General features: G+C 39.5%; 3 long non-coding RNA genes across 11 annotated transcripts; 1 reads left to right on the top strand and 2 right to left on the bottom strand.

Moving 5' to 3' along the window:
* Nucleotides 1-12938: 12938 nt before the first annotated feature.
* LOC117198720 (uncharacterized) lies at nucleotides 12939-42029 on the bottom strand. 7 transcript variants are annotated; one of them, XR_007474055.1, is made up of 3 exons: nucleotides 42014-42029; nucleotides 20169-20537; nucleotides 12939-13166 (listed from the first exon to the last, which is right to left on the bottom strand). It is a non-coding gene; the product is annotated as an uncharacterized LOC117198720 (long non-coding RNA). The 7 variants fall into 7 exon arrangements; XR_007474050.1 differs by lacking the exon at nucleotides 42014-42029 and adding an exon at nucleotides 35129-35251; XR_007474058.1 differs by lacking the exon at nucleotides 42014-42029 and adding an exon at nucleotides 34502-34516.
* On the top strand, nucleotides 20256-48182 carry LOC125962612 (uncharacterized). 3 transcript variants are annotated; one of them, XR_007474047.1, is made up of 2 exons: nucleotides 20256-20373; nucleotides 48018-48182. It is a non-coding gene; the product is annotated as an uncharacterized LOC125962612 (long non-coding RNA). The 3 variants fall into 3 exon arrangements; XR_007474046.1 differs by lacking the exon at nucleotides 20256-20373 and adding an exon at nucleotides 26867-27292; XR_007474044.1 differs by lacking the exon at nucleotides 20256-20373 and adding an exon at nucleotides 40671-41096.
* Nucleotides 40674-42007, bottom strand: LOC125962626 (uncharacterized). Its single transcript, XR_007474060.1, has 2 exons — nucleotides 41387-42007; nucleotides 40674-41260 (listed from the first exon to the last, which is right to left on the bottom strand). It is a non-coding gene; the product is annotated as an uncharacterized LOC125962626 (long non-coding RNA).
* Nucleotides 48183-53506: the final 5324 nt, after the last annotated feature.

The following is a 53506-nucleotide window of genomic DNA, read 5'->3' as shown; positions in this document are numbered from 1 at the left end:
CTTGATCATAACTTTGGACCCATCAAATTTGCGGTCTCCAGCATAAACTCAACATTCGGGGGCCCGAGAACAAAGTTGAACTGAAGCATCAGACTCACCAGGTTCTCCAAAGTCAATCGGAACTCGAGTAGCAGGAGGATAGCTGTCGTGCAGTAGAGGCCCTTTTTATTGGGGTTTGCTGCCCCACCCAGGGGGAAGCGGAGCTACCAAAACCGGCCTGGTTCAGTCATTTCCGAACCCAATGCAAATCCATCCATAACTGGCTTGGCAGGGACTCTGAAAACAGGAAATGTCCTGCGCCAGGATCTCCTCACTAGATTATGTTCTCATGACTCACAGAGTCCATGCCTTAGCTCTCCGTTTCAGCAGTTTATGGCAGTGGGAGGATTTTGAAGCTTCTCTAACTTGCAGACAAACGTTCCGTTTCTTGATTGGGGAAGATGACCCTTTTCTATCTTTCACCTTCCTTGACTTCTAAAACTGCCTGCCTAGTTGCACTTGAACTGGTGGCCATTTTAGTGCACATACTGGTTTGAGAAAGGCCTGGCTACCTGGTGACACCGTTCTCTTTATCTCAAGCCCCTCTTATAATGCATTTCCTCTTGATCCATGGCTTGCTAAGTGAAGTCTCTTCTCCTCTTCTAAAATGGACTGAGGGAAGGTTGCGGATCATCTCCGATGACTTCCCACCGTGATACTTAAATACGTTTAGTAAAGTGGTCACCTCTAGGGACCCCTTTTCACTGCTTTGCTCCTTCAAATTAAGAACATCCAGCAGTGACATTCTTATGAACTTTGTAAATCTGTTTCACTTCCGGCCACAAGGAATTCACTAGGAGCGTAGTTTCGTCTACCATAATTCCAAGCAGCTGGCAGATCAGAACCTAGACTTACAATACAAACCAAGCCTTTTACTCATACCTCCCAAACGTGACATACCACCTGCTCTTACCTAACTTCTCCCAAAGGACCTCTTTGGATTTCTTCAACTTTTGAAGAAAGCTCAGAGGAGTGTTTAAATATGCTGGCTTCCTGTCCCTTTGAAATTTTTGGAAAACCCTATCTAATATACAATGCCATTCATGTCACTAATTTTATATGTATTTAATAGTTACAAATTATTTAAATACATGTTTTGTTTCACAACAAATCTAGGGGTAAATTCCAGAGAAAGTTGATATCCCTTTGTTAAAAATGCAGTCACTGAAGTTCATTGCCATTCATATACAACTTCTTAATGATTAATAATAAGTTTGTTAAAATTTTAACCTACGTTTTACACTTTCCATTTTGCTCACTAGGAAAGTAGAGCCTATTTCCTGCTCTACTTTCTTCATAGAATTTGTCAGTGTGCTGGAAGGAAGGTTTGGTGGTTGATTTATGGGTCAGCTTCCCTGGCATATGGACCCCGGTTATCTGGTCAAATATTATTCTGCGTGTTTCTGTAAGGATGCTTTTGCATGAGACTATTATTTACATCAGTGACCCGAGTAAAGGCGGTTGCCTTCTATAAGGTGGGAATTCCTCTTCCAATCCATGGACTGCCTCAATATAGCAAGGCTGACCGTCACCGAGGTAAAAGACGATTACCCTGTTGGATGGGCTTCCAGCAGGCTTTCAGCTCTGCAGATTTTGAGTTTGCCAAACTTTGTAATCTCTCAATCTCTCTCAATCTCTCTCTCTCTCTCTCTTTCCCTCTCTCTCTCACTCTCTCTCACTTTCTGTAACATATTTCTGTATGTATATATATATATATATATATATATATTTATATATTGAAATATTTAATTTGAATATTCCATCTGACTTATCATGTACATGATTACCTGTGGGCAATTAAAATAAAACATTTCAAAGTTATTATAAAGTGAAGTTAAAGTAAAAAATACTAATGTGACATGACACATCTGATGTGGAATTATGACAAATATAATGAACTTTTTAGAAAATAACTGAAGTTCAGGAAACAGTGCCCTAGCATGTTCTCCAAATATCTTATTTCTACCTTTTCAGAGATTCAGCTGTCAACAGTTCTTCTACAGTTCCTCTCTTCTCTCCAAGACCTGAACACTACACTTTTCTCTGCTGTCCCCTTGGGCACTAAAGCTTCTCGTGATGGGCCATGGCTGGTGAAGGGCCGTGTCTGGTTTAGAAATAAAGTTGCAACTCTCACTTTATATTACTGTGGAATGTGGGAACACATGTTTCATGGAATCAGGATGTCCCTCTCACCTAACATGAACACTTCCCTAGAGTGCCGTCGTGTGCTTAAAATTCCTTTATCAGGAAATAAATCCCTTGTACTCCATAAGTAAATATCAGGTTTCAATTGTGTGAAACCAAAAATAGATATAAGATACCACTTAAGACTCACAGCATCACATATAAGTGATTGAGAGCTGGGTTGGGAGTGGAGAGAAGATCAGAGCACTAAGATCTGAAATCTATATGAAATATGGACTTAGGGCTCATCTGATATACTTGCTTTCTTCTGCTCTTTCCAAACATGTTTTATGGCTTTGAAGACAGTAATACGAAAAGATTTTCACTGTTTATTCTCGGTCTTCCTTTTCAACCCTCCAGAACCCTCAACCTGCCATATTACCTTCACTGCCCCATATATACAACATAACTGTCCAAGTTGGTGCTTTGACATGTTGCCCGTACATTTAGTAATAATCCTTTCCTATCTTTCATAATTCTACCTGCAGTCTGAAGGAAGAACTGGCCTAGTAACGTGTCTTGGGCAATTAATCAGGAAGCTTCTTAGGAATGTCATTTTATAATAGAAAAGGAGGAAGAAGAGGAGAACGAAGAGGAGAGGAAGAGAAAGAGGAGACACTTGAGACTTGAGAAGAGTCACCAGATAAGCATGTGCCAGAAGAACAGGACCTAACGTTTCCCTCAAGCTCAGCCACATCTTCACTACTATAAATTATTTAAATATTATAATAAATTGGTATAAAAATGAAATTACAGTATATAATATATAATTGAGAAAACATAAAGTTGTTTAAAAATGAACACATCTAATAAACTGCTAAGAAAAATCACTGCTTCTATTTTGCCCTATTTAGTGTTAGGAGTCTTCTATTTTCATAAACCCACAGACATGCATACATGTCTTTCAGGGTACTGATCTGAGATCTTTTATCTTTTGCAACATAGATGCTTCCAGCCATAAGTTGCTCTCTATGCGCTGCATTACATTTTTCCCTAAAGGTCTTCTATGCTTTATTTGCCTTTTCATTCATCCCATCGTATTTTCTATTTCTTTGTTATTTCTTCTTCGAGCCATTGTTTATTTAGGAATCTGTTTCCAAACTCATAGATGTCACAGAAACAGAGACTAGAATGGTGGTCAGCAGGGGCTGAGGGATTCGGCAAAAGAGGAGATGTTGAGCAATGGGTACAAGACTGCATCATACGATGAAGAAGCTCTAGGAGGCTATGGAACATCACGGTGAGTCTAGTTAATAACACTCGGTCGTGTAGTTGAAACTTGCTCAGAAAATAGACCTTAAGCATTCTCATCACACAAACACACACACACACACACACAAACACACACACACACAAACACAAACACACAGATATACACATATTTAAATGGTTAATGTTGAAGTGATTAATGTGTTAATTGACCGATGGTGATAATCACTGCACAAAGTACACATATGTCAAATCATCCCATTATGCACTGTAAATATGTCCAATTTAATTTGTTCATTATACCTCAGAAATACCAGATGGAAAAGATGAAAGAAGAACCATCCTATGAAACAGTAACAAAGTTTGAGAATCTTTGTGTTCCTCCTCCTCCTTGCCTCTCTTAGGCTCTGATACTACTCTCTGAGAGAGCTTCCCTTAACAATTCTTCTCTGCGGGCCTTGTATCCACCTCACAGTGGATAATCCCTTCTTGTCACCTATACTGACCACATCTGAAGTAGGTAGTGTGAAAGGGGGGAAAGGAGGGCTGGAAAGTCATTACAATTCTTGAAAAATCAGTCTTTTTTGTTTTGGCACATAGTTTATTTAGTTGTCAATTCCCTCAAAAACTTATTAGACACCCGACATAATTCATTCTTCCAATCATTTCTCTGTCCCAGGGACCTCACTCAGGTCCTTTTCTGGAAGTAATTTTCTGGCCTGATTAAATTTCTGCCTTGATCCCTGAACATAATTCAACTACCATGAGGCTCCCTGACACACAGGTGGATAGACTACAACTTCTGTCTCTTTTCTCTCTTGTTACAGTCAACTGAAATTGGACTTCGAGTTCAAAACCACCTCTAATCTCATATCTTACTCTTTAGGGATTACAAGTGTTGAGTTTCCTAATTCAACAAGGTTTTGAATATCTGGTCTGTATTTCTCTCTTTCCATTATTTTTTTTATTTCTGACCTGCCCGCCAGAAATTTTTTTCTCAACGTACATTTATTGAAATTCCCTGGTCAAATCAACAAGTGACCAATATTTGGTCTTCATCTCAGAATACCATGGACAACCATTACTGCAAACATTTTGCCATTGAATAAAATGTATCACCACATTTATGGCTTCCAATATCAGACTCCTTGCCAACCACCTCCAGACTCTAAGCCAATGCCATAATTTTAAGATTTGTTACAGAAGCATCCCACCTCAAAGACTAATTTCTGTGTCAGGTCAAATAACACTAGCTAGAGGAGAGACAACTCCCAAATATCAGTGTTGATTTCTCACTCAGGTACTAGTGTGATAAGGGTTGGGCAGTAATCTGGACATCTTTTTTTTCTTGCAGTTCTGACATCTTGGACTACTTTATTTCTAGGACCACAAGAAGAGATATGCTTAAAGAACACATCCCTTTTCACGGCTTACTGGACCTGTAAGCTACGCACTTAGAAAACAAGCTGCATAGCAACAGTCATTTTGTAAATCTAGATAAACATTGGAAACCCCAGTGTACCTCACAAGTGGGGTCAAATCAGTCAAAAAAGTAATTTCAGATGTGAAAAAATATAATAAGACACTGAGGTTGTTGAGTTTTGCAGTAAGAAGAACGTGTTGTGCACATGGAGAGCAGGCAGCACTTTGCCTGGTAAGGACCGTTTAAACTTCCCTTTATTTGTACTACCCATGAATTCAGAACTACTATAATTTTATGCAGAATATTCCAATAATTTCCCAAAGCTTTTAATGTGTCACATGACATTATAAATATGGTTAAGTTGGAAAAGAAAAGGAACACAGACTATGAAAGTGTAATATACTTTAAGAATCTCCGTATGTGCTGTACTAGGTATGTCTGAGCCTCTTTCCTGCTAGAGCAAACATGGTGGTGGTGGTGATGGTGGTGACAGTGATGATGACAGAGACAATGATAATTGGCCACCTTACAAAGTGCCGATTATGTGTCTGGCATCGTGGCAACTGAATTACACACATTCATGTAAATTTTATGCCTAATCAAGTTGGCACTGTAAAGGTGATTTTCCCCACATTTTAGTAAAGGGATTGAACTTCTGAGGAGTTAAATAATTTGTTCCTCAAATCAATGAAGCGATAATTAAGAAAATAACCTGGATTTGAATTTACATACAAGTAATCATCGATATAACTCAAAATTCACATACCACTGGTTGTGAGAGCCTGAAATTTGGATCGAAGAAGGGTAGAAATCAACCAAAATTATGATATGATATGATATTGCTAAAAGCAGGGTTTCAAAGAAAGAAAATACTTTTACTATCACACAAAAGAAGTGTATTTTATTCAAGAAATGGAGGATAAGTAACAATTGCTCATCTGGCAGAAACCACTGCCCAGGTGACAGACACACACAGAAGACCCTGAGAGAATCCTCAGAGGGCGCTCAGGAGGAGAGATACTGCCCTTCCCTCTGAGGCTCTGGGATGCTTTTTCGGATACCTCCCAGAGGGAGGCAGCATAGCAGACTCAGATAGGAAACCTCTGACCATCAGGAATCCCCACATGCACACTGCAGGCTGAAGGGTGGAAAGCTTCTTCTGTATCCATGATAGGCTTTGAAGAGAAGATGAAGATGGAGCTGTGGAACTAGATGAGCTGATTGTCCTTATCCTTTCCAGGGGCAGATAAAACCTGAAGCTGTTACTTGTCCTTGGGTGGGCACTTCTGCTGGCATTGCTGGGGAGGTGGCACAGGAGTGCATTTCTCAGTGCACTTTATAGGTGGGCAAGGGTCTGTATCCTTGGTAGGTGAGCAAGGATCAGGGCTCTTAGTTGGGCATACTGGAGGTAGCTTACACTGCTCCTTGCACTGCTGCTTGCACTGCTGCTCTTGAGAAGACATCTTTCTGGAGTCTTAATATCTGAAAGAAAGTATATGACCATGTTTACCAGAAGGAATTCCTTCAGAGAGAAGACCCAAAGCTTTGACAACTCAAATAGACAGGATCTCTCCAATCTCAAAATATGGGTGTTAATCTCTTTAATACCTTTTAATGAATTTCTGACTTCTCTCTCGTTCTTTAGCAAATCTATTCATCAGCCCAGAGACAACCTTCTCTTCTCATACAACATTTCCAAAGAAAATATCTTTTTTAAAAGAAACCAGCAGTGTTTTCTCTTTTGGTTTCTTTCCTTTTTTGTTTTATTGAAAACGTCATCTTCAAAAAAGGCCGTCACAAGTTCTAAAATCCTCGCCAAGCTCACAAGCAAGTTCTATCACCATTTTTTCTCATGAGGTCCCGACAGCATTACTTATGTGCAAAGCAAAGGGCAATCAGGATGAATGTAAGGGCATCACACCTTCTAAGATTAATGCCTCTGAAATCACAGCAGAGGTCCAAGAGAAAGGCACAGAAAAAGGTAAATACTTTACTCTTTATCCCTTCACGTCAAAATTTCCTTTTAATTTCTTGTTCAATAGAGGAATTCAAACTAGGTGTCAGAAATCTAGTAAATACAATATAACATTGTGCCCAGATTCCAAGTTCCCATCCACTAAGTAACATTATGCCCTTGATCATAACTTTGGACCCATCAAATTTGCGGTCTCCAGCATAAACTCAACTTTCGGGGGCCCGAGAACAAAGTTGAACTGAAGCATCAGACTCACCAGGTTCTCCAAAGTCAATCGGAACTCGAGTAGCAGGAGGATAGCTGTCGTGCAGTAGAGGCCCTTTTTATTGGGGTTTGCTGCCCCACCCAGGGGGAAGCGGAGCTACCAAAACCGGCCTGGTTCAGTCATTTCCGAACCCAATGCAAATCCATTCATAACTGGCTTGGCAGGGACTCTGAAAACAGGAAATGTCCTGCGCCAGGATCTCCTCACTAGATTATGTTCTCATGACTCACAGAGTCCATGCCTTAGCTCTCCGTTTCAGCAGTTTATGGCAGTGGGAGGATCTTGAAGCTTCTCTAACTTGCAGACAAACGTTCCATTTCTTGATTGGGGAAGATGACCCTTTTCTATCTTTCACCTTCCTTGACTTCTAAAACTGCCTGCCTAGTTGCACTTGAACTGGTGGCCATTTTATTGTGCATACTGGTTTGAGAAAGGCCTGGCTACCTGGTGACACCATTCTCTTTATCTCAAGCCCCTCTTATAATGCATTTCCTCTTGATCCATGGCTTGCTAAGTGAAGTCTCTTCTCCTCTTCTAAAATGGACTGAGGGAAGGTTGCGGATCATCTCCGATGACTTCCCACCGTGATACTTAAATACGTTTAGTAAAGTGGTCACCTCTAGGGACCCCCTTTCACTGCTTTGCTCCTTCAGATTAAGAACATCCAGCAGTGACATTCTTATGAACTTTGTAAATCTGTTTCACTTCCGGCCACAAGGAATTCACTAGGAGCGTAGTTTCGTCTACCATAATTCCAATCAGCTGGCAGATCAGAACCTAGACTTACAATACAAACCAAGCCTTTTACTCATACCTCCCAAACGTGACATACCACCTGCTCTTACCTAACTTCTCCCAAAGGACCTCTTTGGATTTCTTCAACTTTTGACGAAAGCTCAGAGGAGTGTTTAAATATTCTGGCTTCCTGTCCCTTTGAAATTTTTGGAAAACCCTATCTAATATGCAATGCCATTCAAGTCACTAATTTTGTATGTATTTAAGAGTTACGAATTATTTAAATACACGTTTTGTTTCACATCAAATCTCGGGGTAAATTCCAGAGAAAGTTGATATCCCATTATTAAAAATGCAGTCACTGAAGTTCATTGCCATTCATATACAACTTCTTAATGATTAATAATAAGTTTGTTAAAATTTTAACCTACGTTTTAAAATTTCCATTCTGCTCACTGTGGAACATATGTCAAATAAGCCTATTTCCTGCTCTACTTTCTTTTTTTTTTTTTTTTCTTTTTTTTTTTTTTTTTTTTTTTTGCGGTTCGCGGGCCTCTCACTGTTGTGGCCTCTCCCGTTGCGGAGCACAGGCTCCGGACGCGCAGGCCCAGCGGCCATGGCTCACGGGCCCAGCCGCTCCGCGGCATGCGGAATCTTCCCAGACCGGGACACGAACCCGTGTCCCCTGCATCGGCAGGTGGACTCTCAACCACTGCGCCACCAGGGAAGCCCCCCTGCTCTACTTTCTTCATAGAATTTGTCAGTGTGCTGGAAGGAAGGTTTGGTGGTTAATTTATGGGTCAGCTTCCCTGGCATATGGTCCCCGGTTATCTGGTCAAACATTATTCTGGGTGTTTCTGAAATGATGCTTTTGCACGAGAGTGTTATTTACATCAGTGGCCTGAGTAAAGGCGGTTGTCTTCTATAAGGTGGGAATTCCTCTTCCAATCCACTGACTGCCTCAATAGAACAAGGCTGACCGTCACCGAGGTAAAAGACGATTACCCTGTTGGATGGGCTTCCAGCAGGCTTTCAGCTCTGCAGATTATGAGTTTGCCAAACATTGTAATCTCTCTATCTCTCTCAATCTCTCTCTCTCTCTCTCTTTCCCTCTCTCTCTCACTCTCTCTCACATTCTGTACCACATTTCTGTATGTATATACATATATATATATATTTATTTATGCATTGCAATATTTAATTTGAATATTTCATCTGGCTTATCATGTACACGATTACCTGTGGTCAATTAAATTAAAACATTTCAAAGTTATTATAAAGTGAAGTTACAGTAAAAAATACTAATCTTACATGACACATCTGATGTGGAATTATGACAAATATAATGAACTTTTAGAAAATAACTGAAGTTCAGGAACCAGTGCCCTAGCTTGTTCTCCAAATATCTTATTTCTACCTTTTCAGAGATTCAGCTGTCAAGAGTTCTTCTACAGTTCCTCTCTTCTCTCCAAGACCTGAACACTACACTTTTCTCTGCTGTCCCCTTGGGCACTGAAGCTTCTCGTGATGGGCCGTGGCTGGTGAAGGGCCCTGTCTGGTTTAGAAATAAAGTTGCAACTCTCACTTTATATTTCTGTGGAATGTGGGAACACACGTTTCATGGAATCAGGATGTCCCTCTCACCTGACATGAACACTTCCCTAGAGTGCCGTCGTGTGCTTAAAATTCCTTTATCAGGAAATAAATCCCTTGTATTCCATAAGTAAATATCAGGTTTCAATTGTGTGAAACCAAAAATAGATATAAGATACCTCTTAAGACACACAGCATCACATATAAGTGATTGAGAGTGGGGTTGGGAGTGGAGAGAAGATCAGAGCACTAAGGTCTGAAATCTATATGAAATATGGACTTAGGGCTCATCTGATATACTTGCTTTCTTCTGCTCTTCCCAAACATGTTTTATGGCTTTGAAAACAGTAATATGAAAAGTTTTTCACTGTTTATTCTCGGTCTTCCTTTTCAACCCTCCAGAACCCTCAACCTGCCATATTACCTTCACTGCCCCATATATACAACATAACTGTCCAAGTTGGTGCTTTGACATGTTGCCCATGCATTTAGTAATAATCCTTTCATATCTTTCATAATTCTACCTGCAGTCTGAAGGAAGAACAGGCCTAGTAACGGGTCTTGGGCAATTAATCAGGAAGCTTCTTAGGAATGTCATTTTATAATGGAAAAGGAGGATGAAGAGGAGAATGAAGAGGAGAGGAGGAGAAAGAGGAGTCACTTGAGACTTGAGAAGAGTCACCAGATAAGCATGTGCCAGAAGAACAGGACCTAACGTTTCTCTCAAGCTCAGCCACATCTTCACATCTATAAACTATTTAAATATTATAATAAATTGCTATAAAAATGAAATTACAGTATATAATATATAATTGAGAAAACATAAAGTTGTTCAAAAATGAAAACATCTAATAAACTGCCAAGAAAAATCACTGCTTATATTTTGGTCTATTTAGTGTTAGGTGTTTTCTATTTTCATAAACCCACAGACATGCATACATGTCTTTCAGGGTACTGATCTGAGATCTTTTATCTTTTGCAACATAGATGCTTCCAGCCATAAATTGCTCACAATGCGTTGCATTACATTTTTCCCTAAAGGTCTTCTATGCTTTATTTGCCTTTTCATTCATCCCATAGTATTTTCTATTTCTTTGTTATTTCTTCTTCGAGCCATTGTTTAATTAGGAATCTGTTTCCAAACTCATAGATGTCACAGAAACAGAGACTAGAATGGTGGTCAGCAGGAGCTGAGGGGTTCGGCAAAATAGGAGATGTTGGGCAATGGGTACAAGCCTGCATCATACAATGAAGAAGCTCTGGGAGTCTATGGAACATCATGGTGAGTCTAGTTAATAACACTCGGTTGTGTAGTTGAAACTTGCTCAGAAAATAGACCTTAAGCATTCTCATCACACACACACACACACACACAAATACACAGACATACACATATTTAAATGGTTAATGTTGAAGTGATTAATGTGTTAATTGACCGATGGTGATAATCACTGCACAAAGTACACATATGTCAAATCATCCCATTATGCACCGTAAATATGTCCAATTTAATTTGTTCATTATACCTCAGAAAGACCAGATGGAAAAGATGAAAGAAGAACCATCCTACGAAACAGTAACAAAGTTTGAAAATCTTTGTGTTCCTTCTCCTCCTTGCCTCTCTTAGGCTCTGATATTATTCTCTGAGAGAGCTTCCCTTAACAATTCTTCTCTGCGGGCCTTGTATCCACCTCACAGTGGATAATCCCTTCTCGTCACCTATACTGACCACATCTGAAGTAGGTAGTGTGGAAAGTGGGGAAAGGAGGGCTGGAAAGTCGTTACAATTCTTGAAAAATCAGTCTTTTTTGTTTTGGCACATACTTTATTTAGTTGTCAATTCCCTCAAAAACTTATTAGACACCCGACATAATTCATTCTTCCAACCATTTCTCTGTCCCAGGGACCTCACTCAGGTCCTTTTCTGGAAGTAATTTTCTGGCCTGATTAAATTTCTGCCTTGATCCCTGAACATAATTCAACTACCATGAGGCTCCCTGACATACAGGTGGATAGACTACAACTTCTGTCTCTTTTCTCTCTTGTTACAGTCAACTGAAATTGGACTTCGAGTTCAAAACCACCTCTAATCTCATATCTTACTCTTTAGGGATTACAAGTGTTGAGTTTCCTAATTCAACAAGGTTTTGAATATCTGGTCTGTATTTCTCTATTTCCATTATTTTTTTTATTTCTGACCTGCCCGCCAGAAATTTTTTTCTCAACGTACATTTATTGAAATTCCCTGGTCAAATCAACAAGTGACCAATATTTGGTCTGCATCTCAGAATACCATGGACAACCATTACTGCAAACATTTTGCCATTGAATAAAATGTATCACCACATTTATGGCTTCCAATATCAGACTCCTTGCCAACCACATCCAGACTCTAAGCCAATGCCATAATTTTAAGATTTGTTACAGAAGCATCCCACCTCAAAGACTAATTTCTGTGTCAGGTCAAATAACACTAGCTAGAGGAGAGACAACTCCCAAATATCAGTGTTGATTTCTCACTCAGGTACTAGTGTGATAAGGGTTGGGCAGTAATCTGGACATCTTTTTTTTCTTGCAGTTCTGACATCTTGGACTACTTTACTTCTAGGACCACAAGAAGAGATATGCTTAAAGAACACAACCCTTTTCACGGCTTACTGGACCTGTAAGCTACGCACTTAGAAAACAAGCTGCATAGCAACAGTCATTTTGTAAATCTAGATAAACATTGGAAACCCCAGTGTACCTCACATGTGGGGTCAAATCAGTCAAAAAAGTAATTTCAGACGTGAAAAAATATAATAAGACACTGAGGTTGTTGAGTTTTGCAGTAAGAAGAACGTGTTGTGCACATGGAGAACAGGCAGCACTTTGCCTGGTAAGGACCGTTTAAACTTCCCTTTATTTGTACTACCCATGAATACAGAACTACTATAATTTTATGCAGAATGTTCCAATAATTTCCCAAAGTTTTTAATGTGTCACATGATGTTATAAATATGGTTAAGTTGGAAAAGAAAAGGAACACAGACTATGAAAGTGTAATATACTTTAAGAATCTCCGTATGTGCTGTACTAGGTATGTCTGAGCCTCTTTCCTGCTAGAGCAAACATGGTGGTGGTGGTGATGGTGGTGACAGTGATGATGACAGAGACAATGATAATTGGCCACCTTACAAAGTGCCGATTATGTGTCTGGCATCGTGGCAACTGAATTACACACATTCATGTAAATTTTATGCCTAATCAAGTTGGCACTGTAAAGGTGATTTTCCCCACATTTTAGTAAAGGGATTGAACTTCTGAGGAGTTAAATAATTTGTTCCTCAAATCAATGAAGCGATAATTAAGAAGATAACCTGGATTTGAATTTACATACAAGTAATCATCGGTATAACTCAAAATTCACATAACACTGGTTGTGAGAGCCTGAAATTTGGATCGAAGAAGGGTAGAAATCAACCAAAATTATGATATGATATTGCTAAAAGCAGGGTTTCAAAGAAAGAAAATACTTTTACTATCACACAAAAGAAGTGTATTTTATTCAAGAAATGGAGGATAAGTAACAATTGCTCATCTGGCAGAAACCACTGCCCAGGTGACAGACACACACAGAAGACCCTGAGAGAATCCTCAGAGGGCGCTCAGGAGGAGAGATACTGCCCTTCCCTCTGAGGCTCTGGGATGCTTTTTCGGATACCTCCCAGAGGGAAGCAGCATAGCAGACTCAGATAGGAAACCTCTGACCATCAGGAATCCCCACACGCACACTGCAGGCTGAAGAGTGGAAAGCTTCTTCTGTATCCATGATAGGCTTTGAAGAGAAGATGAAGATGGAGCTGTGGAACTAGATGAGCTGATTGTCCTTATCCTTTCCAGAGGCAGATAAAATCTGAAGCTGTTACTTGTCCTTAGGTGGGCACTTCTGCTTGCAATGCTGGGGAGGTGGCACAGGAGTGCATTTCTCAGTGCACTTTATAGGTGGGCAAGGGTCTGTATCCTTGGTAGGTGAGCAAGGATCAGGGCACTTAGTTGAGCATACTGGAGGTAGCTTGCACTGCTCCTTGCACTGCTGCTTGCACTGCTGCTCTTGAGAAGACATCTTTCTGGAGTCTTAATATCTGAAAGAAAGTATATGACCATGTTCACCAGAAGGAATTCCTTCAGAGAGAAGACCCAAAGCTTTGACAACTCAAATAGACAGGATCTCTCCAATCTCAAAATATGGGTGTTAATCTCTTTAATACCTTTTAATGAATTTCTGACTTCTCTCTCGTTCTTTAGCAAATCTATTCATCAGCCCAGAGACAACCTTCTCTTCTCATACAACATTTCCAAAGAAAATATCTTTTTTAAAAGAAACCAGCAGTGTTTTCTCTTTTGGTTTCTTTCCTTTTTTGTTTTATTGAAAACGTCATCTTCAAAAAAGACCGTCACAAGTTCTAAAATCCTCGCCAAGCTCACAAGCAAGTTCTATCACCATTTTTTCTCATGAGGTCCCGACAGCATTACTTATGTGCAAAGCAAAGGGCAATCAGGATGAATGTAAGGGCATCACACCTTCTAAGATTAATGCCTCTGAAATCACAGCAGAGGTCCAAGAGAAAGGCACAGAAAAAGGTAAATACTTTACTCTTTATCCCTTCACTTCAAAATTTCCTTTTAATTTCTTGTTCAATAGAGGAATTCAAACTAGGTGTCAGAAATCTAGTAAATACAATATAACATTGTGCCCAGATTCCAAGTTCCCATCCACTAAGTAACATTATACCCTTGATCATAACTTTGGACCCATCAAATTTGTGGTCTCCAGCATAAACTCAACATTCGGGGGCCCGAGAACAAAGTTGAACTGAAGCATCAGACTCACCAGGTTCTCCAAAGTCAATCGGAACTCGAGTAGCAGGAGGATAGCTGTCGTGCAGTAGAGGCCCTTTTTATTGGGGTTTGCTGCCCCACCCAGGGGGAAGCGGAGCTACCAAAACCGGCCTGGTTCAGTCATTTCCGAACCCAATGCAAATCCATCCATAACTGGCTTGGCAGGGACTCTGAAAACAGGAAATGTCCTGCGCCAGGATCTCCTCACTAGATTATGTTCTCATGACTCACAGAGTCCCTGCCTTAGCTCTCCGTTTCAGTGGTTTATGGCAGTGGGAGGATTTTGAAGCTTCTCTAACTTGCAGACAAACGTTCCGTTTCTTGATTGGGGAAGATGACCCTTTTCTATCTTTCACCTTCCTTGACTTCTAAAACTGCCTGCCTAGTTGCACTTGAACTGGTGGCCATTTTATTGTACATACTGGTTTGAGAAAGGCCTGGCTACCTGGTGACACCATTCTCTTTATCTCAAGCCCCTCTTATAATGCATTTCCTCTTGATCCATGGCTTGCTAAGTGAAGTCTCTTCTCTTCTAAAACGGGAGGGAAGGTTGCGGATCATCTCCGATGACTTCCCGCCGTGATACATAAATACGTTTAGTAAAGTGGTCACCTCTAGGGACCCCCTTTCACTGCTTTGCTGCTTCAAATTAAGAACATCCAGCACTCACATTCCTATTAACTTTGTAAATCTGTTTCACTTCCGGCCACAAGGAATTCACTAGGAGCGTAGCATCACCTACCATAATTCCAATCAGCTGGCAGATCAGAACCTAGACTTACAATACAAACCAAGTCTTTTACTCATACCTCCCAAACGTGACATACCACCTGCTGTTACCTAACTTTTCCCAAAGGACCTCTTTGGATTTCTTCAACTTTTGACGAAAGCTCAGAGGAGTGTTTAAATATTCTGGCTTCCTGTCCCTTTGAAATTTTTGGAAAACCCTATCTAATATGCAATGCCATTCAAGTCACTAATTTTGTATGTATTTAAGAGTTACGAATTATTTAAATACACGTTTTGTTTCACATCAAATCTCGGGGTAAATTCCAGAGAAAGTTGATATCCCTTTATTAAAATGCAGTCACTGAAGTTCATTGCCATTCATATACAACTTCTTAATGATTAATAATAAGTTTGTTAAAATTTTAACCTACGTTTTACATTTTCCATTTTGCTCACTGTGGAACGTATGTCAAATAAGCCTATTTCCTGCTCTACTTTCTTCATAGAATTTGTCAGTGTGCTGGAAGGAAGGTTTGGTGGTTAATTTATGGGTCAGCTTCCCTGGCATATGGTCCCCGGTTAACTGGTCAACCATTATCTGGGTGTTTCTGTAAGGATGCTTTTGCAAGAGAGTATTATTTACATCAGTGGCCTGAGTAAAGGCGGTTGCCTTCTATAAGCTGGTAATTCTTCTTCCAATCAACTGACCTCCTCAATAGAACAAGGCTGACCGTCACCGAGGTAAAAGACGATTACCCTGTTGGATGGGCTTCCAGCAGGCTTTCAGCTCTGCAGATTTTGAGTTTGCCAAACTTTGTAATCTCTCTATCTCTCTCAATCTCTCTCTCTCCTTCTCTGTTTCTCTCTCTCTCACACTGTCTCTCACTTTCTGTAACACATTTCTCTCTCTCTCTCTCTCTCTCTCTCTCTCTCTCTCTATATATATATATATATATATATATATTTTACATTGCAATATTTAATTTGAATATTTCATCTGGCTTATCATGTACAAGATTACATATGGTCAATTAAAATAAAACATTTCCAAGTTATTATAAAGTAAATTTAAAGTAAAAAATACTACTGTTACATGACACCTCTGATGTGGAATTATGACAAATATAATGAACTTTTAGAAAATAACTGAAGTTCAGGAACCAGTGCCCTAGCATGTTCTCCAAATACCTTATTTCTACCTTTTCAGAGATTCAGCTGTCAAGAGTTCTTCTACAGTTCCTCTCTTCTCTCCTGGACCTGAGCACTACTCTTTTCTCTGCTGTCCCCTTGGGCACTGAAGCTTCTCGTGATGGGCTGTGGCTGGTGAAGGGCCCTGTCTGGTTTAGAAATAAAGTTTGCAACTCTCACTTTATATTACTGTGGAATGTGGGAACACATGTTTTATGGAATCAGGATGTCCCTCTCACCTGACATGAACACTGCCTTAGAGTGCCGTCGTGTGCTTAAAATTCCTTTATCAGGAAATAAATCCCTTGTATTCCATAAGTAAATATCAGGTTTCAATTGTGTGAAACCAAAAATAGATATAAGATACCACTTAAGACTCACAGCATCACATATAAGTGATTGAGAGCTGGGTTGGGAGTGGAGAGAAGATCAGAGCTCTAAGGTCTGAAATCTAGATGAAATATGGACTTAGGGCTCATCTGAAATACTTGCTTTCTTCTGCTCTTTCCAAACATGTTTTATGGCTTTGAAGACAGTAATATGAAAAGGTTTTCACTGTTTATTCTCGATCTTCCTTTTCAACCCTCCAGAACCCTCAACCTGCCATATTACCTTCACTGCCGCATATATACAACATAACCGTCCAAGTTGGTACTCTGACATGTTGCCCATGCATTTAGTAATAATCCTTTCCTATCTTTCATATTCTACCTGCAGTCTGAAGGAAGAACTGGCCTAGTAACGTGTCTTGGGCAATTAATCAGGAAGCTTCTTAGGAATGTCATTTTATAATGGAAAAGGAGGAAGAAGAGGAGAATGAAGAGGAGAGGAAGAGAAAGAGGAGACACTTGAGACTTGAGAAGAGTCACCAGATAAGCATGTGCCAGAAGACCAGGACCTAACCTTTCTCTCAAGCTCAGCCACACCTTCACTACTATAAACCATTTAAATATTATAATAAATGGCTATAAAAATGAAATTACAGTATATAATATATAATTGGGAAAACATAAAGTTGTTCAAAAATGAACACATCTAATAAACTGCCAAGAAAAATCACTGCTTATATTTTGCTCTATTTAGTGTTAGGTGTTTTCTCTTTTCATAAACCCACAGACATGCATACATGTCTTTCAGGTTACTGATCTGAGATCCTTTATCTTTTGCAACATAGATGCCTCCAGCCGTTAGTTGCTCTCTATGCACTGCATCACATTTATCCCTAAAGGTCTTCTATGCTTTATTTCCATTTTTATTCATCCCAAAGTATTTTCTATTTATTTGTTATTTCTTCTTCGAGCCATTGTTTATTTAGGAATGTGTTTCCAAACTCAAAGATGTCACAGAAGCAGAGACTAGAATGGTGGTCAGCAGGGGCTGAGGGGTTCGGCAAAAGAGGAGATGTTGGACAATGGGTACAAACCTGCATCATACGATGAAGAAGCTCTGGGAGTCTACGGAACATCATAATGAGTCTAGTTAATAACACTCAGTTGTGTAGTTGAAACTTGCTCAGAAAATAGACCTTAAGCATTCTCATCACGCACACACACACACACACACACACATACACACACACACACAAACACACAATTACACGGACATAGGCATATTTAAATAGTTAATGGTGAAGTGATTAATGTATTAAGTGACTGATGGTGGTAATCACTGCACAAAGTACACATATGTCAAATCATCTCATTATGTACCACAAATATGTCCAGTTTAATTTGTCAATACGACCTCAATAATACCGGATGGAAAAGGTGAAAGAGAAACCATCCTACAAAACCGTAAGAAAGTTTCAGAATCTTTGTGTTCCTTGTCCTCCTTGCCTCTCTTAGGCTCTGATACTACTCTCTGAGAGAGCTTCCCTTAACAATTCTTCTCTGCGGGCCTTGTATCCACCTCACAGTGGATAATCCCTTCTCGTCACCTATACTGACCACATCTGAAGTAGGTAGTGTGGAAAGGGGGGAAAGGAGGGCTGGAAAGTCGTTACAATTCTTGAAAAATCAGTCTTTTTTGTTTTGGCACATACTTTATTTCGTTGTCAATTCCCTCAAACACTTATTAGACACCCGACATAATTCATTCTTCCAATCATTTCTGTGTCCCACGGACCTCACTCAGGTCCTCTTCTGGAAGTAATTTTCTGGCCTGATTAAATTCCTGCCTTGATCCCTGAACATAATTCAACTACCATGAGGCTCCCTGACACACAGGTGGATAGACTTCCACTTCTCCCTCTTTTCTCTGTTGTTACAGTCAACTGAAATTGGACTTCAAGTTCAAAACCACTTCTAATCACATATCTTACACTTTAGGGCTTACAAGTGTTGAGTTTCCTAATTCATCAAGCTTCTGAATATCTGGGCTATTTTTTTCTTTCCATTTTTCTGAACTGCCAACCGGAAATCTTTTTCTGAACATACATTAATTGAAATACCCTGGTCAAATCAACAAGTGACCAATATTTGGTCTGCATCTCAGAATACCATGGACAACCACTACTGCAAACATTTTGCCATTGAATAAAATGTATCACCACATTTATGGCTTCCAATATCAGATTCCTTGCCAAACACCTCCAGACTCTAAGCCAATGCCATAATTTTAAGATTTTTTATAGAAGCCTCCCACCTCAAAGACTAATTTCTGTGTCAGGTCAAATAACACTAGCTAGAGGAGAGACAACTCCCAAATATCAGTGTTGATTTCTCACTCTTGTAATAGTCTGATAAGCGTTGGGCAGTAATCTGGACATCTTTTTTTTCCTGCAGTTCTGGCATCTTGGACTCCTTTACTTCTAGGACCACAAGAAGAGATATGCTTAAAGAACACAACCCTTTTCACGGCTTACTGGATCTGTAAGCTACACACTTAGAAAACAAGCTGCATAGCAACAGTCATCTTGTAAATCTAGATAAACATTGGAAACCCAAGTGTCCCCCCAAAGTGGGGTCAAATCGGTCAGGAAAGTAATTTCAGACGTGAGAAAATATAATAAGACACTGAGGTTGTTGAGTTTTGCAGTAAGAAGAACGTGTTGTGCACGTGGAGAGCAGGCAGCACTTTGCCTGGCAAGGACCCTTTACACTTCCCTTTATTTGTACTACCCATGAATTCAGAAATACTATAATTTTATGCAGAATATCCCAATAATTTCCCAAAGCATTTAATGTGTCACATGATGTTATAAATACGGTTAAGTTGGAAAAGAAAAGGAACCCAGAATATGAAAGTGTAGTATACTTTAAGAATCTCCGTATGTGCTGTGCTCGGTATGTCTGAGCCTCTTTCCTGCTAGAGCAAACATGGTGATGGTGGTGATGGTGGTGACAGTGATGATGACAGAGATAATGATGACTTGCCACCTCACAAAGTGCTAATTATGTGCCCAGCATTGTGGCAACTGAATTACACACATTCATGTAAATTTTATGCCTAAGCCAGTTGGCACTGTAAAGGTGATTTTCCCCACATTTTAGTAAAGGGATTGAACTTCTGAGGAGTTAAATAATTTGTTCCTCAAATCAATCAAGCAATAATTAAGAAAATAACCTGGATTTGAAATTATATACAAATAATCATCGATATAACTCAAAATTCACATAACACTGGTTGTGAGAGCCTGAAATTTGGATCGAAGAAGGATAGAAATCAACCAAAATTATGATATGATATTGCTAAAAGCAGGTTTTCAAAGAAACAAAATACTTTTACCATCACAAAAAAAATTGTATTTTATTCAGGAAATGGAGGATAAGTAACAATTGCTCATCTGGCAGAAACCGTTGCCTAGATGACAGACACACACAGAAGACACTGAGAGAATCCTCAGAGGGCGCTCAGGAGGAGAGATACTGCTCTTCCCTCTGAGGCTCTGGGATGCTTTTTTGGATACCTCCCAGAGGGAAGCAGCATAGCAGACTCAGATAGGAAACCTCTGACCGTCAGGAATCCCCACACGCACACTGCAGGCTGAAGAGTGGAAAGCTTCTCCTGTATCCATGATAGGCTTTGAAGAGAAGATGAAGATGGAGCTGTGGAACTAGATGAGCTGATTGTCCTTATCCTTTCCAGAGGCAGATAAAACCTGAAGCTGTTACTTGTTCTTGGGTGGGCACTTCTGCTGGCATTGCTCGGGAGGTGGCACAGGAGTGCATTTCTCAGGGCACTTTACAGGTTGGCAAGGGTCTGTACCCTTTTTAGGTGAGCAAGGATCAGGGCACTTTGTTGGGCACACTGGAGGTATCTTGCACTGCTGCTTGCACTGCTGCTCTTGAGAAGACATCTTTCTGGAGTCTTAATATCTGAAAGAAAGTATATGACCATGTTCACCATAAGGAATTCCTTCAGAGAGAAGACCCAAAGCTTTGACAACTCAAATAGACAGGATCTCTCCAATCTCTAAAAATGGGTGTTAATCTCTTTAATACCTTTTAATGAATTTCTGACTTCTCTCTCGTTCTTTAGCAAATCTATTCATCAGCCCAGAGACAACCTTCTCTTTTCTCATACAACATTTCCAAAGAAAATATCTTTTTTTAAAAGAAACCAGCAGTGTTTTCTCTTTTGGTTTCTTTGTTCTTCTTTTTTTAATGAAAACCTCATCTTTAAAACAGGCCATCACAAGTTCTAAAATCCTGGGCAAACTCACAAGCAATTTCTATCACCATTTTTTCTCATGAGGTCCCGACATGATTACTTATGTACAAAGCAAAGGGCAATCAGGATGAATGTAAGGGCATCACACCTTCTAAGATTAATGCCTCTGAAATCACAACAGAGGTCCAACAGAAAGGCACAGAAAAAGGTAAATACTTTACTCTTTATCCCTTCATGTCAAAATTTCCGTTTAATTTCTTGTTCAATAGAGGAATTCAAACTAGGTATCAGAAATCTAGTAAATACAATATAACATTGTGCCCAGATTCCAAGTTCCCATCCACTAAGTAACATTATACCCTTGATCATAACTTTGGACCCATCAAATTTGCGGTCTCCAGCATAAACTCAACATTCGGGGGCCCGAGAACAAAGTTGAACTGAAGAATCATACTCACCAGGTTCGCCAAAGTCAATCAGAACTCGAGTAGCAGGAGGATAGCTGTCGTGTAGTAGAGGCCCTTTTTATTGGTGTTTGCTGCCCCACCCAGGGGGAAGTGGAGCTACCAAAACTGGCCTGGTTCAGTCATTACCCAACCAAATGCAAATCCATCCATAACTGGCTTGGCAGGGACTCTGAAAACAGGAAATGTCCTGCGCCAGGATCTCCTCACTGGATTATGTTCTCATGACTCACAGAGTCCCTGCCTTAGTTCTCCGTTTCAGTGGTTTATGGCAGTGGGAGGATTTTGAAGCTTCTCTAACTTACAGACAAACGTTCCGTTTCTTGATTGGGGAAGATGACCCTTTTCTATCTTTCACCTTCCTTGACTTCTAAAACTGCCTGCCTAGTTGCACTTGAACTGGTGGCCATTTTATTGTGCATACTGGTTTGAGAAAGGCCTGGCTACCTGGTGACACCGTTCTCTTTATCTCAAGCCCCTCTTATAATGCATTTCCTCTTGATCCATGGCTTGCTAAGTGAAGTCTCTTCTCCTCTTCTAAAATGGACTGAGGGAAGGTTGCAGATCATCTCTGATGACTTCCCACCGTGATACTTAAATACGTTTAGTAAAGTGGCCACCTCTAGGGACGCCCTTTCACTGTTTTGCTCCTTCAAATTAATAACATCCAGCAGTCACATTCTTATGAACTTTGTAAATCTTGTTCACTTCCGGCTACAAGGAATTCACTAGGAGCGTAGCATCACCTACCATAATTCCAATCAGCTGGCAGATCAGAACCTAGACTTACAATACAAACCAAGCCTTTTACTCATACCTCCCAAACATGACATAACACATGCTCTTACCTAATTTCTCCCAAAGGACCTCTTTGGATTTCTTCAACTTTTGAAGAAAGCTCAGAGGAGTGTTTAAATATTCTGGCTTCCTTTCCCTTTGAAATTTTTGGAAAACTCTATCTAATATGCAATGCCATTCAAGTCACTAATTTTATATGTATTTAATATTTACAAATTATTTAAATACATGTTTTGTTTCACATCAAGTCTAGGGGTAAATTCCAGAGAAAGTTGATATCCCTTTATTAAAAATGCAGTCACTGAGGTTCATTGCCATTCATATACAACTTCTTAATGATTAATAATAAGTTTGTTAAAATTTTAACCTACGTTTTACATTTTCCATTTTGCTCATTGTGGAACATATGTCAAATAAGCCTATTTCCTGCTCTACTTTCTTCATAGAATTTGTCAGTGTGCTGGAAGGAAGGTTTGGTGGTTAATTTATGGGTCAGCTTCCCTGGCATATGGTCCCCGGTTATCTGGTCAAACATTATTCTGGGTGTTTCTGTAAGGATGTTTTGCATGAGAGTATTATTTACAACAGTGGCCTGAGTAAAGGTGGTTGCCTTCTATAAGGTGGGAATTCCTCTTCCAATCCACTGACTGCCTCAATGGAACAAGGCTGACCGTCACCGAGGTAAAAGACGATTACCCTGTTGGATGGGCTTCCAGCAGGCTTTCAGCTCTGCAGATTTTGAGTTTGCCAAACTTTGTAATCTCTCTATCTCTCTCAATCTCTCTCTCTCTCTCTCTCTCTATCTATCTATCTATCTATATTTTATACATTACAATATTTAATTTGAATATTTCATCTGGCTTATCATGTACAAGATTACATATGGTCAATTAAAATAAAACATTTCCAAGTTATTATAAAGTAAAGTTAAAGTAAAAAATACTACTGTTACATGACACCTCTGATGTGGAATTATGACAAATATAATGAACTTTTAGAAAATAACTGAAGTTCAGGAACCAGTGCCCTAGCATGTTCTCCAAATACCTTATTTCTACCTTTTCAGAGATTCAGCTGTCAAGAGTTCTTCTACAGTTCCTCTCTTCTCTCCTGGACCTGAGCACTACTCTTTTCTCTGCTGTCCCCTTGGGCACTGAAGCTTCTCGTGATGGGCCGTGGCTGGTGAAGGGCCCTGTCTGGTTTAGAAATAAAGTTGCAACTCTCACTTTATATTACTGTGGAATGTGGGAACACATGTTTTATGGAATCAGGATGTCCCTCTCACCTGACATGAACACTGCCTTAGAGTGCCGTCGTGTGCTTAAAATTCCTTTATCAGGAAATAAATCCCTTGTATTCCATAAGTAAATATCAGGTTTCAATTGTGTGAAACCAAAAATAGATATAAGATACCACTTAAGACTCACAGCATCACATATAAGTGATTGAGAGCTGGGTTGGGAGTGGAGAGAAGATCAGAGCTCTAAGGTCTGAAATCTAGATGAAATATGGACTTAGGGCTCATCTGAAATACTTGCTTTCTTCTGCTCTTTCCAAACATGTTTTATGGCTTTGAAGACAGTAATATGAAAAGGTTTTCACTGTTTATTCTCGATCTTCCTTTTCAACCCTCCAGAACCCTCAACCTGCCATATTACCTTCACTGCCGCATATATACAACATAACCGTCCAAGTTGGTACTCTGACATGTTGCCCATGCATTTAGTAATAATCCTTTCCTATCTTTCATATTCTACCTGCAGTCTGAAGGAAGAACTGGCCTAGTAACGTGTCTTGGGCAATTAATCAGGAAGCTTCTTAGGAATGTCATTTTATAATGGAAAAGGAGGAAGAAGAGGAGAATGAAGAGGAGAGGAAGAGAAAGAGGAGACACTTGAGACTTGAGAAGAGTCACCAGATAAGCATGTGCCAGAAGACCAGGACCTAACCTTTCTCTCAAGCTCAGCCACACCTTCACTACTATAAACCATTTAAATATTATAATAAATGGCTATAAAAATGAAATTACAGTATATAATATATAATTGGGAAAACATAAAGTTGTTCAAAAATGAACACATCTAATAAACTGCCAAGAAAAATCACTGCTTATATTTTGCTCTATTTAGTGTTAGGTGTTTTCTCTTTTCATAAACCCACAGACATGCATACATGTCTTTCAGGTTACTGATCTGAGATCCTTTATCTTTTGCAACATAGATGCCTCCAGCCGTTAGTTGCTCTCTATGCACTGCATCACATTTATCCCTAAAGGTCTTCTATGCTTTATTTCCATTTTTATTCATCCCAAAGTATTTTCTATTTATTTGTTATTTCTTCTTCGAGCCATTGTTTATTTAGGAATGTGTTTCCAAACTCAAAGATGTCACAGAAGCAGAGACTAGAATGGTGGTCAGCAGGGGCTGAGGGGTTCGGCAAAAGAGGAGATGTTGGACAATGGGTACAAACCTGCATCATACGATGAAGAAGCTCTGGGAGTCTACGGAACATCATAATGAGTCTAGTTAATAACACTCAGTTGTGTAGTTGAAACTTGCTCAGAAAATAGACCTTAAGCATTCTCATCACGCACACACACACACACACACACACATACACACACACACACAAACACACAATTACACGGACATAGGCATATTTAAATAGTTAATGGTGAAGTGATGAATGTATTAAGTGACTGATGGTGGTAATCACTGCACAAAGTACACATATGTCAAATCATCTCATTATGTACCACAAATATGTCCAGTTTAATTTGTCAATACGACCTCAATAATACCGGATGGAAAAGGTGAAAGAGAAACCATCCTACAAAACCGTAAGAAAGTTTCAGAATCTTTGTGTTCCTTGTCCTCCTTGCCTCTCTTAGGCTCTGATACTACTCTCTGAGAGAGCTTCCCTTAACAATTCTTCTCTGCGGGCCTTGTATCCACCTCACAGTGGATAATCCCTTCTCGTCACCTATACTGACCACATCTGAAGTAGGTAGTGTGGAAAGGGGGGAAAGGAGGGCTGGAAAGTCGTTACAATTCTTGAAAAATCAGTCTTTTTTGTTTTGGCACATACTTTATTTCGTTGTCAATTCCCTCAAACACTTATTAGACACCCGACATAATTCATTCTTCCAATCATTTCTGTGTCCCACGGACCTCACTCAGGTCCTCTTCTGGAAGTAATTTTCTGGCCTGATTAAATTCCTGCCTTGATCCCTGAACATAATTCAACTACCATGAGGCTCCCTGACACACAGGTGGATAGACTTCCACTTCTCCCTCTTTTCTCTGTTGTTACAGTCAACTGAAATTGGACTTCAAGTTCAAAACCACTTCTAATCACATATCTTACACTTTAGGGCTTACAAGTGTTGAGTTTCCTAATTCATCAAGCTTCTGAATATCTGGGCTATTTTTTTCTTTCCATTTTTCTGAACTGCCAACCGGAAATCTTTTTCTGAACATACATTAATTGAAATACCCTGGTCAAATCAACAAGTGACCAATATTTGGTCTGCATCTCAGAATACCATGGACAACCACTACTGCAAACATTTTGCCATTGAATAAAATGTATCACCACATTTATGGCTTCCAATATCAGATTCCTCGCCAAACACCTCCAGACTCTAAGCCAATGCCATAATTTTAAGATTTTTTATAGAAGCCTCCCACCTCAAAGACTAATTTCTGTGTCAGGTCAAATAACACTAGCTAGAGGAGAGACAACTCCCAAATATCAGTGTTGATTTCTCACTCTTGTAATAGTCTGATAAGCGTTGGGCAGTAATCTGGACATCTTTTTTTTCCTGCAGTTCTGGCATCTTGGACTCCTTTACTTCTAGGACCACAAGAAGAGATATGCTTAAAGAACACAACCCTTTTCACGGCTTACTGGATCTGTAAGCTACACACTTAGAAAACAAGCTGCATAGCAACAGTCATCTTGTAAATCTAGATAAACATTGGAAACCCAAGTGTCCCCCCAAAGTGGGGTCAAATCGGTCAGGAAAGTAATTTCAGACGTGAGAAAATATAATAAGACACTGAGGTTGTTGAGTTTTGCAGTAAGAAGAACGTGTTGTGCACGTGGAGAGCAGGCAGCACTTTGCCTGGCAAGGACCCTTTACACTTCCCTTTATTTGTACTACCCATGAATTCAGAAATACTATAATTTTATGCAGAATATCCCAATAATTTCCCAAAGCATTTAATGTGTCACATGATGTTATAAATACGGTTAAGTTGGAAAAGAAAAGGAACCCAGAATATGAAAGTGTAGTATACTTTAAGAATCTCCGTATGTGCTGTGCTCGGTATGTCTGAGCCTCTTTCCTGCTAGAGCAAACATGGTGATGGTGGTGATGGTGGTGACAGTGATGATGACAGAGATAATGATGACTTGCCACCTCACAAAGTGCTAATTATGTGCCCAGCATTGTGGCAACTGAATTACACACATTCATGTAAATTTTATGCCTAAGCCAGTTGGCACTGTAAAGGTGATTTTCCCCACATTTTAGTAAAGGGATTGAACTTCTGAGGAGTTAAATAATTTGTTCCTCAAATCAATCAAGCAATAATTAAGAAAATAACCTGGATTTGAAATTATATACAAATAATCATCGATATAACTCAAAATTCACATAACACTGGTTGTGAGAGCCTGAAATTTGGATCGAAGAAGGATAGAAATCAACCAAAATTATGATATGATATTGCTAAAAGCAGGTTTTCAAAGAAACAAAATACTTTTACCATCACAAAAAAAATTGTATTTTATTCAGGAAATGGAGGATAAGTAACAATTGCTCATCTGGCAGAAACCGTTGCCTAGATGACAGACACACACAGAAGACACTGAGAGAATCCTCAGAGGGCGCTCAGGAGGAGAGATACTGCTCTTCCCTCTGAGGCTCTGGGATGCTTTTTCGGATACCTCCCAGAGGGAAGCAGCATAGCAGACTCAGATAGGAAACCTCTGACCGTCAGGAATCCCCACACGCACACTGCAGGCTGAAGAGTGGAAAGCTTCTCCTGTATCCATGATAGGCTTTGAAGAGAAGATGAAGATGGAGCTGTGGAACTAGATGAGCTGATTGTCCTTATCCTTTCCAGAGGCAGATAAAACCTGAAGCTGTTACTTGTTCTTGGGTGGGCACTTCTGCTGGCATTGCTCGGGAGGTGGCACAGGAGTGCATTTCTCAGGGCACTTTACAGGTTGGCAAGGGTCTGTACCCTTTTTAGGTGAGCAAGGATCAGGGCACTTTGTTGGGCACACTGGAGGTATCTTGCACTGCTGCTTGCACTGCTGCTCTTGAGAAGACATCTTTCTGGAGTCTTAATATCTGAAAGAAAGTATATGACCATGTTCACCATAAGGAATTCCTTCAGAGAGAAGACCCAAAGCTTTGACAACTCAAATAGACAGGATCTCTCCAATCTCTAAAAATGGGTGTTAATCTCTTTAATACCTTTTAATGAATTTCTGACTTCTCTCTCGTTCTTTAGCAAATCTATTCATCAGCCCAGAGACAACCTTCTCTTTTCTCATACAACATTTCCAAAGAAAATATCTTTTTTTAAAAGAAACCAGCAGTGTTTTCTCTTTTGGTTTCTTTGTTCTTCTTTTTTTAATGAAAACCTCATCTTTAAAAAAGGCCATCACAAGTTCTAAAATCCTGGGCAAACTCACAAGCAATTTCTATCACCATTTTTTCTCATGAGGTCCCGACATGATTACTTATGTACAAAGCAAAGGGCAATCAGGATGAATGTAAGGGCATCACACCTTCTAAGATTAATGCCTCTGAAATCACAACAGAGGTCCAACAGAAAGGCACAGAAAAAGGTAAATACTTTACTCTTTATCCCTTCATGTCAAAATTTCCGTTTAATTTCTTGTTCAATAGAGGAATTCAAACTAGGTATCAGAAATCTAGTAAATACAATATAACATTGTGCCCAGATTCCAAGTTCCCATCCACTAAGTAACATTATACCCTTGATCATAACTTTGGACCCATCAAATTTGCGGTCTCCAGCATAAACTCAACATTCGGGGGCCCGAGAACAAAGTTGAACTGAAGAATCATACTCACCAGGTTCGCCAAAGTCAATCAGAACTCGAGTAGCAGGAGGATAGCTGTCGTGCAGCAGAGGCCCTTTTTATTGGTGTTTGCTGCCCCACCCAGGGGGAAGTGGAGCTACCAAAACTGGCCTGGTTCAGTCATTACCCAACCAAATGCAAATCCATCCATAACTGGCTTGGCAGGGACTCTGAAAACAGGAAATGTCCTGCGCCAGGATCTCCTCACTGGATTATGTTCTCATGACTCACAGAGTCCCTGCCTTAGTTCTCCGTTTCAGTGGTTTATGGCAGTGGGAGGATCTTGAAGCTTCTCTAACTTACAGACAAACGTTCCGTTTCTTGATTGGGGAAGATGACCCTTTTCTATCTTTCACCTTCCTTGACTTCTAAAACTGCCTGCCTAGTTGCACTTGAACTGGTGGCCATTTTATTGTGCATACTGGTTTGAGAAAGGCCTGGCTACCTGGTGACACCGTTCTCTTTATCTCAAGCCCCTCTTATAATGCATTTCCTCTTGATCCATGGCTTGCTAAGTGAAGTCTCTTCTCCTCTTCTAAAATGGACTGAGGGAAGGTTGCAGATCATCTCTGATGACTTCCCACCGTGATACTTAAATACGTTTAGTAAAGTGGCCACCTCTAGGGACGCCCTTTCACTGTTTTGCTCCTTCAAATTAATAACATCCAGCAGTCACATTCTTATGAACTTTGTAAATCTTGTTCACTTCCGGCTACAAGGAATTCACTAGGAGCGTAGCATCACCTACCATAATTCCAATCAGCTGGCAGATCAGAACCTAGACTTACAATACAAACCAAGCCTTTTACTCATACCTCCCAAACATGACATAACACATGCTCTTACCTAATTTCTCCCAAAGGACCTCTTTGGATTTCTTCAACTTTTGAAGAAAGCTCAGAGGAGTGTTTAAATATTCTGGCTTCCTTTCCCTTTGAAATTTTTGGAAAACTCTATCTAATATGCAATGCCATTCAAGTCACTAATTTTATATGTATTTAATATTTACAAATTATTTAAATACATGTTTTGTTTCACATCAAGTCTAGGGGTAAATTCCAGAGAAAGTTGATATCCCTTTATTAAAAATGCAGTCACTGAGGTTCATTGCCATTCATATACAACTTCTTAATGATTAATAATAAGTTTGTTAAAATTTTAACCTACGTTTTACATTTTCCATTTTGCTCATTGTGGAACATATGTCAAATAAGCCTATTTCCTGCTCTACTTTCTTCATAGAATTTGTCAGTGTGCTGGAAGGAAGGTTTGGTGGTTAATTTATGGGTCAGCTTCCCTGGCATATGGTCCCCGGTTATCTGGTCAAACATTATTCTGGGTGTTTCTGTAAGGATGTTTTGCACGAGAGTATTATTTACAACAGTGGCCTGAGTAAAGGTGGTTGCCTTCTATAAGGTGGGAATTCCTCTTCCAATCCACTGACTGCCTCAATGGAACAAGGCTGACCGTCACCGAGGTAAAAGACGATTACCCTGTTGGATGGGCTTCCAGCAGGCTTTCAGCTCTGCAGATTTTGAGTTTGCCAAACTTTGTAATCTCTCTATCTCTCTCAATCTCTCTCTCTCTCTCTCTCTCTCTCTCTCTATCTATCTATATTTTATACATTACAATATTTAATTTGAATATTTCATCTGGCTTATCATGTACAAGATTACATATGGTCAATTAAAATAAAACATTTCCAAGTTATTATAAAGTAAAGTTAAAGTAAAAAATACTACTGTTACATGACACCTCTGATGTGGAATTATGACAAATATAATGAACTTTTAGAAAATAACTGAAGTTCAGGAACCAGTGCCCTAGCATGTTCTCCAAATACCTTATTTCTACCTTTTCAGAGATTCAGCTGTCAAGAGTTCTTCTACAGTTCCTCTCTTCTCTCCTGGACCTGAGCACTACTCTTTTCTCTGCTGTCCCCTTGGGCACTGAAGCTTCTCGTGATGGGCCGTGGCTGGTGAAGGGCCCTGTCTGGTTTAGAAATAAAGTTGCAACTCTCACTTTATATTACTGTGGAATGTGGGAACACATGTTTTATGGAATCAGGATGTCCCTCTCACCTGACATGAACACTGCCTTAGAGTGCCGTCGTGTGCTTAAAATTCCTTTATCAGGAAATAAATCCCTTGTATTCCATAAGTAAATATCAGGTTTCAATTGTGTGAAACCAAAAATAGATATAAGATACCACTTAAGACTCACAGCATCACATATAAGTGATTGAGAGCTGGGTTGGGAGTGGAGAGAAGATCAGAGCTCTAAGGTCTGAAATCTAGATGAAATATGGACTTAGGGCTCATCTGAAATACTTGCTTTCTTCTGCTCTTTCCAAACATGTTTTATGGCTTTGAAGACAGTAATATGAAAAGGTTTTCACTGTTTATTCTCGATCTTCCTTTTCAACCCTCCAGAACCCTCAACCTGCCATATTACCTTCACTGCCGCATATATACAACATAACCGTCCAAGTTGGTACTCTGACATGTTGCCCATGCATTTAGTAATAATCCTTTCCTATCTTTCATATTCTACCTGCAGTCTGAAGGAAGAACTGGCCTAGTAACGTGTCTTGGGCAATTAATCAGGAAGCTTCTTAGGAATGTCATTTTATAATGGAAAAGGAGGAAGAAGAGGAGAATGAAGAGGAGAGGAAGAGAAAGAGGAGACACTTGAGACTTGAGAAGAGTCACCAGATAAGCATGTGCCAGAAGACCAGGACCTAACCTTTCTCTCAAGCTCAGCCACACCTTCACTACTATAAACCATTTAAATATTATAATAAATGGCTATAAAAATGAAATTACAGTATATAATATATAATTGGGAAAACATAAAGTTGTTCAAAAATGAACACATCTAATAAACTGCCAAGAAAAATCACTGCTTATATTTTGCTCTATTTAGTGTTAGGTGTTTTCTCTTTTCATAAACCCACAGACATGCATACATGTCTTTCAGGTTACTGATCTGAGATCCTTTATCTTTTGCAACATAGATGCCTCCAGCCGTTAGTTGCTCTCTATGCACTGCATCACATTTATCCCTAAAGGTCTTCTATGCTTTATTTCCATTTTTATTCATCCCAAAGTATTTTCTATTTATTTGTTATTTCTTCTTCGAGCCATTGTTTATTTAGGAATGTGTTTCCAAACTCAAAGATGTCACAGAAGCAGAGACTAGAATGGTGGTCAGCAGGGGCTGAGGGGTTCGGCAAAAGAGGAGATGTTGGACAATGGGTACAAACCTGCATCATACGATGAAGAAGCTCTGGGAGTCTACGGAACATCATAATGAGTCTAGTTAATAACACTCAGTTGTGTAGTTGAAACTTGCTCAGAAAATAGACCTTAAGCATTCTCATCACGCACACACACACACACACACACACATACACACACACACACAAACACACAATTACACGGACATAGGCATATTTAAATAGTTAATGGTGAAGTGATTAATGTATTAAGTGACTGATGGTGGTAATCACTGCACAAAGTACACATATGTCAAATCATCTCATTATGTACCACAAATATGTCCAGTTTAATTTGTCAATACGACCTCAATAATACCGGATGGAAAAGGTGAAAGAGAAACCATCCTACAAAACCGTAAGAAAGTTTCAGAATCTTTGTGTTCCTTGTCCTCCTTGCCTTTCTTAGGCTCTGATACTACTCTCTGAGAGAGCTTCCCTTAACAATTCTTCTCTGCGGGCCTTGTATCCACCTCACAGTGGATAATCCCTTCTCGTCACCTATACTGACCACATCTGAAGTAGGTAGTGTGGAAAGGGGGGAAAGGAGGGCTGGAAAGTCGTTACAATTCTTGAAAAATCAGTCTTTTTTGTTTTGGCACATACTTTATTTCGTTGTCAATTCCCTCAAACACTTATTAGACACCCGACATAATTCATTCTTCCAATCATTTCTGTGTCCCACGGACCTCACTCAGGTCCTCTTCTGGAAGTAATTTTCTGGCCTGATTAAATTCCTGCCTTGATCCCTGAACATAATTCAACTACCATGAGGCTCCCTGACACACAGGTGGATAGACTTCCACTTCTCCCTCTTTTCTCTGTTGTTACAGTCAACTGAAATTGGACTTCAAGTTCAAAACCACTTCTAATCACATATCTTACACTTTAGGGCTTACAAGTGTTGAGTTTCCTAATTCATCAAGCTTCTGAATATCTGGGCTATTTTTTTCTTTCCATTTTTCTGAACTGCCAACCGGAAATCTTTTTCTGAACATACATTAATTGAAATACCCTGGTCAAATCAACAAGTGACCAATATTTGGTCTGCATCTCAGAATACCATGGACAACCACTACTGCAAACATTTTGCCATTGAATAAAATGTATCACCACATTTATGGCTTCCAATATCAGATTCCTTGCCAAACACCTCCAGACTCTAAGCCAATGCCATAATTTTAAGATTTTTTATAGAAGCCTCCCACCTCAAAGACTAATTTCTGTGTCAGGTCAAATAACACTAGCTAGAGGAGAGACAACTCCCAAATATCAGTGTTGATTTCTCACTCTTGTAATAGTCTGATAAGCGTTGGGCAGTAATCTGGACATCTTTTTTTTCCTGCAGTTCTGGCATCTTGGACTCCTTTACTTCTAGGACCACAAGAAGAGATATGCTTAAAGAACACAACCCTTTTCACGGCTTACTGGATCTGTAAGCTACACACTTAGAAAACAAGCTGCATAGCAACAGTCATTTTGTAAATCTAGATAAACATTGGAAACCCAAGTGTCCCCCCAAAGTGGGGTCAAATCGGTCAGGAAAGTAATTTCAGACGTGAGAAAATATAATAAGACACTGAGGTTGTTGAGTTTTGCAGTAAGAAGAACGTGTTGTGCACGTGGAGAGCAGGCAGCACTTTGCCTGGCAAGGACCCTTTACACTTCCCTTTATTTGTACTACCCATGAATTCAGAAATACTATAATTTTATGCAGAATATCCCAATAATTTCCCAAAGCATTTAATGTGTCACATGATGTTATAAATACGGTTAAGTTGGAAAAGAAAAGGAACCCAGAATATGAAAGTGTAGTATACTTTAAGAATCTCCGTATGTGCTGTGCTCGGTATGTCTGAGCCTCTTTCCTGCTAGAGCAAACATGGTGATGGTGGTGATGGTGGTGACAGTGATGATGACAGAGATAATGATGACTTGCCACCTCACAAAGTGCTAATTATGTGCCCAGCATTGTGGCAACTGAATTACACACATTCATGTAAATTTTATGCCTAAGCCAGTTGGCACTGTAAAGGTGATTTTCCCCACATTTTAGTAAAGGGATTGAACTTCTGAGGAGTTAAATAATTTGTTCCTCAAATCAATCAAGCAATAATTAAGAAAATAACCTGGATTTGAAATTATATACAAATAATCATCGATATAACTCAAAATTCACATAACACTGGTTGTGAGAGCCTGAAATTTGGATCGAAGAAGGATAGAAATCAACCAAAATTATGATATGATATTGCTAAAAGCAGGTTTTCAAAGAAACAAAATACTTTTACCATCACAAAAAAAATTGTATTTTATTCAGGAAATGGAGGATAAGTAACAATTGCTCATCTGGCAGAAACCGTTGCCTAGATGACAGACACACACAGAAGACACTGAGAGAATCCTCAGAGGGCGCTCAGGAGGAGAGATACTGCTCTTCCCTCTGAGGCTCTGGGATGCTTTTTCGGATACCTCCCAGAGGGAAGCAGCATAGCAGACTCAGATAGGAAACCTCTGACCGTCAGGAATCCCCACACGCACACTGCAGGCTGAAGAGTGGAAAGCTTCTCCTGTATCCATGATAGGCTTTGAAGAGAAGATGAAGATGGAGCTGTGGAACTAGATGAGCTGATTGTCCTTATCCTTTCCAGGGGCAGATAAAACCTGAAGCTGTTACTTGTTCTTGGGTGGGCACTTCTGCTGGCATTGCTCGGGAGGTGGCACAGGAGTGCATTTCTCAGGGCACTTTACAGGTTGGCAAGGGTCTGTACCCTTTTTAGGTGAGCAAGGATCAGGGCACTTTGTTGGGCACACTGGAGGTATCTTGCACTGCTGCTTGCACTGCTGCTCTTGAGAAGACATCTTTCTGGAGTCTTAATATCTGAAAGAAAGTATATGACCATGTTCACCATAAGGAATTCCTTCAGAGAGAAGACCCAAAGCTTTGACAACTCAAATAGACAGGATCTCTCCAATCTCTAAAAATGGGTGTTAATCTCTTTAATACCTTTTAATGAATTTCTGACTTCTCTCTCGTTCTTTAGCAAATCTATTCATCAGCCCAGAGACAACCTTCTCTTTTCTCATACAACATTTCCAAAGAAAATATCTTTTTTTAAAAGAAACCAGCAGTGTTTTCTCTTTTGGTTTCTTTGTTCTTCTTTTTTTAATGAAAACCTCATCTTTAAAAAAGGCCATCACAAGTTCTAAAATCCTGGGCAAACTCACAAGCAATTTCTATCACCATTTTTTCTCATGAGGTCCCGACATGATTACTTATGTACAAAGCAAAGGGCAATCAGGATGAATGTAAGGGCATCACACCTTCTAAGATTAATGCCTCTGAAATCACAACAGAGGTCCAACAGAAAGGCACAGAAAAAGGTAAATACTTTACTCTTTATCCCTTCATGTCAAAATTTCCATTTAATTTCTTGTTCAATAGAGGAATTCAAACTAGGTATCAGAAATCTAGTAAATACAATATAACATTGTGCCCAGATTCCAAGTTCCCATCCACTAAGTAACATTATACCCTTGATCATAACTTTGGACCCATCAAATTTGCGGTCTCCAGCATAAACTCAACATTCGGGGGCCCGAGAACAAAGTTGAACTGAAGAATCATACTCACCAGGTTCGCCAAAGTCAATCAGAACTCGAGTAGCAGGAGGATAGCTGTCGTGCAGCAGAGGCCCTTTTTATTGGTGTTTGCTGCCCCACCCAGGGGGAAGTGGAGCTACCAAAACTGGCCTGGTTCAGTCATTACCCAACCAAATGCAAATCCATCCATAACTGGCTTGGCAGGGACTCTGAAAACAGGAAATGTCCTGCGCCAGGATCTCCTCACTGGATTATGTTCTCATGACTCACAGAGTCCCTGCCTTAGTTCTCCGTTTCAGTGGTTTATGGCAGTGGGAGGATTTTGAAGCTTCTCTAACTTACAGACAAACGTTCCGTTTCTTGATTGGGGAAGATGACCCTTTTCTATCTTTCACCTTCCTTGACTTCTAAAACTGCCTGCCTAGTTGCACTTGAACTGGTGGCCATTTTATTGTGCATACTGGTTTGAGAAAGGCCTGGCTACCTGGTGACACCATTCTCTTTATCTCAAGCCCCTCTTATAATGCATTTCCTCTTGATCCATGGCTTGCTAAGTGAAGTCTCTTCTCCTCTTCTAAAATGGACTGAGGGAAGGTTGCAGATCATCTCTGATGACTTCCCACCGTGATACTTAAATACGTTTAGTAAAGTGGCCACCTCTAGGGACGCCCTTTCACTGTTTTGCTCCTTCAAATTAATAACATCCAGCAGTCACATTCTTATGAACTTTGTAAATCTTGTTCACTTCCGGCTACAAGGAATTCACTAGGAGCGTAGCATCACCTACCATAATTCCAATCAGCTGGCAGATCAGAACCTAGACTTACAATACAAACCAAGCCTTTTACTCATACCTCCCAAACATGACATAACACATGCTCTTACCTAATTTCTCCCAAAGGACCTCTTTGGATTTCTTCAACTTTTGAAGAAAGCTCAGAGGAGTGTTTAAATATTCTGGCTTCCTTTCCCTTTGAAATTTTTGGAAAACTCTATCTAATATGCAATGCCATTCAAGTCACTAATTTTATATGTATTTAATATTTACAAATTATTTAAATACATGTTTTGTTTCACATCAAGTCTAGGGGTAAATTCCAGAGAAAGTTGATATCCCTTTATTAAAAATGCAGTCACTGAGGTTCATTGCCATTCATATACAACTTCTTAATGATTAATAATAAGTTTGTTAAAATTTTAACCTACGTTTTACATTTTCCATTTTGCTCATTGTGGAACATATGTCAAATAAGCCTATTTCCTGCTCTACTTTCTTCATAGAATTTGTCAGTGTGCTGGAAGGAAGGTTTGGTGGTTAATTTATGGGTCAGCTTCCCTGGCATATGGTCCCCGGTTATCTGGTCAAACATTATTCTGGGTGTTTCTGTAAGGATGTTTTGCACGAGAGTATTATTTACAACAGTGGCCTGAGTAAAGGTGGTTGCCTTCTATAAGGTGGGAATTCCTCTTCCAATCCACTGACTGCCTCAATGGAACAAGGCTGACCGTCACCGAGGTAAAAGACGATTACCCTGTTGGATGGGCTTCCAGCAGGCTTTCAGCTCTGCAGATTTTGAGTTTGCCAAACTTTGTAATCTCTCTATCTCTCTCAATCTCTCTCTCTCTCTCTCTCTCTCTCTCTCTATCTATCTATATTTTATACATTACAATATTTAATTTGAATATTTCATCTGGCTTATCATGTACAAGATTACATATGGTCAATTAAAATAAAACATTTCCAAGTTATTATAAAGTAAAGTTAAAGTAAAAAATACTACTGTTACATGACACCTCTGATGTGGAATTATGACAAATATAATGAACTTTTAGAAAATAACTGAAGTTCAGGAACCAGTGCCCTAGCATGTTCTCCAAATACCTTATTTCTACCTTTTCAGAGATTCAGCTGTCAAGAGTTCTTCTACAGTTCCTCTCTTCTCTCCTGGACCTGAGCACTACTCTTTTCTCTGCTGTCCCCTTGGGCACTGAAGCTTCTCGTGATGGGCCGTGGCTGGTGAAGGGCCCTGTCTGGTTTAGAAATAAAGTTGCAACTCTCACTTTATATTACTGTGGAATGTGGGAACACATGTTTTATGGAATCAGGATGTCCCTCTCACCTGACATGAACACTGCCTTAGAGTGCCGTCGTGTGCTTAAAATTCCTTTATCAGGAAATAAATCCCTTGTATTCCATAAGTAAATATCAGGTTTCAATTGTGTGAAACCAAAAATAGATATAAGATACCACTTAAGACTCACAGCATCACATATAAGTGATTGAGAGCTGGGTTGGGAGTGGAGAGAAGATCAGAGCTCTAAGGTCTGAAATCTAGATGAAATATGGACTTAGGGCTCATCTGAAATACTTGCTTTCTTCTGCTCTTTCCAAACATGTTTTATGGCTTTGAAGACAGTAATATGAAAAGGTTTTCACTGTTTATTCTCGATCTTCCTTTTCAACCCTCCAGAACCCTCAACCTGCCATATTACCTTCACTGCCGCATATATACAACATAACCGTCCAAGTTGGTACTCTGACATGTTGCCCATGCATTTAGTAATAATCCTTTCCTATCTTTCATATTCTACCTGCAGTCTGAAGGAAGAACTGGCCTAGTAACGTGTCTTGGGCAATTAATCAGGAAGCTTCTTAGGAATGTCATTTTATAATGGAAAAGGAGGAAGAAGAGGAGAATGAAGAGGAGAGGAAGAGAAAGAGGAGACACTTGAGACTTGAGAAGAGTCACCAGATAAGCATGTGCCAGAAGACCAGGACCTAACCTTTCTCTCAAGCTCAGCCACACCTTCACTACTATAAACCATTTAAATATTATAATAAATGGCTATAAAAATGAAATTACAGTATATAATATATAATTGGGAAAACATAAAGTTGTTCAAAAATGAACACATCTAATAAACTGCCAAGAAAAATCACTGCTTATATTTTGCTCTATTTAGTGTTAGGTGTTTTCTCTTTTCATAAACCCACAGACATGCATACATGTCTTTCAGGTTACTGATCTGAGATCCTTTATCTTTTGCAACATAGATGCCTCCAGCCGTTAGTTGCTCTCTATGCACTGCATCACATTTATCCCTAAAGGTCTTCTATGCTTTATTTCCATTTTTATTCATCCCAAAGTATTTTCTATTTATTTGTTATTTCTTCTTCGAGCCATTGTTTATTTAGGAATGTGTTTCCAAACTCAAAGATGTCACAGAAGCAGAGACTAGAATGGTGGTCAGCAGGGGCTGAGGGGTTCGGCAAAAGAGGAGATGTTGGACAATGGGTACAAACCTGCATCATACGATGAAGAAGCTCTGGGAGTCTACGGAACATCATAATGAGTCTAGTTAATAACACTCAGTTGTGTAGTTGAAACTTGCTCAGAAAATAGACCTTAAGCATTCTCATCACGCACACACACACACACACACACACATACACACACACACACAAACACACAATTACACGGACATAGGCATATTTAAATAGTTAATGGTGAAGTGATTAATGTATTAAGTGACTGATGGTGGTAATCACTGCACAAAGTACACATATGTCAAATCATCTCATTATGTACCACAAATATGTCCAGTTTAATTTGTCAATACGACCTCAATAATACCGGATGGAAAAGGTGAAAGAGAAACCATCCTACAAAACCGTAAGAAAGTTTCAGAATCTTTGTGTTCCTTGTCCTCCTTGCCTCTCTTAGGCTCTGATACTACTCTCTGAGAGAGCTTCCCTTAACAATTCTTCTCTGCGGGCCTTGTATCCACCTCACAGTGGATAATCCCTTCTCGTCACCTATACTGACCACATCTGAAGTAGGTAGTGTGGAAAGGGGGGAAAGGAGGGCTGGAAAGTCGTTACAATTCTTGAAAAATCAGTCTTTTTTGTTTTGGCACATACTTTATTTCGTTGTCAATTCCCTCAAACACTTATTAGACACCCGACATAATTCATTCTTCCAATCATTTCTGTGTCCCACGGACCTCACTCAGGTCCTCTTCTGGAAGTAATTTTCTGGCCTGATTAAATTCCTGCCTTGATCCCTGAACATAATTCAACTACCATGAGGCTCCCTGACACACAGGTGGATAGACTTCCACTTCTCCCTCTTTTCTCTGTTGTTACAGTCAACTGAAATTGGACTTCAAGTTCAAAACCACTTCTAATCACATATCTTACACTTTAGGGCTTACAAGTGTTGAGTTTCCTAATTCATCAAGCTTCTGAATATCTGGGCTATTTTTTTCTTTCCATTTTTCTGAACTGCCAACCGGAAATCTTTTTCTGAACATACATTAATTGAAATACCCTGGTCAAATCAACAAGTGACCAATATTTGGTCTGCATCTCAGAATACCATGGACAACCATTACTCCAAACATTTTGCCATTGAATAAAATGTATCACCACATTTATGGCTTCCAATATCAGATTCCTTGCCAAACACCTCCAGACTCTAAGCCAATGCCATAATTTTAAGATTTTTTATAGAAGCCTCCCACCTCAAAGACTAATTTCTGTGTCAGGTCAAATAACACTAGCTAGAGGAGAGACAACTCCCAAATATCAGTGTTGATTTCTCACTCTTGTAATAGTCTGATAAGCGTTGGGCAGTAATCTGGACATCTTTTTTTTTCCTGCAGTTCTGGCATCTTGGACTCCTTTACTTCTAGGACCACAAGAAGAGATATGCTTAAAGAACACAACCCTTTTCACGGCTTACTGGATCTGTAAGCTACACACTTAGAAAACAAGCTGCATAGCAACAGTCATTTTGTAAATCTAGATAAACATTGGAAACCCAAGTGTCCCCCCAAAGTGGGGTCAAATCGGTCAGGAAAGTAATTTCAGACGTGAGAAAATATAATAAGACACTGAGGTTGTTGAGTTTTGCAGTAAGAAGAACGTGTTGTGCACGTGGAGAGCAGGCAGCACTTTGCCTGGCAAGGACCCTTTACACTTCCCTTTATTTGTACTACCCATGAATTCAGAAATACTATAATTTTATGTGTCACATGATGTTATAAATACGGTTAAGTTGGAAAAGAAAAGGAACCCAGAATATGAAAGTGTAATATACTTTAAGAATCTCCGTATGTGCTGTGCTCGGTATGTCTGAGCCTCTTTCCTGCTAGAGCAAACATGGTGATGGTGGTGATGGTGGTGACAGTGATGATGACAGAGATAATGATGACTTGCCACCTCACAAAGTGCTAATTATGTGCCCAGCATTGTGGCAACTGAATTACACACATTCATGTAAATTTTATGCCTAAGCCAGTTGGCACTGTAAAGGTGATTTTCCCCACATTTTAGTAAAGGGATTGAACTTCTGAGGAGTTAAATAATTTGTTCCTCAAATCAATCAAGCAATAATTAAGAAAATAACCTGGATTTGAAATTATATACAAATAATCATCGATATAACTCAAAATTCACATAACACTGGTTGTGAGAGCCTGAAATTTGGATCGAAGAAGGATAGAAATCAACCAAAATTATGATATGATATTGCTAAAAGCAGGTTTTCAAAGAAACAAAATACTTTTACCATCACAAAAAAAATTGTATTTTATTCAGGAAATGGAGGATAAGTAACAATTGCTCATCTGGCAGAAACCGTTGCCTAGATGACAGACACACACAGAAGACACTGAGAGAATCCTCAGAGGGCGCTCAGGAGGAGAGATACTGCTCTTCCCTCTGAGGCTCTGGGATGCTTTTTCGGATACCTCCCAGAGGGAAGCAGCATAGCAGACTCAGATAGGAAACCTCTGACCGTCAGGAATCCCCACACGCACACTGCAGGCTGAAGAGTGGAAAGCTTCTCCTGTATCCATGATAGGCTTTGAAGAGAAGATGAAGATGGAGCTGTGGAACTAGATGAGCTGATTGTCCTTATCCTTTCCAGAGGCAGATAAAACCTGAAGCTGTTACTTGTTCTTGGGTGGGCACTTCTGCTGGCATTGCTCGGGAGGTGGCACAGGAGTGCATTTCTCAGGGCACTTTACAGGTTGGCAAGGGTCTGTACCCTTTTTAGGTGAGCAAGGATCAGGGCACTTTGTTGGGCACACTGGAGGTATCTTGCACTGCTGCTTGCACTGCTGCTCTTGAGAAGACATCTTTCTGGAGTCTTAATATCTGAAAGAAAGTATATGACCATGTTCACCATAAGGAATTCCTTCAGAGAGAAGACCCAAAGCTTTGACAACTCAAATAGACAGGATCTCTCCAATCTCTAAAAATGGGTGTTAATCTCTTTAATACCTTTTAATGAATTTCTGACTTCTCTCTCGTTCTTTAGCAAATCTATTCATCAGCCCAGAGACAACCTTCTCTTTTCTCATACAACATTTCCAAAGAAAATATCTTTTTTTAAAAGAAACCAGCAGTGTTTTCTCTTTTGGTTTCTTTGTTCTTCTTTTTTTAATGAAAACCTCATCTTTAAAAAAGGCCATCACAAGTTCTAAAATCCTGGGCAAACTCACAAGCAATTTCTATCACCATTTTTTCTCATGAGGTCCCGACATGATTACTTATGTACAAAGCAAAGGGCAATCAGGATGAATGTAAGGGCATCACACCTTCTAAGATTAATGCCTCTGAAATCACAACAGAGGTCCAACAGAAAGGCACAGAAAAAGGTAAATACTTTACTCTTTATCCCTTCATGTCAAAATTTCCGTTTAATTTCTTGTTCAATAGAGGAATTCAAACTAGGTATCAGAAATCTAGTAAATACAATATAACATTGTGCCCAGATTCCAAGTTCCCATCCACTAAGTAACATTATACCCTTGATCATAACTTTGGACCCATCAAATTTGCGGTCTCCAGCATAAACTCAACATTCGGGGGCCCGAGAACAAAGTTGAACTGAAGAATCATACTCACCAGGTTCGCCAAAGTCAATCAGAACTCGAGTAGCAGGAGGATAGCTGTCGTGCAGCAGAGGCCCTTTTTATTGGTGTTTGCTGCCCCACCCAGGGGGAAGTGGAGCTACCAAAACTGGCCTGGTTCAGTCATTACCCAACCAAATGCAAATCCATCCATAACTGGCTTGGCAGGGACTCTGAAAACAGGAAATGTCCTGCGCCAGGATCTCCTCACTGGATTATGTTCTCATGACTCACAGAGTCCCTGCCTTAGTTCTCCGTTTCAGTGGTTTATGGCAGTGGGAGGATTTTGAAGCTTCTCTAACTTACAGACAAACGTTCCGTTTCTTGATTGGGGAAGATGACCCTTTTCTATCTTTCACCTTCCTTGACTTCTAAAACTGCCTGCCTAGTTGCACTTGAACTGGTGGCCATTTTATTGTGCATACTGGTTTGAGAAAGGCCTGGCTACCTGGTGACACCGTTCTCTTTATCTCAAGCCCCTCTTATAATGCATTTCCTCTTGATCCATGGCTTGCTAAGTGAAGTCTCTTCTCCTCTTCTAAAATGGACTGAGGGAAGGTTGCAGATCATCTCTGATGACTTCCCACCGTGATACTTAAATACGTTTAGTAAAGTGGCCACCTCTAGGGACGCCCTTTCACTGTTTTGCTCCTTCAAATTAATAACATCCAGCAGTCACATTCTTATGAACTTTGTAAATCTTGTTCACTTCCGGCTACAAGGAATTCACTAGGAGCGTAGCATCACCTACCATAATTCCAATCAGCTGGCAGATCAGAACCTAGACTTACAATACAAACCAAGCCTTTTACTCATACCTCCCAAACATGACATAACACATGCTCTTACCTAATTTCTCCCAAAGGACCTCTTTGGATTTCTTCAACTTTTGAAGAAAGCTCAGAGGAGTGTTTAAATATTCTGGCTTCCTTTCCCTTTGAAATTTTTGGAAAACTCTATCTAATATGCAATGCCATTCAAGTCACTAATTTTATATGTATTTAATATTTACAAATTATTTAAATACATGTTTTGTTTCACATCAAGTCTAGGGGTAAATTCCAGAGAAAGTTGATATCCCTTTATTAAAAATGCAGTCACTGAGGTTCATTGCCATTCATATACAACTTCTTAATGATTAATAATAAGTTTGTTAAAATTTTAACCTACGTTTTACATTTTCCATTTTGCTCATTGTGGAACATATGTCAAATAAGCCTATTTCCTGCTCTACTTTCTTCATAGAATTTGTCAGTGTGCTGGAAGGAAGGTTTGGTGGTTAATTTATGGGTCAGCTTCCCTGGCATATGGTCCCCGGTTATCTGGTCAAACATTATTCTGGGTGTTTCTGTAAGGATGTTTTGCACGAGAGTATTATTTACAACAGTGGCCTGAGTAAAGGTGGTTGCCTTCTATAAGGTGGGAATTCCTCTTCCAATCCACTGGCTGCCTCAATGGAACAAGGCTGACCGTCACCGAGGTAAAAGACGATTACCCTGTTGGATGGGCTTCCAGCAGGCTTTCAGCTCTGCAGATTTTGAGTTTGCCAAACTTTGTAATCTCTCTATCTCTCTCAATCTCTCTCTCTCTCTCTCTCTCTCTATCTATCTATCTATCTATATTTTATACATTACAATATTTAATTTGAATATTTCATCTGGCTTATCATGTACAAGATTACATATGGTCAATTAAAATAAAACATTTCCAAGTTATTATAAAGTAAAGTTAAAGTAAAAAATACTACTGTTACATGACACCTCTGATGTGGAATTATGACAAATATAATGAACTTTTAGAAAATAACTGAAGTTCAGGAACCAGTGCCCTAGCATGTTCTCCAAATACCTTATTTCTACCTTTTCAGAGATTCAGCTGTCAAGAGTTCTTCTACAGTTCCTCTCTTCTCTCCTGGACCTGAGCACTACTCTTTTCTCTGCTGTCCCCTTGGGCACTGAAGCTTCTCGTGATGGGCCGTGGCTGGTGAAGGGCCCTGTCTGGTTTAGAAATAAAGTTGCAACTCTCACTTTATATTACTGTGGAATGTGGGAACACATGTTTTATGGAATCAGGATGTCCCTCTCACCTGACATGAACACTGCCTTAGAGTGCCGTCGTGTGCTTAAAATTCCTTTATCAGGAAATAAATCCCTTGTATTCCATAAGTAAATATCAGGTTTCAATTGTGTGAAACCAAAAATAGATATAAGATACCACTTAAGACTCACAGCATCACATATAAGTGATTGAGAGCTGGGTTGGGAGTGGAGAGAAGATCAGAGCTCTAAGGTCTGAAATCTAGATGAAATATGGACTTAGGGCTCATCTGAAATACTTGCTTTCTTCTGCTCTTTCCAAACATGTTTTATGGCTTTGAAGACAGTAATATGAAAAGGTTTTCACTGTTTATTCTCGATCTTCCTTTTCAACCCTCCAGAACCCTCAACCTGCCATATTACCTTCACTGCCGCATATATACAACATAACCGTCCAAGTTGGTACTCTGACATGTTGCCCATGCATTTAGTAATAATCCTTTCCTATCTTTCATATTCTACCTGCAGTCTGAAGGAAGAACTGGCCTAGTAACGTGTCTTGGGCAATTAATCAGGAAGCTTCTTAGGAATGTCATTTTATAATGGAAAAGGAGGAAGAAGAGGAGAATGAAGAGGAGAGGAAGAGAAAGAGGAGACACTTGAGACTTGAGAAGAGTCACCAGATAAGCATGTGCCAGAAGACCAGGACCTAACCTTTCTCTCAAGCTCAGCCACACCTTCACTACTATAAACCATTTAAATATTATAATAAATGGCTATAAAAATGAAATTACAGTATATAATATATAATTGGGAAAACATAAAGTTGTTCAAAAATGAACACATCTAATAAACTGCCAAGAAAAATCACTGCTTATATTTTGCTCTATTTAGTGTTAGGTGTTTTCTCTTTTCATAAACCCACAGACATGCATACATGTCTTTCAGGTTACTGATCTGAGATCCTTTATCTTTTGCAACATAGATGCCTCCAGCCGTTAGTTGCTCTCTATGCACTGCATCACATTTATCCCTAAAGGTCTTCTATGCTTTATTTCCATTTTTATTCATCCCAAAGTATTTTCTATTTATTTGTTATTTCTTCTTCGAGCCATTGTTTATTTAGGAATGTGTTTCCAAACTCAAAGATGTCACAGAAGCAGAGACTAGAATGGTGGTCAGCAGGGGCTGAGGGGTTCGGCAAAAGAGGAGATGTTGGACAATGGGTACAAACCTGCATCATACGATGAAGAAGCTCTGGGAGTCTACGGAACATCATAATGAGTCTAGTTAATAACACTCAGTTGTGTAGTTGAAACTTGCTCAGAAAATAGACCTTAAGCATTCTCATCACGCACACACACACACACACACACACATACACACACACACACAAACACACAATTACACGGACATAGGCATATTTAAATAGTTAATGGTGAAGTGATGAATGTATTAAGTGACTGATGGTGGTAATCACTGCACAAAGTACACATATGTCAAATCATCTCATTATGTACCACAAATATGTCCAGTTTAATTTGTCAATACGACCTCAATAATACCGGATGGAAAAGGTGAAAGAGAAACCATCCTACAAAACCGTAAGAAAGTTTCAGAATCTTTGTGTTCCTTGTCCTCCTTGCCTCTCTTAGGCTCTGATACTACTCTCTGAGAGAGCTTCCCTTAACAATTCTTCTCTGCGGGCCTTGTATCCACCTCACAGTGGATAATCCCTTCTCGTCACCTATACTGACCACATCTGAAGTAGGTAGTGTGGAAAGGGGGGAAAGGAGGGCTGGAAAGTCGTTACAATTCTTGAAAAATCAGTCTTTTTTGTTTTGGCACATACTTTATTTCGTTGTCAATTCCCTCAAACACTTATTAGACACCCGACATAATTCATTCTTCCAATCATTTCTGTGTCCCACGGACCTCACTCAGGTCCTCTTCTGGAAGTAATTTTCTGGCCTGATTAAATTCCTGCCTTGATCCCTGAACATAATTCAACTACCATGAGGCTCCCTGACACACAGGTGGATAGACTTCCACTTCTCCCTCTTTTCTCTGTTGTTACAGTCAACTGAAATTGGACTTCAAGTTCAAAACCACTTCTAATCACATATCTTACACTTTAGGGCTTACAAGTGTTGAGTTTCCTAATTCATCAAGCTTCTGAATATCTGGGCTATTTTTTTCTTTCCATTTTTCTGAACTGCCAACCGGAAATCTTTTTCTGAACATACATTAATTGAAATACCCTGGTCAAATCAACAAGTGACCAATATTTGGTCTGCATCTCAGAATACCATGGACAACCATTACTGCAAACATTTTGCCATTGAATAAAATGTATCACCACATTTATGGCTTCCAATATCAGATTCCTTGCCAAACACCTCCAGACTCTAAGCCAATGCCATAATTTTAAGATTTTTTATAGAAGCCTCCCACCTCAAAGACTAATTTCTGTGTCAGGTCAAATAACACTAGCTAGAGGAGAGACAACTCCCAAATATCAGTGTTGATTTCTCACTCTTGTAATAGTCTGATAAGCGTTGGGCAGTAATCTGGACATCTTTTTTTTCCTGCAGTTCTGGCATCTTGGACTCCTTTACTTCTAGGACCACAAGAAGAGATATGCTTAAAGAACACAACCCTTTTCACGGCTTACTGGATCTGTAAGCTACACACTTAGAAAACAAGCTGCATAGCAACAGTCATTTTGTAAATCTAGATAAACATTGGAAACCCAAGTGTCCCCCCAAAGTGGGGTCAAATCGGTCAGGAAAGTAATTTCAGATGTGAGAAAATATAATAAGACACTGAGGTTGTTGAGTTTTGCAGTAAGAAGAACGTGTTGTGCACGTGGAGAGCAGGCAGCACTTTGCCTGGCAAGGACCCTTTACACTTCCCTTTATTTGTACTACCCATGAATTCAGAAATACTATAATTTTATGCAGAATATCCCAATAATTTCCCAAAGCATTTAATGTGTCACATGATGTTATAAATACGGTTAAGTTGGAAAAGAAAAGGAACCCAGAATATGAAAGTGTAATATACTTTAAGAATCTCCATATGTGCTGTGCTCGGTATGTCTGAGCCTCTTTCCTGCTAGAGCAAACATGGTGATGGTGGTGATGGTGGTGACAGTGATGATGACAGAGATAATGATGACTTGCCACCTCACAAAGTGCTAATTATGTGCCCAGCATTGTGGCAACTGAATTACACACATTCATGTAAATTTTATGCCTAAGCCAGTTGGCACTGTAAAGGTGATTTTCCCCACATTTTAGTAAAGGGATTGAACTTCTGAGGAGTTAAATAATTTGTTCCTCAAATCAATCAAGCAATAATTAAGAAAATAACCTGGATTTGAAATTATATACAAATAATCATCGATATAACTCAAAATTCACATAACACTGGTTGTGAGAGCCTGAAATTTGGATCGAAGAAGGATAGAAATCAACCAAAATTATGATATGATATTGCTAAAAGCAGGTTTTCAAAGAAACAAAATACTTTTACCATCACAAAAAAAATTGTATTTTATTCAGGAAATGGAGGATAAGTAACAATTGCTCATCTGGCAGAAACTGTTGCCTAGATGACAGACACACACAGAAGACACTGAGAGAATCCTCAGAGGGCGCTCAGGAGGAGAGATACTGCTCTTCCCTCTGAGGCTCTGGGATGCTTTTTCGGATACCTCCCAGAGGGAAGCAGCATAGCAGACTCAGATAGGAAACCTCTGACCGTCAGGAATCCCCACACGCACACTGCAGGCTGAAGAGTGGAAAGCTTCTCCTGTATCCATGATAGGCTTTGAAGAGAAGATGAAGATGGAGCTGTGGAACTAGATGAGCTGATTGTCCTTATCCTTTCCAGAGGCAGATAAAACCTGAAGCTGTTACTTGTTCTTGGGTGGGCACTTCTGCTGGCATTGCTGGGGAGGTGGCACAGGAGTGCATTTCTCAGTGCACTTTACAGGTTGGCAAGGGTCTGTACCCTTTTTAGGTGAGCAAGGATCAGGGCACTTTGTTGGGCACACTGGAGGTATCTTGCACTGCTGCTTGCACTGCTGCTCTTGAGAAGACATCTTTCTGGAGTCTTAATATCTGAAAGAAAGTATATGACCATGTTCACCAGAAGGAATTCCTTCAGAGAGAAGACCCAAAGCTTTGACAACTCAAATAGACAGGATCTCTCCAATCTCTAAATATGGGTGTTAATCTCTTTAATACCTTTTAATGAATTTCTGACTTCTCTCTCGTTCTTTAGCAAATCTATTCATCAGCCCAGAGACAACCTTCTCTTTTCTCATACAACATTTCCAAAGGAAATATCTTTGCTTGAAAGAAACAAGGGATGTTTTCTGTTTTGTTTATTTTGTTTTGTTATTTTTATGAAAACAACATCTTCAAAACACACCATCACAACTTTTAAAATGCTGGACAAGCTCACTAGCAATTCCTACCACCATTTTCTCTCATGAGGTCCCGACAGGATGACTGTACAGAGCAAAGTGCAATCAGGATGAATGTAAAAGCCTCACACATTCCAAGATATCTGCCTCTGAAATCACAACAGAGGTCCAAGAGATAGGCATAGAAAAAGGTAAATCATTTGCTCTTTATCCCTTCATGTCAAAATTTCCTCTTAATTTCTTTTTCAGTAGAGGAATTCAAGCTAGGTATCAGAAATCTAGTAAATACAATATAACATTGTGCCCATATTCCAAGTTCCCATCCACTATGTAGCATTATACCCTTGATCATAACTTTGGACCCATCAAATTTGCTGTCTGCAGCATAAAGTCAACATTCAGGGGCCCGAGAGCAAAGTTGAACTGAAGAATCAGACTCACCAGGTTCTCCAAAGTCAATCGGAACTCGAGTAGCAGGAGGATAGCTGTTGTGCAGCAGAGGACCTTTTTATTGGGGCTTGCTGCCCCACCCAGGGGGAAGCGCAGCTGTCCAAACTGGCCTCGTGCAGTCATTTCCCAACCCAAATGCAAATCCATCCATAACTGGCTTGGCAGGGACTCTGAAAACAGGAAATGTCCTGCGCCAGCATCTCCTCAATGGATTATGTTCTCGTGACTCACAGAGTCCCTGCCTTAGCTCTCCGTTTCAGTGGTATATGGTAGTGGAAGAATTTCGGTGGTTCTCTAACTTGTAGGCAAGTTTTCCCTTTCTTGATTGGGGAAGATGACCCTTTTCTATCTTTCACCTTCTTTGACTTCTAAAACTGTCTGCTTAGTTGCACTTTAACATGTCGCCATTTTGTAGTCCATACTGGTTTGAAAATGGCCTGGCTACATGGTGACACCTTTCTCTTTATCTCAAGTTCTTCTTACAATACATTTCGTCTTGATCCACAGCTTGTTAAGTGAAATCTCTTCTACTCTCCTAAAATGGACTGAGGGAAGTTTGCAGATGATCTCAGATGACTTCCCATCAGGATACTTAGATACGTTTAGTAAAGTGCTGACCTCTAGGGTCCTCCTTTCACTGCTTTGCTCCTTCAAATTAAGAACATCTAACAGTCAGATTCCTATGAACTTTATAAATCTGTTTCACTTCCACCCACAAGGATTTCACTAAAAGCGTAACATCACCTACCATAATTCCAATCAGCTGGCAGATCAGAACCTAGACTTACAATAGAAACCAAGTCTTTTACTCATACCTCCCAAACATGACATAGCACCGGCTCCTTCCTAATTTCTCCCAAAGGACCTCTTCGGATTCTTCAACTTTTGAAGAAAGCTCACAGGAATGTTTAAATTCTCTGGCTTCCTGTCCCTTTGAAATCATTGGAAACCCTCTCTAATATGCAATGCCATTCAAATAACTAGTTTTAAATCTATTTATTATTTATGAATTATTTAAACACATGGATTCTCATCACATCTAGGGATAAATTCAAGGGATAGTTGAAATCTCTTTATTAATAATTCAGTGTTTCATGTTAATTGCCATACATACACTACTTCTTAATCATTATTATATCTTAATATAATAAAATATAATTTTATTATAATTTTATCCTATGTTTAGATTCTTCCATATTGATCACAGCAGAATATAAGTGAAATTAACCTATTTTGTGCTCTACTTTATTCATACAATTTGTCCATGTGCTGGAAGGAATTTTTGAAAATTTTTATGGGTCAACTTGACTGGAACAGCTTTCTCAAATATTTGGTCAATCTTTACTCGGGCTTTTTCTCTAAGGATGCTTTTGGATGAGAGTAATATTTAAAACAGTGCCCTGAGTAAAGGAGTTTGCCCTCTGTAAGTGGGTAGGCCTCATATAGTCATGAGGCTGGAAGGCCTCATTCCAGCCTTCCTAATCTCTCTCTCTCTATTTGTCTCTTTCTCTGTCTCTTCTCTCTCTCTCTCTCTTGCTGTGTGTGTGTGTGTATGTCTCTCTCTCTCTTTTCATATATATATGTATATATACATATATATATGTAAATTGAATATTTCTTCTTCCATTTCATGCACTTGATTCCCTATGGCCAATTAAAAATTCAAAAAGTTAGTTTAAAGTGAATTTAAAGTAAAAAATATTAATATTACATGATACTTGTGATGTGTAATTATAACAAATATAATGAGTCTTTAGGGAATAACTGAAGTTCAGGAAACAATGCCCTAGTATGTTCTCCAACCCTGGCAAAAGATTTCATTTCTGCCTTTTCAGTCCTGGACCTGAAGTATCCTCTTTCCCCTTGGGCACTGAAACTTTTCTTATGGGTCATGGCTGGTGAGCGGCCCTGTCTCATTTAAGAAAAAATTTTAACACTGGCTTTATGTTGCTGTAGAATGTGGTAACACATTTTTAATAGAATCAGGATGTCCCATCTCACCTGACCCCAACACTCCCCTAGACTGCTGTCATAGGCTTAAAATTCCTTTATCAAGAAAATAAATATTTTTTATTCCACCAATAAATATCAGATTTAAATTGTGTGAAACCAAAAATAAATGTAAGATACCATTTAAGACTCAAACCATCACATATAAGTGACTGAGAGTAGGTTTGGGGAGGGGAGAGAGGATCAGAGCACTAAAATTCTGAAATCTAGGTGAATTACAAACTTAGGGCTGATCTATTTGCTTTCTTTTACTCTTCCAGATATGTTTTAGGTCTTTAAAAGACAGTAACTTTAAAAATGTATTTTCGTGCTCATTTTCTGTCTTCTCCTTCAGCCCTCCAGTCTCCTCAACCTTTGCTCCCCAACGTGTACTCCTAACTGTCCAATTTTGTACATTTGTACATTTTCATGTCAATGCATTTAGTGATTAGTTCTTTCATATTTTTAAAAATTCTTGCAGTCAGTTGAGCTGACTAGCTGCAAATTAAAAGTTTAAAGTGATGTTGCTAAATGCTCTTCCTTGTCTTGGTCAAATAATCAGGAAACTTTTCAGGACTGTGGTTTTATAATGGGAAATGAGGAAAAAGAGGAGAATGAGGAGGAGAGGAATAGAAAGAGGAAGCCCTTGAAACCTATGAAACAGTCACCAGCTATGCTCTGGAAAGTGAAGGATCACTGAGTCAACCCAGCATCACATCCCATCAGTTAAACAGGTTGGGTTCCCAGAACTGTTTTGTTCCTGTCAGTAAGGAAAAGCTTTTAATCCAGACTACCATTGGCCATGACCATCCAGGGACAGAGCCATGACTAGAGCACCTTCAGGAAGGGTGTCTACAAGCAATGTCATCACCAGATGGATCATATAGAGTATTTCAGAGAACAAACAGAAGGAACTTTACTCAACAGATCAGTTACTACTCCCCATAGTTTCACATCACATCCTAGACATAAATCCTTAGAGAAATGTCTGATTTCTGTCATCAAAAAATTTGAGAATTAACTGCTCAAATGCGATTGCAGTGTCAGTTACTCCAGCTTTGCTCATACCTGGGGTCATTCCCACTGAGGACACATCTCTCAAAAAGGGCACAAATCATTATAGTCAAAGCACCAAAGTCACAGCAAGCCTGGTGCCCCCAACATGTCAGGCAGCAGTCACTTTATTGGTTGCAGTGGTGAACTTGAACACTCAAGACTTCCTCAAGATCAACTACATGAAATGCTGCAATGAGGACTACTGTCTCTATTCTGTAGCTTTCTGGGGGTTTTACTATGAATTATTACTATAAGAAAAACGACAGGAAAGAACATTTTTTAAAATTTTGTCCAATTTTTGCTTCAACATTTTATCTCACATATTACTACTATATGTTATACACCATTGAACAGAATAATCATGAAAATTAAGATTCCACAATAAAATAGGGAAGAAATAAAAATAAGTAAATGAGAATTATGGTAAGATATTCCTGATATTTGTAGGGAAAAAAAGGTAACTGCAAGTACCCTTGAATTTCTGCCTTTTGCTTTTATTTCTGAGTGTCAGGCTCACTCTCCACCAACTTTCCACAATCTTGCTGAATTGGACAAATTACAGTACATTCTTATGGTTGAATTCTTAAGATCATCAAAGAGCATTTTTACAAGTTGTTTTAATATTATCAAATTATAATTTTAAATCATATGTAAAACACGATGAGATTTTGATTAACATACATTCGAGAAAAGACAGGAAATGCATATAATTTGCTAAGAGTGATTTACTGGTGTAATTACAGATAATTTTTACTTTTGTGTTTTTCTTTTCAAAAGATTCTCCAAAGAATATCTACTAATGAGTAAAGAATCTTAAAATGTTACTTTGAAAAGGGAACAAGAGACAAGTCTATCTATTCCTTAATTAGAGGGAAAATATTCTTCCTCCATTCCAGACCAGATGTTTTACAACAACATTTCTGGCCAATCGTCAAAGTTGGGACTGGAGGTGGTAGATGTTTTACTGTTATTCTCTCGATATTTGATCACATCTCAATATAATCCTTCTTGAAGAAAAATCCCAATGATAATCCACCCTCATCCCAGCATTGACACAAAAAAGCCACAGGCCCCCGACAGTCATATGCATCTATGCAACAGTTCAATCAAAAATGGAGGATCCTTACGTTTGGTAGTGTATATATGTCCATGCCTCTTAATCGCTTTGTCACCGTTTACCCTTCCCCCTCCCCATAGCCTCAAGTCCATTCTCTAGTAAGTCTGTGTCTTTATTCCTGTTTCACCCCTAGGTTTTTCATATATACACTACCAAACGTAAGGTAGATAGCTAGTGGGAAGCAGCCGCATAGCACAGGGAGATCAACTCGGTGCTTTGTGACCGCCTGGAGGGGTGGGATAGGGAGGGTGGGAGAGAGGGAGACGCAAGCGGGAAGAGATAAGGGAACATATGTATATATATAACTGATTCATTTTGTTGTGAAGCTGAAACTAACATACCATTGTAAAACAATTATACTCCAATAAAGATGTTTAAAAAAAAAAATGGACAACCTAAAGAGAG

This window comes from Orcinus orca, chromosome 1, assembly GCF_937001465.1.
Source record: "Orcinus orca chromosome 1, mOrcOrc1.1, whole genome shotgun sequence".
In the NCBI taxonomy this organism is placed as follows: domain Eukaryota; kingdom Metazoa; phylum Chordata; class Mammalia; order Artiodactyla; family Delphinidae; genus Orcinus; species Orcinus orca.
The sequence above is the reverse complement of the archived record's forward strand: the minus strand, read 5'-3'. Positions and strand labels throughout refer to the sequence as shown.